At 36.8% G+C, this 52,929-nt stretch overlaps 4 protein-coding genes and 1 pseudogene across 6 annotated transcripts in view; 1 reads left to right on the top strand and 4 right to left on the bottom strand.

Moving 5' to 3' along the window:
* Positions 1 to 2,211: 2,211 nt before the first annotated feature.
* Positions 2,212 to 12,525, bottom strand: UBP22 (ubiquitin-specific protease 22). Of its 3 annotated transcripts, none has more exons than XM_086635303.1 (4): positions 12,271 to 12,525; positions 6,527 to 7,777; positions 6,037 to 6,161; positions 2,212 to 3,350 (listed from the first exon to the last, which is right to left on the bottom strand). In XM_086635303.1, the coding sequence occupies exons 2-4, from the start codon at positions 7,465 to 7,467 to the stop codon at positions 2,542 to 2,544; spliced, it is 1,875 nt and encodes a 624-aa protein (XP_086491429.1). In that variant the 5' UTR covers positions 7,468 to 7,777; positions 12,271 to 12,525; the 3' UTR covers positions 2,212 to 2,541. The 3 variants fall into 3 exon arrangements, with proteins under 3 accessions (XP_086491429.1, XP_086491431.1, XP_086491430.1); XM_086635305.1 differs by having other exon boundaries at positions 6,527 to 7,748; positions 12,234 to 12,392; XM_086635304.1 differs by lacking the exon at positions 12,271 to 12,525 and having other exon boundaries at positions 6,527 to 7,895.
* A 21,356-nt stretch (positions 12,526 to 33,881) lies between these two features.
* Positions 33,882 to 35,302, top strand: LOC147543972 (oil body-associated protein 2B-like). Its single transcript, XM_086636690.1, has 3 exons — positions 33,882 to 34,311; positions 34,662 to 34,776; positions 34,863 to 35,302. Exons 1-3 carry the CDS (start codon positions 33,928 to 33,930, stop codon positions 35,117 to 35,119), a joined length of 756 nt encoding a protein of 251 aa, XP_086492816.1. The 5' UTR covers positions 33,882 to 33,927; the 3' UTR covers positions 35,120 to 35,302.
* A 693-nt stretch (positions 35,303 to 35,995) lies between these two features.
* LOC147543971 (structural maintenance of chromosomes protein 1 pseudogene) lies at positions 35,996 to 36,334 on the bottom strand (annotated as a pseudogene).
* Positions 36,335 to 41,210: 4,876 nt separating this feature from the next.
* LOC147543970 (BNR/Asp-box repeat family protein) lies at positions 41,211 to 44,572 on the bottom strand. The gene is made up of 7 exons (XM_086636116.1): positions 44,333 to 44,572; positions 44,113 to 44,248; positions 43,891 to 43,977; positions 42,669 to 42,796; positions 42,469 to 42,565; positions 41,928 to 42,005; positions 41,211 to 41,853 (listed from the first exon to the last, which is right to left on the bottom strand). The coding sequence occupies exons 1-7, from the start codon at positions 44,524 to 44,526 to the stop codon at positions 41,380 to 41,382; spliced, it is 1,194 nt and encodes a 397-aa protein (XP_086492242.1). The 5' UTR covers positions 44,527 to 44,572; the 3' UTR covers positions 41,211 to 41,379.
* Positions 44,573 to 48,243: 3,671 nt separating this feature from the next.
* BRIZ1 (zinc finger (ubiquitin-hydrolase) domain-containing protein) overlaps positions 48,244 to 52,929 on the bottom strand; it is a 5,936-nt gene continuing 1,250 nt past the window's right edge. Inside the window, exons 4-11 of the mRNA XM_086634741.1 lie at positions 52,895 to 52,929; positions 50,826 to 50,932; positions 50,452 to 50,701; positions 49,699 to 49,752; positions 49,112 to 49,255; positions 48,927 to 48,991; positions 48,768 to 48,822; positions 48,244 to 48,673 (exon numbers count right to left, since the gene is read on the bottom strand). The exon at positions 52,895 to 52,929 is cut by the window's right edge and continues 63 nt beyond it. Coding sequence (XP_086490867.1) covers positions 48,524 to 48,673; positions 48,768 to 48,822; positions 48,927 to 48,991; positions 49,112 to 49,255; positions 49,699 to 49,752; positions 50,452 to 50,701; positions 50,826 to 50,932; positions 52,895 to 52,929 — 860 coding nt within the window. The 3' untranslated portion in view covers positions 48,244 to 48,523. The remainder of the gene's footprint in view (positions 48,674 to 48,767; positions 48,823 to 48,926; positions 48,992 to 49,111; positions 49,256 to 49,698; positions 49,753 to 50,451; positions 50,702 to 50,825; positions 50,933 to 52,894) is intronic.

Raw genomic sequence — 52,929 nt, 5'->3', positions numbered from 1 at the left:
TATTGATGATGCATAAAATGTTCAGACGTTGACTAACGTCTGAAGAGTCAAGATCAGACCTGAAGTCCATTGGGTCAACCTGGCTTAAGGTATAAGACGGTTGAATCCTCGACGATCTGACACATATTCCCCTAACTGGGAGGTCGGCTAGACGAAACCAGCCCTGTGACGCCCTCGGCATGTACGGATCAACCCTGGGGTCTCTACAAGAATGGGGGGGTCCACGTAGGTTCGGTCGATGCCTTACGCCCAGAACTGGGAAGGCAGAAGCGCACTAGCAACCTACCGACTTAATCCCGAAACATCTACAGAGATTTTAGTCAGTTACGGATCTCGAAGTGTTTAAGCAAGTTTGGACTTCACGCGTCTAAGGGAGGAAACTTCTCCCAGAAGATCTATCACATCGGCAGGATATCTACGAAAGATCCTTGAACTTAGGAACTTTCCTCTTTCCTAAATTCGAGATAAACATAAAGGGAAAACTTCCTTCCATGGCCATCACCGCCGCCTCTCAAGCCTATAAAAGGGCCCCCACATCGTCCTTCACATGACACGATCTCTAAACCCTAAGAGATCACAGTTAACTCTGACTTCTCATAACTCGCTCCCAAAAGGATCGATCAACATTCATTCTTTTACTGCAAAGAACACCCTGACTGTCTTGAGCATCGGAAAGGTTTTCGAACCTTTTCCAGGTTTTCCCCCCTTTGGGAATCGATGAACAGGAGTTTGGAGATCAGGAGCAAATCAAGAGCTTGGGAGACGAGAATCAGGAGCTCGAGTGAGAATCAGGAACAAGAAGCAAAGAGAGGGAGCAAGGAGACGAAGCACCAGAGCTGGAAGCAGGAACAGACGCAGGAATCTTACCTCACATAACACAATATACCATCATAACGGAGGTTGTCATGCATCAACTCCCTTTTTCATGCTGATATAACGGAAGACCATTTTTTGACATCAGCCGTTATGAAGTTCGATCTATGTATCATCATCTTGCTATGGTCAATCACGCAACTACTTGTAACACTGTTGACTAGAACTTCATCTGGAAAATTAAAACGATTCGTCGTATTCATCTGGAAATGTTGTACTAATAGTCTGCATGTGCGTCATACCATCGGTAAATACATTGGTAATATTATGACATGTTCCTACTCTGATGAAATAGAAACCTTGACCATGCCTTACGTCACTGTAGTTTTGCTAGAAATATCTGGGTTTTTTTTCATGTTCACTCTTCGTATATTTTCTCTTTGACGAAATGGATAATTTCGTGGAATGACCCACAAACCCATGTTAGTAGTAATCTGACATCTTTGGAAAGCTAGATGTGATCATTGTTTTCAGCAGATAATGATGACCCCAACACAGGTAATCAAATTAATTTTGGCTTTCCCACTTTTATTACTTCTGGAAAACCCAACACAAAACAGATAAGATAGCTTCCACCTACTTCACCGTTTGTTAAACTAAATACTTATGTTTCAGTTATTGATATTAAGGAATTTGCAGGGATTAGCAATATATTTCATAATGATAGAGCAGAATTCTTATATGCTCGCGCTTCTATTATTACCACTAGGGCAGCGGAAGAGAGAGAAATAACAACCATTTTAGAAGGCATCAAATGGGCGGCCAATCATAATTTCAAGTATCTTCATATTGAGAGTGATAATCAGGCTATTATCAAGCATCTCAATAACCCATGACATCAATTACACTGGCAAACTAAGCCTCACGTCTTGTCGATCTGAAAATTGCTTCCTCAATTCCACGCTGCAATCTTCACGCATATTTCTCGCGAAGGCAATGATCTAGCTGATTCTTTGGCTAAACGGGCTAGGGCTTTAATAATTGTACTCGTAATTTGGGAGTCTGTTCTCACCTTCTTTCGACATAAATACTGTAATGACTCGATAGTTTTTTAACCTACTTCACTTCCAGCAAAAAAAAATGAGATAGAAATTTATGATATTCACCTATATATATATATAATAGAGAGAGACTGAGACTTCCTATCACGCTAGGATTGGTCCGGGAGAAAAGGTGATTGAATGAAAGAGAAGGAATGGGCAATGACAAAGCCTTTGACATGAACACTACCCCTCCTTTCTCCACATGGATTTTTTTTTTTTTGTTGTTGAAATCTTGACATGGAATCTCCCAATTTGACCATCACTTTTTGGATGGTTGAGCAATCAATCGCCTTCATTTTGTAGACTGTTACCAGAATTCCATTGCTTTTTCTTTATATACAATGGTCATGTCAATCATTTCGTCTCAAACTATGGAGTATGACAGTCTTTTTTGTGATTTTAATCAGACGAGCTAGTTCACATTACATTTAATGCCACAGAAGCTAATGAAAAACAAAATGTGAACCCCCCATGTAATATTAAGTCTTCAATTCATAATAAAGTATGAATTGAAAAAATAAAACCATATTAATGGAACTGGCCTCAAAAATTTAGGCTCCTCAGTTCTCTGATACTCTTTTAACAAATATCTGTAGTCATTGTCTTTGAGAAAGCCATAGAAAAGTTAGGAAGTAACCAGTTGTGTTTCAGCTGTTGGTCTGTAGTAAAGAAACTTTTGTACATAAAACAACATGTAACCTTGTGCCGCCTTTACTGTGTTTTCACTTACTTGAGTTATCCACGCATCGTCGCACTTGTACCACTGATTGTTTAAACGTAGATACGTTACATAATGACCAGCATCTAGTTTGCCTGTATGTGTAACCACTGCAAATAACTCAAACTCTGATGATGATGATGAAGAAGATAGCTCACTGGACGAATCCAATGCCTCCCCGTCATTAACGTCGAAAGTGAATATCCGATTCCCAAATCTACTTCTTAAAATAGATGATGAAATATAACGTGACATATCCAACGAAAATGGGAATTCTAAATACCGGTCAACCTTTCTTGACATATTTCGAGTCGACGAGTGTTCAAATCTTTTGATGTGGAAACAACAAACCAACGGTAGCTTCCTTATCGACATCTGCTTCAGAGATTCTTGCCTCACCTGACACTGCTGGCAGAAGAATTTCTGGTCTGATCCAAGTCTTTCGGGCCGCGTAAAGCGGTTTAAGCACCCCGTCAAGGTTGATCTACCACAGTTTTGGCCCAAGCTAACAGGATCATCTGCATCATCATTACGAGAATGTTGTGATCTTGTTGAGGCTGCCTTTGTGGTAGAGCCCCCTAGGTTTGGTTCCAAGTCCAAAGAGATATCCACACATGGGTCATATGTTGTAGATGTGAAACCACATGCCGTACAAGTTACATCTGATCTCAAGATTCCAGAAAATGCTCTATGAGCAATGCAGCAATCTCCATTCCCTGCGTTGCCAATCAAATAGGCTTATCAAGATATCTCGTTAGAGAAAATAAACTAAACTTATACCATTGATTTTTTCAGAAACAACTTTATAATCCCAATCAAAGTAAAAATTTTAGCATTCTTTTCGTTGTTCTTGTAATTGAACGTATTTATTTCACTGGAATTTTACTGTCAGGAAAACAGAATAAAGATAAGATTCATGTCTATACACGTAAAATAAAATTAGGTGCTGAAACTTCACTAAGAAGCTATAGGTCAGCAAGTCCTTGTCAACGACAGATAGCAAAACAAATACTGCCACTCAGAGGGAGGAAGAGCGACTCGTGAAAGAAGACAAGCCACAAACGATGTGAAAGTCTCACGTATAAGTACAAGGCTAGACTGACCGTATGTGAGATTATTTTCTTCAGTCGTGATAAATTTTTTATAATCTCATACAATCTCTGTTCTAGTATAAATACAAAAGCACTAAACTACGAGCAATTACAGGACACATTGCCAGCACTTTCCTAGTGTTCAGACACTAATGATAACAGCTAACATGCTCTCATGCTTTATAGACTCTGAGTTATACGCAATGGTCAGACCAATTTATAAGATCTTCATCTTGGCTTGCTGTACAAAGTATATTTTACGCAGCTGCTCCCCGCCCCTCGACTGCTTAGGCTATAGGCATGTTGAGGCGGCAGACATCTCGACCTGCCTAAGCGTGCTTTAACTTGCCCAAGCATCCTTAAATAGCTGGGAGCAGAAAATTTGGATGCAAGACAGACCAGCTTCCCACCACTTATCTAGGACTAGCTCTCGGAGCAGAACATAGAAATAAAGCTCTCTCGTACCGATGTTGTCGAACGCATCAACAAAAAAGTTTTCACCTTGGAAAGTTAAGACGTTATCTAGAGGAAGTAAGCTGACTATAATCAAGGCAGTGTTTGTCGCACTGCCGTTATAATCTCTCTCCCTTTTCGTCATTGTGGCAGGCGTTCTTAATGTCATTGATGAAAAGATGATAGACTTTATTTGGAATGAGAAGGAAGACTTTAACAGTCTACATTGGGTGGTTTGGTCAATGGGAAGTTAGGTAATGGGAAGTTAATTCAGTTTGGAGACGACATCTGGTGCTCCACGATTTGTCTCAAGATAGATTTCCAGCTATCTACCATATCTCTAGGATAAAGAGAGGCACGGTCAGTCAATTTTTTAGTGGATGGGACTTGCAGCTTCGAAAGAATCTGAATCACTGGGAAATACCAATCCTAGCAGAGATCTTGCAGCTCATTCAGGGACAGGAAATAATGGAAGTGGAGGACACCAAAGTTTGGAAAGTTAAGGAGAAAGATGAGTTCTCAGTAAGGAATCTTATAACAGAACGTACGATGGTTTGCCTGTTTACACAGTTGGAGACGCCCTCTGGCAGAAGCCCGTCCCTCCTAGAGCTAGCTTCATGACATGGGCTGCTTGTATTCATAAGCTTCCTACCATTGATAACTTCAAATGGAGGGGTTGCATTCTGATTAATAGGTGCATCATGGGTAAAGTGGAGGAAGAAATTCCGACAATCTATTCATCCACTGCACCACGATATAGAGAATCTGGGATTATTTCATCAACTTCTTTTACACAACACACCCTGGAACCTCCGAAGTACAATCAAAGATGCCATTCTTCAGTAGAAACATCTAAAGAAACCAAAGAAAGAAAAGAGGTTTGGGACGTAATTCCCAACACATTCATTTGAAGCATCTGGAACGAACAAAACAATCGCATCTTCAAGGAAAATTTTAGGCCTAATAATAGACTCCATAAATTTTTACTTGAGTAGATCATTATTCTGGGCTAAACCAGAAACGTTTACAGAATTCATGCTCACTTGGGAGGCCTCAATGCTATCACATGCAACTCATTGCACACAAAACCAAATCTGTTAAGCAGTCTGTAATTAGTTACAATAAAATAAAACTAGTTAAAATAAAATGGTGGAGTTTCAAAACAAGCCAGATAATGGTGACACACTAGCGTAAATGGTGACACACTCGTAAAATGGAACTCATTGCACACTCGCGTAAAATAGTGCAACTCATTGCACATTTACCATTTTTGTTTTACTCTCCTAGACAAACTTGTCCATGTCCAGCGTAAAATGGTGACACACTCGTATAGTCGTATGTACCTAATATACAGAGAAATTGATCGACATTTGGTGGAGAAGCTAGCAACTTTAGAAAACAAAGTATTTAAAACCTTTTAGCTCATGATTAAAAGGACTAGTAGTGTCACATGATTTAAATAAAAGCTGTACCAACGAACTATATCAGTCACATGGAATGTCAGCATATATTTTGGATTCTGCCAATAGGATTCAGAAGGATGAAACGATCGATCACGTCCTACAGTGCTACATCGATGGAATCGTATTCCCCTTCTATGACATGGGCTTTCATAACAAAACACTTAGGAAACCTATATGCAGAATGTTCCTACATAACCATAGGGACCAACCATTCAGCTTAAGCTAAAGTATGTTTCTGTTGCTTTGTAAATCGAAATGGGTTTCACAATGTGTTGATAGTGTCAGGTTTCCCAATGGTAGAGAACATGCAGATGCATGCACCATCCATCCCCAAATGACGAATTCAGAAGCAGCTACTAGAGAGACAGAAACCTTAACAAGGGAAAGAAGGCTACCTTGTTTCTGGGGATTTTGTGAGACCTTCTCTCCCTTTTCATGGATCCCGTCAAGCATAGAAATGAAGAACTCATGTGCATCCTGTTGTTCATAACTTGCCAGATTTCCAGCATATTGCCACCAACTGAATCAAGGGCAAAGGTTTTCAACAAATCAAACATTTCGCCTCCCGATCACATACATTCCAAATATTTCCTGTTTACGAAGCCAAACCCATCTCCTAAATCATTACCTAAATTACAATTAGCAGTCCTCCTCATCTAGAGGGCAACCATTAACCCATTTCTAATACGCACGACATACTTCCAGAGGATAATTAATTCATTCCGAATTCTGCAAATGAACTAGTTTCAATTGAACAATAGTGTCACCCATCTTAAACAATTATAAATTAGGGAATGAGACGCCTCAAGGTACATTAATTAGACACATTAAAGTCATTTCATGTCTTAAATTATAGATAGAAAAATCGTCAAACTATAGACAAACCTGTATAGGAATTTTGCAGGGCTATATGGCTTCCGATCACCAGAAAAAACAGCAGAGAACATTGAATCCACATCACAAGCTAGACATAACCGTGAGTCCGACGACCTGCTTGAATTCCCATTGTAGAGCCCATTGGAATTCATTACTATATTATTTTGTTGACAGGAAAAGCTGTTATGGTGATCACTCAAGAAATAGTTCCTGAGGGGAGGCGTATGAAACAAAGCTTGTAAGACAGAATTCATGAAACATGTGTTTCCAAGATTATTCAATCCGCGCAATCCCCATGGCAATGAGGAAAAATTTACATCTCCATGTACTTTTTGCTGTGATTGCAATGGAGTTGAACTTCTCATCATCAACATCCTATCTTTGGGATCAGGATTCCAAGGTCGATAATCAACCCTTTGTCGCTTCCTAAGATTCTCAGGTGGCGGTGGAGGAACAACACGCATAATCATGGCAGATGATCCACCTAGGGTTGAAGCCTCAATCTGAGCAAGAACAACTAAAGCATCAAAATCTCGATCGTAGATCTGATCATGACAAACACAGCAGAAGAGTTCGGCACGTTCGACATCTACAGCAATCTCGTGACCAGGTGGCATCGATTTAGAATGAGCAGCAGCGTGAGAGGATGACTTAGGGTCTCCGACCGAACGAGAATGGCAGAACACGGCGGCGCAGGTGATGCAGGCGTAGAGACGATGACGAGGAAGGATTGATTCCCGGCAGGAACCACAGCAAGGGACTTCGTGAAGGTCACGGCGGATCTCGGCGCGACCGAGTGGCTTGACTCGGAGACACTTTTGTAAGATCCGGAAAGGCGTTGGACCGTTTTTGGATCGGTATTCGACTAGATGAGGACAAGGTTGAGGAATCTGATTCGTCTGACCATTTTCTTGTTGAGGGCGATGATGATGATGGTTCCTGGTAGACATCACTGACGAAGGAGTTTTGCTTGAACTGAAGAAAACGATGAAGATGACCTAGATTTGCAGGAGGTACTATGCTTCATCGATCAATCGGAGCAATTGGAAAAAGGTGATTGATCAGTGGAAAAGAGAAACGAAGAACTAGAAAAAGAGTTCAAACCCAACTTTCAGCTGTAATTACCCAGGTACAAAGATTAAGCACGCGATTGTTTTCTTTTTTTTTTTTTTTTTTTTTGGTTGAAATATTCTCGTATATTATACTAAAACGTTATTACAGTATTTTGAAACTAACATATAAGGTACATTTTTCCATATTCTATTAGCATTCTTCTTTCTCGATCATTTAGCCAGTTTATCCGCACTTGAGTTTCCCGATCTCTGGATGTAGTTGAATTTCACCTCTTCAAATTCTATTATTTTTTCTTGGATTTTCTGCACATGAAAAAGAGACTGCCAATGTATAGAGTGTTTTATATTATGAAGATGTTTAATGAGATTGACATTATCATTTTCCACTATTATATTTTTATGATTATTCTCTATGGCCCATTCGAGTCCAAATAAAATTGCTAAGGCTTCACCCTCTTCACTGTTCCTTGCTCTCGTTGTTTTAGCCTGTGCTTCGATGTATTTGGAATCTGCATTGTGAACGATAAAGCTAACACCTACATTAGAAGTAAGATTTGTATATGATGCATCAACATTCAGCTTGATAAAGTTTTGAGGAAGAGGTTGCCAATTAACAGCTAATTTTTGTTTACTACTTCTTTGGTTAGTTTTGCATTTGGGGAAGTTCTCGATCATTCTAATAATATAATTGAGATCTGTAATCTCATGTTGGAAGCAGTGGTCACATCTCACTTTCCAAATAATCCATAAAATGGTAGAAAAGTGAATGTTATTATTAGTGTAACTAAGGTTAACATTATCTTCCCACGAGAAGATCCAGTCTGAAATAGAATTGATGTTTTCAGTGATGATATTGTAATAGAACCAGATATTTTTCGCTAGCGTACAATGAAGCAGTGCATGCTCAAGAGATTCAGAGAGATTGCAGTTCGGACAATTTGTGATATTATTGATGTATTTTCCTATCCTTTCACAAACTGGAAGGGCTTTGGAGCAGATTTTCCAGATAAAAAGCTTGATACGCGGAATAGCCGAAATGGACCAGATAAAATTCCAGTTAAGGTTGCTGGTGTTTTGATTGCTATTATTGACACTAAGGCATTGATACATGGAGGCTACCGTAAATTTACCAGATTTGGTAAGTTTCCATTTGGGATGGTCTTTGCCTCTACTATTAATCGGAATAGTTCTAATAAGATTCTAAGTATTCTCGTCAAAGTTGTCCCTCAGCATGTCATTATTCCAACTATTATTGGTGATCAATTGAGCTACTTTAACAAGATTGGACTGATTGATGTTCTGAATAGTACCATTGGTTTCTGGAATCCAGTTGTCAGTCCATATATTAATATATGTACCCGACTGCACTTCCCACGTTGTATGTTCTTCAATTATCCCTAGATTTTTACTGATAGTTTTCCATATCCAAGAGTGATGAGCCTTAGCAGGACCAGGGATATTGGAGTGCGGGTAGTACTTGGATTTCAGCATTTTTACCCAAATAGCTTCTGGGTTAGATTTGAGCCTCCACGCCATCTTAGAAAGAAGAGTTGTGTTATCTAAATCCGGCAAATGGAGACCTAGTCCTCCAAATTTCCTAGGGGTGCAAATAGTATCCCAGGCTTTTAGTGCATATACCATTAGACTTACCCCACCAGAAATTCCGTTGAACGGCCTTGATGCTTTTGCAAATTCCTTTAGGTATTGCAAAGCATTGCATCTGGTATCGGGGTACGGCCGCGGCTATGGCTGAAATCACCACAGTACGACCTGCTTGCGAAAGAAACGAGTGATTCCATTTATTAAGCTTCTTTTGAATTTGATCGAGTAACTCTTTGAACACTTTAGCTTTATGTGCCCCAATGAACAGTTAGGCTCCGAGATATTTCTCTGATGTAGAAGCATATTTCACTTTAAGAGTCCGCATAATAAGCCTTTTGAACTTAGGGTGTGAATTCTTAGAGTAGAATATATTGGATTTAGCATAATTGATCATCTGACCCGAAATATCACTGAAATCTTGTAGGATCTTTTTGAGGATATGGATATTATCAATGGTGTTTTTCCCAAATATAATACAATCATCTGCAAAAAGAAGATGGGAAATCTCAAAGTTATTTTGTGTAGCCTTGAAACCTTCAAATCTTTCCGGACTACTATTTCTCATAAGCTTACGACTAAGACCCTCCATGGCAAGAGTGAAAAGAAACGGGGATAACGGATCTCCTTGTCTGATACCTCTGGAGGGGTAAAAGACCGGTCCTGGACGACCATTAATAAGGACTGACATCGAAGAATTAGTAATACAGGCCCTAATCATCTGGATCCAGTGATCATCGTATCCCAGATTACGCATAATGTCCAGGAGGAATTTCCATTCTATTCTGTCAAAAGCTTTGGACATATCCAATTTTAGCCCAAAATAGCCTGTAGGACCTTTCATTTTCTTGAAGGAATGAATAATTTCTTGTCCCATAATAATGTTGTCTGTAATCTGTCTACCAGGAACATATGCTGCTTGAAAAGGTGAAATGATATCAGTTAAAGTATGTTTAAATCTTTCTGCAAGGATTTTGGTGATAACTTTATAAGTGGTATTCAACAGACTAATGGGCCGGAAATCAGCAGGGGTTTGGGGAGTATGTAGTATGTGTTTTGGGGATTAAGCAAATATGAGTATGATTAATGCCTGGGGGCAAATAGGTAGTATTGAAGAATTGTTGAACTAAATCATAGATATCCTCGTTAATAGTCTCCCAATTAGATTGAAAGAAGTAGGGAGGGTATCCGTCAGGTCCTGGCGCCGCTTCTTTCTTCAGACTCTGCATAGCCCAGTTAATCTCTTCTTTGTTAGGAATTTTGGTAAGATCTCTGTTCTGAATCTGAGTAATAGTGGGGTTGAATAAGTTAAGGGTATCCTCATCTTCTCTAGGGTTGATCGTAGTATTAATGTCAAGGAGATGTGCAGTGAACGTATCTTGTATATCCTTCAACTTTTCTTTCCAATCTCCATTCTTGTCTTTAATTGCTCTAATAGAATTTGTTCTGCTTCGGTGAATAGCCTGGGAGTGAAAATATTTGGTATTCTTGTCTCCTAAGGTAATGAAGTTATTTCTAGATTTTTCTTTCCAAATACTCTCTTGATGCTGATAAAGCTCCTCTAACGCTAAATTGAGCTTGTGATTATCCTCTTTGGAATTCGCATTTTGCAGCTGATTAATGATATGGTTGATCTTATTATCTATATTGTCGTAGACCTGTTTATTCCAATTCGTGAGTTTGTTGCTGAGCTTCTTTAAATTACACTGTATATTCTCTGTAATTTGATTATTCTTAATTTGTTTCCAGTTATCAGCTATAAAATCGAAACATCCGGGGTGCGTCATCCACGTCCTAATGAATTTGAAAGGCTTGGGCTTGATGTGATTATCTTCTATATCAGCTAACAGAATCGGCATGTGGTCTGACCCAACCGCTTCAAGGTGGATGACTCCCTGGGATTTAAAGTGTTGGAGCCAAGTAATATTGGCTAGGGCTCGATCTAATCTTTCTTGAATTAGATTCTCTCCGTATTGCTTATTACTCCAGGTATAAGGGTTACCTTGGAAACCCACATCCATAAGCCCAAGATCACCAATAATCTCATTAATTCTAGTATTAGTAGAATTTGATCCTTTGGTGCCACCTAATTTCTCAGTGGGGTCCAGAATACAGTTAAGATCACCTATTATAATCCAAGGGGTATCTTTATCTTGATTAATTTGTCTAAGAATCTTCCAAGGATGAATTTTCTTCTTGTTATACGGAGACCCATAAAAACCTGTAATCTTAATAGGATTCTGGTTGAGGTTAGTGTGCATCTCAATCTGAATCATATTGTTATCCGAGTAGCTAATACGAACATCCAGATGGTGGTTCCAGTAGAGGGCTAGTCCCCCCGCTTGCTTGATGGGTTCTACAAAATGGCTAGCATAGCTCTTGTTAATAGGAAAAATTTTATTCATCTTGGTAGATCTGTTTTTGGTCTCCGATAAGAAAATCACGTCAGGCTTATATTTACAAGTCAACTTACTTAAGTATTTCTTGGTGAGAAGAGAAGAAGCCCCCCTAACATTCCAACTTAAAATAGTTGGACTATCCATCCTAAGGCCCACCCAAGAACTCACCAAAAGGCCTCCCCTCTTGAAAAAGCCGAGAAAGAACAGAGACCAGGAGAAAGAGAGGAAGAACAGGGAAAACAACAAAACTAAACCTAATAAAACCTACTAACAGAACTAACTACAAAGACAAGTAAATAACCTACTAAAACTATAGACTACTGAAAATGACCTAATATGGTCTAACCACCTAGAACAAGAAAATTAAGAATAACAAATAAGTTAAACTATTATAACCATGCATTAAATTGATAACATAAAGACTTACATGGTATAACCGAAAACAGATTAACAAGTAACATCAAACTTACATAGAAGAACTTCTAAAACAAACTATCAACTACGTACTAACATGCTTCTTTAGACACTCCAGACTCTTGAAAACTATACACACCCAAGAGCTTAACAGGAGACAATAGATAATTTAGCTAACATGTTAATAAAAGAGGCTATAATAATAGCTTAAAACATGAGAGGTAGAAGAACTAAAGGCTAAGAGGAGGTTCAATTTGTAATTTGTTACCTCGAAACATTTCCATTTGTTACTTCCAAAAATGTTTGGACGTGAAAATCAATTACTTTTTGTTTCGAAGAAAATCATCATTTTCGATTAGAAAAATAAGTTTAGTTACTCGCTAGAAACATATGAAAATTAAGGGAGTGTCTTTAAAACTTATGTGTTGTTAAACTTTTAAGAGGTGCCTTGATAATTTTGTGTTGCCTTCTTTTCCCCAATCGTTTTAGAGAGAGAATAGGTTGCTCCAATTAGTGTTGAATTAGGGAGTGAAAGAGACCAAACACGATTGTTGTTGCCATTCAACACCATCACTTAGATGGTAAGCTAGAAGCTTTCTTGACTTTGATTTGTAAAACGATCAGAAAAAAGATATAAAATGTGCATAACACTAAAACTCATCCTTCTTTTCTCTAAAACTTCCCAGAAGTTCTGAGATCTGATATGTGTTTTCTTTAATGAGTGTAATAACAAATCAACATGGTGTCTGGTCTTTTTGACAGTCCTAAAGGGGTAAGCAAGATCGGTGTACAACGCCCTTGGAGCAGGAACTATCCATTCATTCGACGAGCTCGCTTCAGCTTTTTTTACAGTTTTTCAGGGCAGTCGAATAATGGACAAAATCGGGAAAGACCTAACATTGTAAAAGGAAAAGGAGAATCCTTAGCAAGCTACTAGTAGAGGTTTCGAAATGAGATGGTCCAAATACCTCAGCAAAACTCTGAAGTCATCCGTATACCCCTGTTGTTGGTGCACCTTCCATATAAAGAACACAATCATAAAACAAAAGATTGCAGACACAAAATACGTATTAAAACCTTAATTAGAAACGACAAGCTTGATTAATTCATTAGAAAATGAGCAACACTTGAGCATAACTAAAAATATAATGAGGTTAAGATAGGGCGAGGTGGGTTGGATTTGATCTTAATATAAATATTCACCTGAAATATTCACGCGCTCCACGTGGCTTGGACAAAAACAACTCAGGTGCTAATAAATAACAACTCTGATAACACTTCGCCTGCCAGTGGGGGAACTATCCTCACCATCATAAGGGGACCAACAACTATAAGAACTTCTAATCATGCTAGGAAGAAGTGTGCCCAAAGGCCAGAGGCTTCCCTCATACGGTTAAGAAACGCAGAGTTGAAAATTCCACCAACTATTTTCTGTGATGGTGATTATTTTATTTGATCGCGCCCCACGACAAGCCTCTGGTAACATCCACATCCATGGAAATGTGGACAATTATCTTGTTGATAACTCATCCGTCAAAACGCATCCTTCAACTCCCATCTTTCATTCGTACAAGTAAAAAGGGTACAACCCATAGAGTCGTACTTCGACGGATAAATCTCTTATTGAGTAATTTCTTAATCTTCTCCCTTATAATATCATCTTCCTTAAGGATCATGCAATAATGGCGCATATTAGGTAGGCTCGTTGCGGGATGAATTAGATATAATGTTGCACGTTCAGTAAAGGAGATAATTTTTGGGCGCAGTAGAGGTTGCTTCCTCAGGTTGATTTTAAAACAATTCTTACCCTCTCTATCTTTTTCTCATGTATCTCTTCTTTGATGTTTCCTCTTGTTTCTATGAGAGTTTCTATTCCAGCTCTGCCTCAGAGCCCTGCTTCAGATACCAGCTTTGTCTCGGTAATCCTCCCTGCTAGCGGGTCCAAAATTCCGGGTTGAAACCAAAGCGGGTTAGCGGGATGTAAATTGGGTTAGATATCAACCCATATTCAAGACACTTTCAAAAAAATCGATATAAGGTATATTTCTATATCTTCTACTTCATTATTAGTTTTGGCACGACTTCCTGGGAATCTAGTGTTAGACGTATGGACGTTTGAGATTCCGCTTAAAACATTAGGAGAAACCATAATCCAACATAGGATTCAAGGTGCGTAGAAGACTCGTTCCTAGGAGGTCGACATAAGTCTCCTCGGTACCTTGAGCCTTGTTACAGTATAGAGGCAAGTGCAATGGTGGATCCAAGCTAGCTTTACCCTAAAGCTCTGCTCTGACTAGAGATAACAAGGAGGTCTAAAGAAGTCAACTCAATACCTTGAGCTCCGCTCTTCCTGGTAAAAAGATGGTTATGCGGAATGCTAAATAACAACAGAGATCATTTACCGAGTCGTTGTTGAAAAAAAATACGATCACGATGAGCGGTTATTTCCTTGTGCGAGTATTTCACGAGGATATCCGTTGACGGTGGTTGGTCACCAGCAGCTAAACATTACGATTTCCTAAAACGTCTAAACTTTATGAAGTTCATCGTTTGCAATATCTGACAAATTGATCGCATTGTCATCTTGATTGAAAGATATTTACTTCATCTTGTATTGGCCTAGAGGCAAGCAAAGAGGTAAGCTGGAGTTAGCTCCAACTATGAGCCTGAAGGAGATGTCCTTCGACCAAAGATGCAATATGAATAATATTTCGGATAGGACAATTGATGAATAAGATCATCAAGGTCGGACAATTAAGGATCGTAATGTTTAGCTAGAAATCAACTACGATCGTCGAATCGCAAAGCGATTCACGACTAACTTTGTCCGGATCCCACATTGGGTTACACCAAAGAGTGTTCATTTGATCGAAAGATATGACTAGAGGGATGAGATATATAAACATGGGTTAGACCCATAAATATGTCCAAAAGGCCTAACGAAAGATAAGGCAAAGATAGTACGAGGGCCGAAACAAAAGTGTTTTGGGTTGGGGCTTAAAAGGGCACTTTGAGCCCATGCGTGGGCCGGCCTAGGCTTGGCCGGCCACACCATAAAGGGGCCGGCCATATATGCCCTTTAGGGCATGCCTTGGCCGGCCATAACAAGGTTATTCGGAAATAGAAACCCAATTCCTAAATCTTATTCAAGAAGGACTTTAGGAAACCTAATTCGGGTTGGACTCTAACTTGGGATTCTATATAATGTCTCTTAAGAATTGAATAAGGTGTGGATTTTCTTAACAAGCTTTCTAGCTCTACAACATCAAGTAGAGAGAGAGAAAGAGAAAGAGAGAAAAGTTCTCAACTATCTATCTAGTCTAAAGAAGAAGGTGTTCTTCGTCTAACCACCATTGAAGTTCTAGCTAACTAAGAGGTGGGAGATCAAGTTGATTACTCGGTGTCTCAGGTAAAGGAGCTACAATTGGATCTCTTGATCTTCTTAAGCGATTAGAAAGGTTCGATGGAAAATTAGCGATTAAGGTAATCTCTAAACTAACCTAGTTACATTATTAGTTTATGTATGAGATCCTAGGAATTCTAGTGTCAGTGTCTGAGATTCCGCTTAAAACACCAGGTGACTCCATAACCCAACAAAGCCCTACTTTGACCTAAAGGAAGAGTAGGGAGGCTTGTAGAAGTGATCTACCTTGAGTCTTGCAGATGTGATCTTAGCAGATGGAGCTCCACTTTGCCTTGAGGCAATCGGAGAGGTGGATCTGAGTCATCTCTATTCCTTATCCTTTCTTTGGCCTAGTCAGAGTAAGAGGTTTGCAGAAGTCAACTCGACACCTTGAGTAAAACGCTGCCGAAAAAATGAAGGGTCAGATAGCATCGAAGGTCCACTTTTACACGAACTATTATTGACAAAAGGTATGATCGTGTCAAAAGATATAGTCATGATCTAAGAATGTCTCTAATGGACATGTTATGCGGCTACATCAATGTTCTACCGCCGCATAATCTCAAGAAATGTTTTACTAATGCCATGCAACCTATATAAGCATATCAAGTTCGCCCAAAATGGGGACTCTCAATTTGATCTTTAATTTTTCTTATGAAAATTCTTCAAAAGCTATATAATGAAATTGACTTGGGCGTTAGAGTGTCTTTGCAGGTACCCCCTTCCCCCTATCTCAAAGTCATCATGGCAGAGAAAAAAAGGGGTTGTCACTTCAGCAACTCAAATCATTCGTTAAACACGAATTCAATGATTTTGACATTCGTTATCACGAACTCGACAATCGCGTTACATTCAACCACTCAAATCCAACATAACCACGTCTAGAGTTGGAGATTTGGCGGCTAAAATGAATCATTTGGAGGAAGAAAGAAACGAAATGCAGACACTTTATCCATGATGCAGTCAACTCTTTTGAGGTTGCATGATGAGTTGATCAGGTGAAGAAACAAAGGCAGACAAATGAAAGAAAGAACATCTTCAATGTCTTGTAGGGAATCTGTTCGCCACAACTAACGTTCCTTCAAATCCATTTATGCCAACGATAGAGATTTAGAGTCATTTTTATAGGTTGTTTTGGCTAACTGTTGATAAACGGTGATGATGAGGTGGTTCAGATCCACCGTTTAAGATTGAGACTACTATTTCGTAGTTAGGAGATTTAGGGTTCCCTTTTGAAGTAATCGCGTATCTTGAAAATCTAGGAGTTCCTTTGTGCTTAGGATTCTTGATAGATATCTTTCCGAGTTAATAGATCCTCTGGGAGATGTTTCCTCCTTCGAGACTCTTGAAGCCCAACTTAGGTAAATACTTGAGATCTTCACCAATTGCGATCTTTGATATGATTCAAGATTATGTTGGTAAGCGTGAGGCACGTATCTACCTTCCCATGTTTCGGGCTTAAGGTATGGGCCTTGCTTATGTGGACTCCCCTAGCCTTCTCGTAAATCCCAGGGAAGACTAGTTATATTTGAGTCGGGGCAGGGCTTAAGGAGCCTAAGACAATCATGTCGATCTCCCAGTTCTAGATTTAAGTAGCAGACCTCCTTCCGATTCGACCTCTCTATTGACTTGACGCCTACTGACCCGCGAGGTTTTTAGTCTTCTCTTGACTCATTGACCTCAGTCAACTGATGGACATTTTTTGGATCATCGTGGTGATGATGGAGCAGTTGAGATCACCATGTTAGATTCAAACTACTATTTCGTAGTCTGAAGATATTAGGACTCCTTGGGATTATCCTGTGTATTCAATATTTAAGAGTTCCCTCATTAAAGGATTCTTGATAGATTATGTCCGAGTTTGTTGATTTTTTAAGACAAGTTTCCTCCTTTCAGGACTCTTGACTCCCCAGATTGATAAATAGTTAAGATCCTCACTGACTGAGACCTTTGATTCGATTCGGGATTAAGTCGGCAACCATTAGGTACACTTGTACCCCCATGTTTCGAGATTGAGGTATCGACCCCACATACGCGGACCCCCTAGTCTTCCCTTATATACCAGGGCAGACCTACTTGTATTTGAGCAAAAGCAGAGCTTAAGGCGCCTAAGACAATTGTACCGAACCCCCAATTTTTGGACTTGAGTAGCAGACCTCTTTCAGATTCAACCTCTATGTTGACTTGGTACGGGTTAACTGGTTGGCCTTTTGGTCTTTTCTTAACTGATTTACTATAGTCAACTCATGACCATTTTTTGGATCATCAAGGAACACATTTTTTGAAGAAGAAAGACAAGAATTAAACCTAGTTCTCGAGGAATCACCGACACATATTTGCATTTGGGACCGCCGAGGTACCTAAGATAAATTCTACGAATATCTCACACACGATGAATTTGGAAGAAGATTATAAGGTTGTTAAACAGAAAAATATAGATGTAGCACTGGAGAAAAGCAAGTGAAAATAGCAAAGCAAGTTAAAATGGCGAAGCAAGTAGAGGAACTTTTGGCGCCAGGAGTAATAGGAGGAGCTCATTACCCCGATTGGTTGGCCAGTGTTGTTTTAGTCCCTAAAAAAGAATAACGCGTGGAGGATGTGCGATGACTACACCGACCTCAACAAGGTCTGCTCCAAAGATAGTTTCCCTACCTCCCATCGATTAACTAGTGGATTCAACGTAAGGGCATGTCTTGTTCAGCTTCATGAACGTTTTTCCGGGCACCATCAAAATAACGATGCATTCAATAGATCAGAAAATCATGGCTTTAGAACCGATCGGGGTGTCTAATGCTACCAATAGATGTCGCCTGGTTTAAAGGATGTTAGGGCCACATACCGACTAGTCAACAAAATATTTCAATAAACAGGGAAGACGGTAAATATGCCTAGCCGAGCAAACCAATGGAAGTACAAAGGCTGATAGGAAGGTTAAAATCTATGTCACAATTTTTGAGTAAACTGGGAGACAAAGCACTAACATTCTCCAAAACCATAAGGAAAGTATCAAGATTTGAGTGGACAGTAAAGACGGAGCAGGCCCTTTAAAATTTGAAAAACGTACCTAATGGCTTTACCGTTGCATGCATCCCAAAGTCGACGTGGGAGTAACTTAGAGAATTAATGGAGATTATGATGAGTCACTCTCGTTGAATAGCGCAATGTAGTAATCTGTTTGCTTCTTATTTGCATTAGTTCTGGTGTCGCCTTCTCTGTTGTGTCAGCTCAAGCCTCCACCACATTTTTCATGTAAAAGAGTACAATGAATCCACAAATCGGGAATTTTGTAATTCCATCAGTATCAGCCTTCTCCACGCTTGGTATACTTATCGGGGTGACCCTATATGACTATCTAGTAATTCTGATCGCCAGAAAGCTCACGGGCCAACAAACTAGATTGACCCATCTCCAAAGATTAGGTATCAGATTTCTTTGTTTAACTTTTTCCTTGGTATTGGTGGGGCTCTTTGAGTCTGTTTTACTCTTATTATAACATTCAAATTCTGTAAAGACTTTCTATAATTAGTATTAATATATTTTTTCATAGCATCAAACATTTTTTTAGTTAAATAGACATCACAAAATGACGAGGCAAAAATATCATATATTATATATCATGTATCACATATCATATAGTATATCATATTCATATATCATATATCATATATCATGCCCATTAGCTTGCAGTTAATGATCGTTTTGCCAAAAATGAAAAAACAACAGGTGTGTTGGAGAAGATTACATAAATTCATGATAAACATTTAAAATGTTATGATCAGACCTCAGAAGATATTCATTGTGAATATCATGTAATGTCTTGTATCAATGTCTGATAAGGAAGGAATTCTGCTTTTTCTCTAAAGAGTGCTTTCCTGGCCTTTCCCGAAGTGTTTTGCCAACCACAATTCAAATTATAAACACTTATAAAATAGTTAAAAGCTAGCGTTTTGTGCATTTTGAAGTTTTTTATAGATTTTATTACCGTGGAGTGTCATCATATATTCATATGTAAGGGTAGATCTCTAAGACTTAATTTTTCTTGTACTCTAGGGGTTAGTTTTGTTGACCATGATGGAGTTCTTTCATAGTCTTATGCCCACATGTGACGTAAACGGTGTCTGCATTCGCACCCATGCCCAAAAGGTAATATGTTTTCTAGCTCTTTAATTATTGTTCGCCCTTGGAAACGGTAGTATCAAACCGTGTGTTATATCATTTGGCCGCGTACCAATATAATGAAAACAATGTAGATAAGAAGAGACAAAAGATCTCATTCTTCAATTGGGTTTATTTTCATGAACTTTGGGGTTGTATTTGCCTCTACTATATTGATTTGGGTACAAATGAAAGTCGACTGGGGTTAAGGATTTGCTATCCCAACCATCTCTATGGATATTTCGCTGGTTGGTTTCTTTTGTGGCACAGGATTATATCACAACCAGATGCTAAAGGGCAAACCGTTATAAGAATGTTGTAAGTCTTGCTTGTATAGTTGACTAAATATGATTTACAAATCTTTGCCTATATGTCTTTTCGTTATGAGACTATCGAAGAAGCAGAAAGCTCAACCATACAAATGGGTTGAGCTTCTTCGACAAAGCTGTTGCGGTTAGCAAATACCAACACCTCAACTGAAAGTAAATCAGAGAGTAAGTTATGCACAATCACTCAAGTTTTTGGTGACTTCTTAGTAAGAGAAGATGTGCAGGTTTTGGTGACTTCTTAGTAAGAGTATATTAAGTTTTTGGTGGTATTCTCATGCTAGGCAACTGTCTAATTCATTTATAACCTATGGTTAAAGAATCATTGTAATTATTAACTTTCAAATGAATCTATATGAACTCCATACTCTAGTTGGGGTGAGCACGATCAATGATACTCAAAACTGTACACAGAGGGTATCCAAGGTCACAAGCACACGTGTGGTTAAGAATCCATCGTGTTCATCTATTATGTGATCGCTCGAAATAGTTGCGCATTTACATAATATATTTAAGGAAGATTATATGTAAACACAAAATTTATTTGACATCAATCAACCTTCATTAGTGTAATTGGGGGTGAGCAACCGTCAGTGTTTTTCAGTTTTGGCTCGAACTGAAGTCGAACCAATAAGTGGCGTTTGACTAAATCGTCGGCTGAAGTCAAACCGATCATTCAGCCGACCGACAAGGTTTGACTCGGTTTGGTTCAGCTTGGTTGGGTCCGGTTGATCAGTTTAACCGAGCACAATTTAGAAAAACTGAAAATCATTTCATTAAATTTACCCAAAATAAAAATTAAGAAACCATCGTGCTTTTCCACCATTACATATACCAAAATAAAAATTAAAATCTATCGTACTTTTCCACCATCACAAACAAAAAACTAAAAAAGTAGAAGTGTGAATGCAAATCTATAATTTTAAGTTCCTAACTAAGAAACCAACAATTTATAAGTCATACAATTAATGCAAATTTGTATGAATCTTAACGAGTTGGAGTTGATGTAGACAATTAGCCATCCTCTTACGCAAAATAGCATCCCCAAAAGATTTCATGATTGAGATTCTAGTCATACATGAGAAAGAGAGTTTAATAACCAATGCATATGTATAAAAACAAATATAAAAAAGTGTATAAAAGTAAAGTACCTAAGTCAATATCTTCCACTATATCCATATACTCACCAAGATCAAGCTTTTGTTTTTCGCATAACCAATTTTGAGCACAAACAAGTTTCTCAACTATGTAGGAGACAAACTATTACGAAATTAATCAAGTGCACGACCACCGGTACTAAATCTAGATTCAGATGCTACAGTAGAATCTGGAATAGCCAAAATATCTCGTGCAATGTAAGATAAGATTTTGTATTTTGAAAAATTTACATTCGACCAGCATAAGATGTCAAAGCTAGTGTCTTTGGGATGATCATTACTCTCACATTCCTCCATTAAGTAGCGATCCAGTTCAGACTTACCATAACTTCTTTCTCTTACCCTCTTTCTCTTATTCCGAATTGCTCTTAACTTGTCCCATTCCTCAGAATTAGTATTGTCATACTTATTTGAGTTAACGGTTGAATCCTGACTTTGAGTTTGTTCTTGTCACCAAAATAGACTGATTTGTATTCCCCATACATTTGAATTAAAGTTCTCTTAACACGATTAGTAAGTTCAACTGCCTCATCTTCACCAAATAATACTTCAAACATAGAATCAATCCTTCTTCTTTCTGCCTAGGATCAAGAATTGCACCAATGAAGAGATAAACATTCGTCTTCTAATAATTTCTCCAGTATTTGTCATACTTCTTTTTCATATTATCTGCCATTGCCACCATAATAGAGTCCTCGTTGCAACACCAATCGTTTATTTCAGTACATATCGTGCACGTGCCATAAGGAGTAATTTGAAGTAACATAAATTCTGCAAGAAAAGTTCTAAGTCACTTCATAAAATACTTTCAAAAATTTAACAAAGACTTGTGCACGTGCCCAATCAACATCAGTATGAGACTTATGCTTCCCACAATACTCAAACAAAGACACCATCTTCAACCTCCATTCTTTGAAATCCCTTTTCAAAAATTAATGCCGACTCTAACATCAAATAAGTAGAGTTCCATCTAGTATGAATATGAAGACTCAATCCTTATTTCGATCCAATCCTTGCAAGCTCACAATATTTTTTAAATTTTAATTCCCTTGAAGGAGAGGATTTAACATACTTAACCACATCACGAGTCCTAGAAATTGATTCATCATATTTTTTTAGCCCATCAGAAACAATCAAGTTCAAGATATGTGCCCCACATCTCATGTGGATTTATTGACTCTCCATAATAGAACATTTCCACTCATTCACAACTTTTCCTAAATATGCAACAGTTGTGTCATTAGGGCTTGCATTATCAAAAGTACTAGTTAAAATTTTTCCAACATTCCATTCTAGCAAGCATGCCTCAATTGTGTTGCTAATGGTTTCACCGTTATGATCTATAACTTGACAAAAATGTAAGATTTTCTTTTCCAATTTCCAGTCCTCAGTGATATAATGAGCTCTAACACACATGTAATTAAGATTTTGTAAAGATGTTCATGTGTTTGTAGTGAGACAAAGTCGTTGGTGATCACGACCCAAAACACTCTTCAAACTTTTTCAATCTCATAAAGTTTGACACAATCTCTATATACAGTCCACCTATATGGGATAACAAACCTAGGCTCTAGAATCTTTAAAAGATCTTTAAGCCCACCCTTCTCCACTAAACTAAATGGCAGCTCATCTATGATAATACATCTAGCAAGAGCTTCTTTATAAGCCTCTTGGCTAAAAGAAGTTATAGTGAGTTTACCTTTTTCGTGCCCATTTTTCTTAGGCTCAAAAGACAAAAGTGCTTGTTTTGACACTCTACCGTGAAATGACACTATATACAGTCAGTCCACTTATATGGGATAACAAACCTAGGCTCTAGTAAGTTTTTGCCCTAACTGGATATTAAAATTTGAACACTAAAAATGGAAGCTCAGAAGTGCTTCTCTATTTCCTTGCATTGATGCATCAATAGTTGCCGAAATGAAAAAAAAAAGGTTGACACAGAAGTGTCGTCTATCTTCCCCATCTTCAAATGACCATCCAAGTTACCTAGCCATGATTTATAATAGAAAGAGAGCTTCCACTTCAAGTCTGAAAACCCTAATTAGGTTTTTAGATTTTATCATCACAGTTTCGTTTATAAAACAAAATAATTATTATTATTTATCATCATCATCAAGTGGTTTTAGAGAGAGAGAGAGAGAGATTTATCACTTCCAAGTTTGAAATTAACCATTTGAAAAGGCGACTTCCAAGTTTGAAATTAACCATTTGCAAATATGGCAAGGATTATAACTTCTAACCGCAAACAATATATGTAGGAAATGGGGTTTTGAGTAAGACTTTGGTTTGATCTAAATTGAGATTTGAAATTTTTGTAAATTAATAGACAAAAAACAAACTTTTTATTTATTGTTTTTAGAGTACAGTTGTACTATTTAGCCCTGGTTTGGTCAGGGCTCTTTTTTTTGTTAAGTTGAATATATTTCTAAGTATCAGCAATATCCAATGACCCTGATTGCATCCCCAGACGCGTTCAATCGACGATCCTTGAAGCCCAACAGCTAGTAGCCCAGTTGGAGACAGTTGTTTTCAGACGTGTACCTCGATCAGCGAATGTGGAAGCTCACAACGTGGCCCACGCGGCTCTAGTCCAGTAGTCTTGTATTCTTCTTTTTTAATCCTCACTTTTATCCTTGTTGGATAGTTACTGATGTTTTAACTTCAATTGTACTTTTTCAGCCTTTGGCTTTTATATGAAGTTAATCCTTAAAAAAAAGAATATATTTATAAGTTAAACAAGCATTGCTAGATGCATCAAAATAAATCTTCATTAAACGATTGGGGCACGGGTACTATGACCAATATCTGATAATACTTCATTACATACTAATAACTTCAATTAAAAAAACCTAACCTACAATACAGCCAAAACAACACAAACAAACATAAAATGAAACAAAATTGAACCTATCTACCATACTGCCAAAAGAGTTGTCGATCTTCAATTTTAAGTTACGCATCTTCCAGTGGAGGTGAAGGTGGGTCAGCTGAGAGATGACCAGAGCTAGATGACATACTAGATTGATGCAAAACTTAGGACCCTTCCCGACCTCACTACTTGAGGTTCTACCATCATCTCAGTTGTTTCATTGTCGTTGTTCTGTTTTTCCATATTAAGAAACAGTCTAACTTTTCTGTAACTAGAATTCATGTCCCTTACCATGCTGAAAAAAGTCTTTCTAATTCGACTGTTAGTATCGAGAGAAGTGATTTGGTACAATAAAGACAGTAAAAAAACAATTTAGACTATGATGAGTTCTCCCCACACAAATTTGGGGAATAGAGTTAGCCCTAATGTCATAGCCGAACTGGACTGACCAATAGTTATAATTCCAGAACTATCTTTGTCAAAAAAAAAATACAACAAAACATACCAATGCCCCATTAAAGGTTGTTGCTGCAATTGTTAGGATTGCATATCTAGTCATTAAACAACCAATGAAGATATTAATAAGCCAGATAAGAAAGCATCCTAGGAACCTATACGAGTCAATACCTGTCTGACCCCATTAGGACGACTGTGAGACTCGATCACAAAGGCACCGTTAATGATCGATATAACAACAAAAGCAAGAATAAATTCAACAGAAGGATATTTATCACTTCCAGAAGGGTATATACCTTCCTTCACCTCTAAAACAATCTTATACGAAGGGATAAGATGCAAGAAAAAGTAACAGCAAGCCGGGAGAAAGAAGGTGAAAAATACTTCGAATGATAGAATCACAATCCTACTCCGCGCCTGGAATATATAAAGAAAAAAAATTAGAATCATTACTTTAAAAACTACAATAGATATTTTAAAATAAATCTAATACAAACTTCATTTCCAAAGACCAAAATAAACCAACCTTAAGTTTGTAACTTTCATTTTAATTTTTTTCTTTTTATAAAATATGGCATCTAAGAGTCCCTATTAAAAATATTAAATAAATTCTTTTGTTAAATAAATAATATTAAAAATAAACTTTTATTTATAAAATATATTTCAAGAAATCGAAAAGGGAGTAAAAATTGTAAATAAATTCTTTTGTTTCATAAATACTATTAGAAATAAACTTTTAGTTCTAAAATAACTTTTATTTACAAAATTTTATTTAGAAATAAATTTTTATTTATGAAATATGTTTATTAAACAAAGGAATTTATTTAGTGTTTTAAAGCTTTCATTTAATAAATACTATTAGAAATAAAGGATCTCAACTCTAAAAAATGTAAGGAAAACATACTGATAAAATAATTTCTTCATTAACTATTAGCTTGTAGAGAACTCATTTCATATAGTGACGAGATATATGGTTACATGCCGCCATAATAAAGTCATATCTTAATTTAGTGTTTTATTAAACGAAAGTTATTTAATAAATATTATTAAGGGGTATTTAGGGATACCCCTCATCCTTAATGTCCAATTAGGGATACCCTTTTTTAATTGGATATTAGGGATACCCCTTTTTTTGTACTTAAAAGTACAAAACTACCCTAATTCAATTGGATAGTTAAGAGAAAAAAAAACTATGAGAAACGAAAATAAGTTGATAAACATAACATCGAAGAGGTATAAGAGATCAAAGAAAAAAAGAAACAATAAGAATAAGGGTAGTTGTGTACTTTTAAGTCCAAAAAAGGGGTATCCTTAATATCCAATTAAAAAAGGGTATCCCTAATTGGACATTAGGGATAAGGGGGTATCGCTAAATACCCTTATTATTAACACCCTTATTATTAACAATAAGTGTTTATGATGCAAGATCTCAACATATCCACTTCCTCTCTTTCTCCCTCCTTTGAGCTCTCGAAACATATTTTATAAATAAAAGTTTAAGAGCTGTTTTTATCCAAGGACAACGTCCCATAGCTTATTTCAGTGAGAAGCTTACAGGAGCACAGAAAAACTACTCAAACTATGATAAGGAGTTTTATGCTATTGTGAGAGCTTTGGCTCATTGGGAGCATTATTTAAGGCCAAGTCAGTTCGTTTTGCATTCTGATCATGAGGCACTGAAGTTTATAAACAACCAGCACAGGCTAAACAACCGACATGCTAAATGGGTGGAACATCATTCTCTGAATTTTCTTCAAGACTTATAGATTGTAATGGTTGAACAGCTTCAATGTTACGCAACTTATTGAGCTTGAGAGAATTGAAGGGGAGGTTCTTTGATACGAATTTGACTGTGGAAGGTTTTAATCGAGATGGCGGGTTTCTTCTGTGGAACTGGTGAGGGAAAGCCATAGGTTTCTCTGGTGGTATTTCTAATAGTATTTATTAAACAAAGAAAATTATTTTATAAACTATGGTAGCTAAGAAATCCTATTAAAATATAAAATATATTCTTTCTTTAATAAATACTATTATACATTAACTTTTATTTATAAAATATCTTTGAAGAATTCAAAGAGGGAGCGAGAGAGAGAGAAAAAGGAAGCGATGCTTGAAGCGCCTGAACTCTTGAAACATATTTTTTTAAAATGAAAGCTTATTTACAATAGTATTTATTAAATAAAAGAATATATTTAATTTTTATTAAATGAAAGCTTTCATTCATAAAATATGTTCTTCAAAATATCCACATCTTACTTTCCTTGTCTCTCCCTACCTCCATCTTTGAGCTCTTCAAACATATTTTATAAATAAAAGTTTATTTCTAATATTATTAAACAAAAGAATTTATTTAATGTTCGATTAAAGGAAATCTTTCATCTAATAAATATTATTAGTAATAAGCTTTCATCTGTAACTAATTATAACCGCTAAGGGGTCCCTATTAACAACACTAAAAAATTTCTTTGTTTACAAATACTAAGTTGTCGTTTGGCAACACTAAAATAAGTAATTTTTTTGCTTATTTAAGTAGAAAAGTAAAAAAGTTAGTTTGGTAACGTGAAAACTTACTTCGCTTAAGTTAAAATTTGACTTTCTTTTGAAGTTAAAATTTTTAGCTTTTGACTTTAAAGTAAAGTAACTTATGTACAACACATACATAAATTTTACTTCACCAAATTTCTTTCTTCGTCTAGCTCCACTCCACCACCACCTCAACAACAATTGCACCTCCCCCGCCACCATACCTCAACCACCACCACCACACCTTAACCACCACCTTCGCACCTCCACCACCACCACCATCACCATCATACCTCCATCACTAACACCACTACCACACACCTCCACCACACTACACCTCAACTACAACCACCTTCGTACCTCCACCACCACCGTACCTTCACCACCACCACCATACCTCCATCACTACCACACACATATTTTATCCACCATCACCACCACTATACGACCACCACTATACGACCACCACAACCACCAAATCTCCATCATTACCACCTACATATCTTATCCACCACCATACCTCTGTCACTACCAATCACATACCTCATCCACCACCACCACCATACGTCCACCATAACTACCATACGTCCACCAGCACCACCACTATCGTATCCCAACCACCACTACCACCACCACCACCATACCTCTGTCGCTACCATTCACATACCTTATCCACCACCACCACCATACGTCCACCACCTCCACCATATCTCAACCACCACACCACCACCATCACCATCATCATACCTCTACCACTACCATCAGCATAGCTCTACCACCACCACCGCCACTGCCACCATCATTCCTCTACGACCACCATCATACCTCAACCACCACCAAACCCCATAACCATACCTTCAAGGCACCGCCACCATCACTACCACTAATATCACCACCACGTCGTATACAAGATTAATCGTGGAAATCATAAATAAATTCATTAAAATCAAGTATCTCTATGAGTAAAAGAAAAATAAAATTATCAAAAGTAAATTGGATTACCAAACTAACTTTTTGACTTTTTTACTTATAAGTAACATTTTTGCCAAGTATACTTTTGAAATTTTTTTACTTTTTTAAAGCAAAAGAATTTCTACTAAAAGCAAAAGTACTCATACTTTTGGTTGCCAAACGACACCTAACACTTTTAATTTTCAATAAATTATTACTTTTTTTTTTACCAAAAGTCAATTCGTTTTTGGAGTGTTGACCATATTCGCATTAAGTTTTGAGTTTTTTGGTTGCGAACCCTAAAGGTTTATTGAGGTTTTTTATTTGCCTAAAACTCAAATCTTCACATGAAGATTCTCGACATGCCAATGACAATTTTCTGAATTCTTTTTTTCTAAACATGGAGAATTTGTGTACCATAAATTACCAATTCAACATAACAGAATGGTACTTGATATCTTGCTCAATCTCTACATGGTGGTAATTGTCCGGAGATACTTGATTGCTTATTAGAAAACTATGATACATTTTTATGCAGTTAACCAGAGTAACTTTATTCTAAGTTAAAGTGATATAGTAATTTCTTTAGTTGTATTGATTAAGTTGAAAAGCATAAAAAAAATCTTATGTTGAGAACTAATTCCTGCAAACCAAAATGACCAAATGGTGGACCAAAATGACCTGCAAATTAATGTATCGTAGTCTTGTGTACCATAATAACAAAAAAAATATCGTTTCTACGTGTTCAGTGAATTCAAGACTAATTCGTTGATAAATTCCTGACCCATACAATTCATATATACTTGCCTTATGCCTTATTAGGGTTGTGAGCTGTCTAGTTTGGGGTGACATAAGGGTACATCACTTGACACGTTTTGAATTTTGTTCGAGTCCCGGATAGTCTGAAACTCGAAATTCTTGTAAAGGTAAGCATGCCTAGACGAGTTTTGAAAACTAATCTTCGATAAATTATTTGTCCGAACTCGCCTGATAATCTCAGTAACATAAAATTTCAGAAACACAGAGACCAGCCCAAAAAAGAATAAGGTCGTGGATGACAAAGTACGGGATGGGCGTCCCCACTGAGCCTCTAAACTGATGGGGCCTACAAAGTACAGAATTGTGCTGGTTTTGGTCTTTAGATAGTGGCGGTTTTGATCCTTGAAAGCGGCGGTTTTGATCCTTGAAAGTGGCGGGTTTGATCGTTGAAAGTGGTTTTACTGTGGGTGACTTAAATGTTACTTTTCTTATTAGATATTGTTTGGCCTGCTTTCTTCCTATTAAACTTAATTTCTTATTTTTTTTCTTCTATTGGAAGAAGTTAATTTCTTTCTTCCTATTAAATAGCAGAAAGAGAATTCCCTCTTTTTTCAATATTTAAGGTCTCTATAATTTAATTTTCATTTTATTTTCTTTATCGCATAATCAGTACAATTTTCTCTTCTTTTTTTATGTCTTTGTTGTTTCTAATTTTTTTGTCTGTAAGATATAATTTTTTTTTATCTATATCTTTATTCTTTTTAGATTAGAATAAAAGAAAAATTTAAATGATACAAAATAGTTCTCTTAAATCTATTATATTTTTAAGATTAATTTATATTCAATTTTTTAGATCACATTTATAGAAGGGGCCTCAAACAAACATTTGGCACCGAACCCCGTAATTCTCAGTCACGGCCCCTCACATTTATAGAAGGGGCCTGCAGTCACGTAACACTCCCCCAATCCCCACATCCTTACAATGAACTTCAACAGTTAGCTTGTCTTTAGTTTATTTAATCCAACACGGTCGACACTAAAAACAATTCTGCAGCGTATTCGTCCGAATCCTCCTTTCCCTGGAATCCCTTTTATCCTCCAAGTAGAAGTTCATCGTATTCGTTTTCTTTGCGTAGTTTTACATCTACCATAAGTTTTTTAGGATTACAGAAAAAGTAGAGACAAAAGGGGGAGAAAGTTGGTGTGGGAGGAAGATCAATCTTCCGTTCTTGACAAATCATCATCATGTTCACCATTATCAATTGTTATTGTGTATTTGATGATCTATTTGATTTCTCGACGTAACTTCCACCACTTTCAGCATTTAACCAACACTTATAACTCGCAGTTTTTCCCAAATAAATCATTGTTGTTTATGAATTCAAATCAATTAAACGAAGGTCTGCATATTGCTTTTCCTCATCCAATACGACATAAAAATGGGTTGTGGCTCTCCTGAAGTGGTAGAGATGAAGATCAAACAACCAAGCATACAATGAAATTTTCAAGAAAAATGACGATCATCTTGAGATTCAGGAATGGATTTGGGAAGTACCACCAATGAAGTCTACCAACAAATCAGATGACAGTACCGACCCTGACTTCTGGGGGGCCTTAGGCGAACGTATTGATGGAGGCCCCTATACTTTAAGTCGAAAAAAATATAAAATTTGACTTTTTTTTTTTTGCAAAATTTATAGTTGTTAAAATCATACATGAAACAAATACTACTTAAAAACTGCTCGTCTTGCATTTTTCGACACAAAATCACTAATCACATTTGTGTAGTCAATATTCAAAGATAATTCATGTTCAATAGATAACAAAACGAATTCATTTACTCTCTCTTGAAACATGGTTGATCGCAAGTAAGACTTGATTAACTTCAACTTTGAAAATTTTCTCTCTGCAGAAGTCACAGTTACCGGAATGGTCAAAAGAATTCTATAAGCGATCCCCACATTCAGACAACCTTCCATCAATTTCAAATACTCTAACACTTCAATTGGTCTTCTAGCATTCTCTGGCAAAACCCTCTTTAAAACTTTGTATTTCAGAATACAAATCATCTCCATCAATGTCGACTTGTTGTTCATCCTTAAGAAATCTTTTTAAATTGGTGCAACAGATCTTTAAACTCTAATTGTCCAACTTCTTTAATCAACTAAAACCCCAAACTATTTTCATATACTTACATGTTAGTTAAACAAATCACGTTAACATTATCTTACATGACAATAAACAATAAATTTCATCAATAAAAATATGTATTATCTTACACGACAATAAAAAATATACAACAATAAAAAAACAATTGTTTATCTTACATGATATCCGAACTAAAAACTTGGAGTGATAAAGGATTGAAAAAACTTCGCTTAGCAGGAATGAATTTTGCTCTTGTTAACGGAAAAGCAGAAAAAGAAAGATGAGTTAAATGATTTCAGACAGAATATATTGTTACAGTTCAAACTTCGAAGGTATTTTTCTATCTGATGTTATTTATGCCTTATGCATGACCAGAGCCGTGGCTGACAATTTTTGGGGCCCAGTGCCAAATTTTAATCGGGGTCTGTTCATACAAATACGAAGTAAAAAAAAAAAATTTATACGCGAAGTAATAAGCACAAATTCGAAGTAGTTTACCTGTAAAACGTTATAATAAATCAGTGATGAACCCAAATGAATGGTGTTGCTCTATGATTGTCCTAACCAAATTAAAGTCTCCTTATTTGTATAGGATTTTACTAATGGGAATTTTGGCCAAAACTCCCTAAGAAATTATGACTTTAGTTAAAAAGGATTCATCAAAGTTTTTTAGGCTTCACCTCCCTGATGGCAATTATGTAATTTTCAATTTCAGTAAAAAGACCAACCTAACCCTAGTCTAAGAAAATACCTTGCAAACACCTTGCACTGCCTTGCAAACACTTTGCACTGCCTTGCAAAGCCTTGCAAACACCTTGCAGAGCCTTGCAAACACCTTGCATGATTTTTGCAAACACCTTAGATAGCCTTGCAAACAAATTGCAGAGCCTTGCGAACACCTTGCAGAGCCTTGCAAAAACTTTGCAGAGCCTTGCGAACTCCTTGCATAACTTTTGCAAATACCTTGCACAACTTTGCGAACACCTTGCAGAGCCTTGCAAAGCTTTGCACATACCTTGCAGAGCCTTGCAAACACCTTGCAGAGCCTTGCAAACACCTTGGAATGCCATGCAAATGGTTTGCAAATTAGTTTTTGAATTGATTTAACATGAAATTTGTTACAAATTATTATATATTGTCTAATAGAATGTTGTATCGAAAAACTAGCTAAAACCCCTACAAATTCATAATAGTCATTTTATAAGCTCTAGCACCATCATTTTACATTTCTTTGAAAAACTTCCAAAGCTTTCATGAAATTCTCAATTTGAACATAAATACCAATCATGATTATCCAAGAAAAAATATTTCTCACAAGCATTTCATCTAACAACTTTATTGCTATTTCAATCAACCTAAGTCTTGTATAACCAACTAACGTTGCATTCCAAGCAACAACATCTCTTTCAAGCATTTTATCAAACACATTGCTTGCATCAACTATACTTTCACAACTTCCATATAAACCCAACAAATAAGTTTGAACATAAACATCAAAACTAACAAATTGTCATCCATCATTCATAACTCAATGAAAATAAAGCAATGGAGAAGTTGGATTACACCTTGAAACACTATCAAATTCTCCTTCCATTGAAAATATATAAAACTTTCTCTCTCTAGAATTTAGAACCAAAAACTAAATCAAACCCCTTAAAAGCCTCTTCAAACAACAAACAAATAGATTAAATCACCAAAACCTAAAAACATCAACCTATCTTATAGTCAAAATCGATTCAAACCCCAGAAATTCTAATCGGCATCGATAATCCAACTCGGTTCGTTCATGAGAAAAACTCAAGTTCCTAATTTATTAGTTAGATTATTACTAGGTATTTCTAATTGAATGAAGGGTATTTTTGACTCTTAAAAAGTTGGTGCTTTTAAAAATGTCCTTCAAGCTTATTTTTATAACTTACTTGGGGCCTAGCTAGTTAAAAAGATGGGTTGTCTTTTTAACAAAAAAATACAAGAAATTGGGCCTCCGGCCCAATTTCCTGTTTACTAAAATTATAGTTCCGATTTTTTAAGCAATTTGAAAATAAGGTTAGAAAAATAGGTTGATAGAGAAAAATTGTAAAATTAAAGTTTGAAAGATAGGTTGATAGAGAAAATTATAAAAGAAAATAATTACATAAAGATTTGAAAATGGAAGAGGCCTAGAGACAGAGTTGGTTGTTGTTTACACTCTACAACAGAAAAAAATGAAAAAAACGGTTTCAATGGTAGTTGAACACGTGATCTACTGAGCACAAACCATTAGATTTACCAACTAAGCTAGTAACAGTTTAATGTTATGTTGTTTTTTTTTTTGTTAAAAGGTTTAATGTTGTGTTGTTAGTCTTGCTTCAATATATACGTTGCACAAACGAAATATGAAGAACTTAATGGGCCCCTTGCCGTGGGGAGCCCAATACGAGCGTCCTGTCCCATCCGCGACCCTGTGCATGACTTGAATCTTTCATAAGTTCAGACTATGTGTTGTTTATCATATGCATGGCTATGTTGTTTGTCCTACTCACAACCTTTATACATGGTTATAATTCACATGTTTTGTTCAAACTTCAAAGGTAGTCAGGTTACACCTAATCTATAATATTTATTTATATTACAAATCAGAAACAAAATAAAGTCCGGAGATACTGAGTCGGATGGCGACTTGGATTGCTAGATATGCATATGATAAACAACACCAATTTCACACATAATCTGAATCGTCCAAACAAATCTGATGTATAATTGGAACTCTTAAATGGTTTCGACATCAAGGCCAACTTCTACCAGATCAGGAAGATCATTTTTTTTGTTGCACTAATACACTAGAATCCCAAACGGAATAAGGATGAATTTTGTATTGTCTATTTTTTTTATGAAAGTGTTGTCTAAATTAAACGTGGCATCTTTCTTAATCCAGATGTTTGTAAGCGGGTTAATATCATTGCATGTCCAACTGATAGTACAATTGTCATTCATGTCTCTAGCCACGCAGGGGAAACTAGTATCAACACTCACAAGACATGCACCTCCAGGTGTCTCAAGCCCTCATTTGTACTGCCAATTCATCAATAAATCAATCTATAAATAAATATAAAGGGTAGTTGGTGGATTGATCCAATCTCTAATCTCTTTAGTACCCAAAATTAACTATTGATATCATTTAAGTGTGGTGATTAATATGGCTTCAAGTGATAAGGATGTACCAGAGAGCATGAAATCATTTGATGAAACATCATCAGGAGGAGGAGTTGTTCCAGGGAAACCAATGACAGTAGGTCAACATATGCTGGACAAAGGAGCTGCGATGTTACAATCACTTAAACCCATCAAGCAGATGCAGCAACACGTTTGCACTTTCGCGCTCTACAGCCATGATATGAGCCGTCAAATCGAAACCCATCACTACGTTACTCGTCTCAATCAAGATGTTCTTCAATGCGCCCTTTACGACTCCGATTTACCTACTGCTCGCCTTATTGGTGTCGAATACATTGTCTCTGATAGGATCTTTGAAGGACTTACACCTCATGAACAGAACCTCTGGCACTCCCATGCTTATGAGGTACGTGTGCACTACACTTTTCTGCGCGACTCGTTGCTCTTAAGAATGCTAGTTTTGAGAATGAGTTATCCTAATTATCTAGGACCCTTACACTACAATTTGAGCGTTCTCCTTATTAAACAGGGTTCTATGGGCGGTCCGTGACCCCTGAACAGTTAATGCCTTCCCCTTATTGAATAAGGTTCTATGGTTGGTTTGTGACCCACCGTGGATGCCGAAGGCATCCTGGTTGTGAATATTTCTAGGTTTTTTCCCAGTCATTGTTAATTGGGTGTGGACTCCTGCCTTTTAGTTTTTTTTTTTTTTTTGTGTTCGAATTATAAATTTTTTATCATATTTAAATGATTCAGATCAAAGCGGGATTGTGGGTGAATCCAAGAGTTCCCGAGATGGTGCAGACGTCAGAGCTTCAAAATCTAGCCAAAACTTATGGAAAATGTTGGTGCACTTGGCAAGTAGATAGAGGTAATTTAGTGAAGCGACTTAATTCAATAAATATTAAATTTGTCTTTCAAACCTAACTAGTTAATGACTTGATGAAATATTGTAAGGGGACGTGCTTCCGTTGGGTGCGCCTTCTTTGATGATGTCTCCACAAGGAGTAGGCATGGGAATGGTGAAGCCTGAACTGCTTCAAAGAAGAGACCAAAAGTACAACATATCAAGTGATGATTTGAAGAAATTGAGGGTGGAGATTGCTGAACCAGAATGGATTAATCCTCAGGCTGATCATTGGAAAAATACTGGCAAAGGTTTTGCAGTGGACATCGAACCAACTGAAATGAAGCTTATTGCTCCCTTCCCTTGATAATAAATGAACAATTTTAGTAGTCAGTAAGTAGGAATGAGGAAGTTTGTTACAGCTTTTGTTGGCAAAAACTTTGTATATATAGACGTGGTTATATCTATTATAAGTCGTTTCTATGCCCGGGAAATTGTTCACTTCTCCATATTTTGTGTTTTTGTTTTTTTAGAAAGAAAAGGCATTTTGGTTTGTTTTCAAAAGGCCGCGGCTTTGGGGAATAAAGAAAATTCTCCGGGGAATAAAGACTTTTCTTAAAACTAGTCAAATAAGATTGACTTTTTATGTTTCTTTTTATTGCTAAGGGGCTTCTAATTTTAGAAGATGCTATAAAAAAGGTCCTTCTATCTCATCACCTCTCTCTGACACTTCATCTTCTCGACACCTCATCATCTTCTCCGGCGAAAGTCGCCACCGACCAACTTTCCGGCCGGCGACCTTCAAACATGATTATTTTTTTTTTAAAATAAACACGTTTCGCCAAACACGTAGTTCATTAGCCAGAATAAATCTTAGTTAAATAAATTTGTGCGCATACGATTTATTAAATGTCACAAAAGCCTAACATCATGCTGCTTATCTGTTCATAGAAGTTCCAAAACTGATTATTCACTCTTCGATGACAAAATACCCAAATTTGTAATTAGGGTTTCAGTCATTGGCAGGTGTAAAACAAGAAAATTTATTCAGTTAAAGAGAAGTATCATTTCTACAGCATCAACCAACTAGGCAACTATTTAAGCTTAACCCATTGAATCTATGATTTCAAGTTCTAAAGATTACCTGAAACACAAGGAAATTCCTAGCCTTCACAAGAATACCAAGAGATTTCAATTTACTGTTATATTCATCCCATGTCACAATCTTTCCGTCAAGCTTATACTAACTTCCACCGGAACTTGTGATACTCCGAGTAAATTGAAGTTCAGATCCATTACCCATTTGATAAACAAGTCTAACAAAAGCTTTTCTTCCTCTTTGTTCTTTTTCCTTATCATCAAACGCATAAATCAGATCTTTAAGTTGAGCACCTCTCAATTGAACATATCTAACACCAAGAACGAAACTTATCGCATCCATTAGATTTGATTTTCCCGCTCCATTTGGACCAATAATTGCAGTGAAATCATAAAATGGACCGATAACTTGTAATCCTTTATATGATTTGAAATTCTCAAGCTCTAAACGAACAATTTTACCTGGACTAGCTAGTGAAGGCATCTTGAGAATTGTTGATTACGATTTTCCTGAAGTTTCCGGTACTAACTAGGGTTTCGATTTTAGAGTTTATTAGGGTTACGAGAGATCGAACGATTGCCTCCCATGAAGATTTGAAGTAATAAATTAGGGTTTTCAGGAAGCAGGACGGAGGAGATAGGGTTTAGAAGATGATGAAATTAGGGTTAAGTTCTAGAGAGAGAGGTAAGAAAAAAAATGAGAGAGAGAGAGAGGAGAGAGAAAATATAAAAAAAAAATTTATGTTTGAAGGTCGCCGGCAGGAAAATTGGTCGGCCGGCGACTTTCGCCGGAGAAGATGATGAGGTGTCGAGAATATGAAGTGGCAGAGAGAGGTGATGAGACGGAGGAGGACTTTCAAAAAAATGTATTCTGTATTTCCCGTAAAAATTTATTCCCCGGAGAATTTTCAAAAAAAATCTGGATTCCCTCGAGAATTTATTCTCCGGAGAATTTTCTTTATTCCCCAAAGCCGCGGCCTTTCAAAAAGAATAGCAGTTTGTTTTTGGTCCATTTTTTTCCGGAAAGAACGAAAGTTTTTTGTGTTTCCTTTTTTCTTGTTTTCTTTTTTTTTTTTTTTTTTTTTTTGGAGAACTACGTTTTTACCTTGATAGGGATAAGAACTCCAAATCTTACGTGATTCGGTTTGTTTAAATTTACTGTACTGGAGATTGTCATTGCTAGTAACGGGTGCTAAATTTTAGGAGCTAATTATTACGATAATGACATTGCTAGTAACGGGTGCTAATTTTTAGGATAATATGTTACACAAGGAATTCGTAAAAACGATAAGGATATTTTTATTGTGGCCGCGGCTTTGGGGAATAAAGAAAATTCTCCGGGGAATAAAGATTTTTCTTAAAACTAGTCAAATAAGATTGACTTTTTATGTTTCTTTTTATTCCTAAGGGGCTTCTAATTTTAGAAGATGCTATAAAAAAGGCTCCTCCATCTCATCCCCTCTCTCAGCCACCTAACCTTCTCGCCACCTCATCATCATCTTCTCCGGGAAGGTCGCCGGCCGGCCAATTTTCCGGCCGGCGACCTTCAAACATAAAAAAAAAAATTATTTTTTTTCCCTCTCCTCTTTCTCTCTCTAAATTTTTTTTTTTTTTTTGAAACACTCTTCTCTCTCTCTCTCTCTCTCTAGATCTGGTGAACCAGATCTGGTTCACCAGATCTAGAGAGAGAGAGAGAGAAGAGTGTTTCAAAAAAAAAAAAAAAAATAAATTTTTAGAGAGAGAAAGAGGAGAGGGAAAAAGAATAATTTTTTTTTTTTTTTTATGTTTGAAGGTCGCCGGCCGGAAAATTGGCCGGCCGGCGACCTTTCCGGGAAGATGATGATGAGGTGGCGAGAAGGTTAGGTGGCAGAGAGAGGTGATGAGATGGAGGAAAACTTTCAAAAAAATGTATTTTGTATTCCCCATAAAAATTTATTCCCCGGAGAATTTTAAAAAGAATCTGGATTCCCTTGAGAATTTATTCCCCGGAGAATTTTCTTTATTCCCCAAAGCCGCGGCCTTTATTGTCAATTTGATTCTTAGAATAATAAGTTACACAAGGATTGGTGAAAATGTTAGTAAGATATTTCTAATGTCAATTTGATTTCGTGTATCTATTGCCAATTTGATCCGCTGCTTCATCTTTTCTGTTACTGATATTCAATTCGTTCTCTTACTGATATTCAATTCGTTCGAGATGATAATAATGGTCAGTGGTCCGACTAGTACTAGTACTAGTGTGATCGAATAATGGTCAGTGTTCCGACTAGTACTAGTGTGATCGAATAGCCCGATCGAATAAGATCCCAAAACTAAACTTTATAGAAATACCCCCTCAATAATTTTAATTCTCTTTCCTTCCTAGGTCTAAGTAAGTAACCTTGAATTCTAAACATGCATCTTTTGATGTTCTTTTTTGATAGTTTACTAGTGTATTTTGATATTTGGATTTTTCTTTTTTCTTTTCACAAACTGAGGTCAATATATTGACCCGGTGCTATTTCTGATTATTTGGTGTGGTTTTGTCATGGAGCTTGATAGTTTACTAGTGTATTTCGATATTTGGATTTTTCTTTTTTCTTTTCACAAACTGAGGTCAATATATTGACCCGGTGCTATTTCTGATTATTTGGTGTGGTTTTGTCATGGAGCTAACTTTGAACCAGCGATATATAGTTCGTGGATGTGCCTTGTCATGGCCCTTAGGTCAGACAATGGTATGTTCTCGGAAAGATGAAGGTAGATTCAATGATTAGCACATATCTTAATTATATCTTGCTAAATAATGATCAAATTTATTTATTTTTATAATTATTTGTGCTTTTTTGGTTAATCTTTTTCATTTGTACCTTGTAAATTGTAATTTTGTTTCTGTAATATGAAATGAAGTTATAAGTTTACATTAATTTTTATTGGAAAGCCCGAACCGAGACTGTCCTGTTCCGACTGGCCCGTAAATAAACGGTCTTGGACAGTCTCTTGAAAGTGACCGGCGGAAACCGCCAGAATAAATAGGTGGTCACCAACATTTTTTGTCCGAGTTGACCAATCTGATGAAGTTAGAATTCGGTATCGACCAGTCCGGGCCGATTCCCACCACTATACATACCCTAAATATTGATAATTGTTTCAACCGAAGTGTTTCCTCTCGACAACAAGAGGTCAGCCTTGCTAAAGGAGTCCAAAATTTGTGTCGGACTTGTGACGTAGGAAGACAGTTCCACATGGTTTTGAAAACGATTTAGCGGGTCAGTTATCAGATTAGATATTGTCCCATATCGAGGTACTTCCAAAATTTTGGAAAAAATTATATTTGTGTTTATAAATTAGAATTTTAGGTCTGGGTCAGCAACTCCAACCCGAGTCGGAAAATAGTTTGGGACGGCTGAAGGCCCCAACATGACCGTTGGGTCTCCCCAGCGGTCATGTTGGGGGGGAAAATGTGGTCGTTGGATTTGATCCAAAGGCCATTGGTTGTTCGACACATTTTGTTTAAAATATATTAATTTTTTTTTTAACTTTAATAAGTTTTAATTTTGCTTTTTAACTCTGACGAAAACTCGCACATTAATAATTAAATTACATCCGACCAACGTGTCAGTCCCCAAATAGTTCCCAACCTTGGAAAAAAATATTGTTTCGAAAATAATTCAAACACGTTTTTCGCAGACTCACAAAAAATCCATGCACACGTATCCCACATGCACAAATTTTAGTCCTCCAAATAGGCTGGAGTTGGAGCTGATTTTTGAAGCTGAGGTGAGGCTGAAAATTTTAGGTTGAAAAAATATGTTTTTGGACCTAAATCAGGCTGGAGTTGCTTTTAGACTGAGTAGCTCTTCCATAGGTTGCAAAACTCTCTCATATCTCCTTCGAGAATTGACCTTCCCATAATCTGGTCATAAACTGGTCCCAAAGAGCAATGCTACAAATGTTGTCTTCCATGCTGACACGAACATTGAGGTTGAACTATCATTTCTTCAGGGATCTTGTCAGCTACGATCAATTGGTGTTGAATCATATTCATATCGCTAATCATGTTGATTTGCTCACCAAGGGGCTACCCAATGATCTCTTTCTCTATATATCTACGACACAAGCTTCTTTGTCTCTTTAATTCTGACTCCTCGCCTTGAAGGGCGCGTGATAGAAGATATGACCATTGGAAAGAGAGTGTTAACAAAGTGTAAACCTTAAGGCCATGTTTAGGACGCGGGAATCGCGTAGGAACGGAATGTGATTCCTGAGAATCGCAATCCTGAATACTCTTTGGCATGTGGGAATGCAGGGGAATCCTATTCCTGCAGGAACGGGATTCCCCCCAAATGGGGCAATAGCAAACCTAAAGAGGGGGTGGGTTTGTGATTCCCATTCCGGGAATGATTCAATTTAATATTTATGGACAAAATGTTAGAATGACATATTTTAAAATCGTCCTTCTCACAATATTTTAACTAAAAATAAAATAAAAAACCTAAGATTTCAACCACCACCATAGCAACTCTTTCTCTCGTTCGAACATAATTCTCTCTCTCCCCATCTCTAGTTTTTTCCTTCTCTCTCGTTCTTTATTCATTCAAAATCGATTTCATATTGTTTTAAAAAAAAAAATTAGTCCAGATCTTTATTTATTTTAAATAAATCTTTAAATACAACTTAAATTGGGGTATCACGTTACTATTTCATATCTACAAATTTGAATAGATAATACTGGTTAAAATATATGTAACAAAGTACCTATAATTTATGTAGTTTAAGTAAGAGGATATAATAGGACTTGTATAAAAGTTTACATTCTTATACCTATACGAACCAAACACCAAGTTAGGAATCTATCAGGAATGGAATTCCTATTCTTGGTCAAAAATAATCTGATTCTTAGGAATCGCATTATATGAATGCGATTCCTAGGAATCAAGTTCCATTGTCGCGCGCCTAACATGGCCTAAGTGTAATAGTAAAAGGTGTCTATAGCTAAAACTGTTACAACCATATCCAGCCTGGCTCATGATGTCTAAGTTTGTTAAAGTTTATTGAGAAATTCTGTTAGCTCCTGAACTTCTCTCTGTATAGAGTTAAAGCTATAAATGAAGCAACCAGAGTCGCTAAGTTTTTAGATCTTGAAGTTCTTATAAAGAGAGAATTCTTTTGTGATCACCATTTCTAATAGTCTACTTACAGGACCGGATTGGGGTACAGAGGTACCGGTCTAGATCGATGCTGTTGAAGTCCCTATTATATTAGGGAGTACATTTTTTTATCTATATCTCAGAACTGCAGTATAGAGATACAATATGACTCTTCGCGGTCCAAGAATGTAACCTAAAACTGAAGGAAGAAACCACTAATGCTTTGAGCCATACAGGAACTGCTCCAATGAAATAGATTTTAGTATTTTTACAGTAGGGTGTCAAAGTTGCAAACATTTTTCAAATAAAATAAAAAGAACAATTCCATTCTGATGTCTCTCCACTTCTTCTCCAAATTCCACTCAAGAGGTAGTGTATAATATATGTACCTCTATCGGGACTAACATGACTGAAGAACAACATGCTTAATTTGGGTTCTGTTGTAAGTGTAAGTTATGTGAACAAACCCATCTTCCGCTTGGATCACAGCAGGATATGAAAACTCCATTCCCAAATTCTCCTCTAACGTTACCAAATCGTTCCACGAGTCACCATCATCTGCAGAGATTGCAACTTTGAGCACACCTCTTGAGATCGTATTATACGCAAGTAAGAGCCGGCCATCGTTTAATTTGACACCATCAATTCCTGAATTTGGATTCGGGAGTTCAGTGGGCTTTGCGTGACTCCAGCTAACGCCATCATCAAATGATTCCGACATGAAAATCCTCCCTAGCCCTTCAAAAGACCGCAATAGAACACGTAATGTACCGTTTGCTGTTTGGAAAGGAACAGGTTGGATCACACCTAATGGGTCATCCTCTATGCATATTGGCCCATACTTTTTCCACGATTGTCCTGCATCTGTTGTTACCTACACACATAAACATGAGTCTTGAGAAATGAAAAACTGAGTGGGTTCCCGAGTAACATGTTTTGTTTGTTTACCTCCATCCATGCTCCCCAAGAATTCCAGCTTTCCACGGATGACCCACAGTACAAGTGCCCATTTTGCAGCATTATAGGCTGAAAAGAAAGAACCAGGAAGTATAATCAACCGGATGGACATATAACATATTTTTATCTAAAGCATTGTCTCCACGAGGAAACAGCATGTTTCGTCAAGAAGTCAGATATTTGGCAAAGTATACGCCTTAGATCTATGTGAATGAGTGTTTTAGTTTTCCAGTTTGGTAATAATACTTCTGGTCGAATTGCAGTATATACGTATATATGTGTTGATGAGAGAGAGACTTCCATTAATGGAGGTCACTCCAGAGCAACAAAAATTGAAGTAATTTAAGAAACAAAAATATTAACCTCCAAAATGGAAGTCCCTCGATAAAAAGAGAGAAGAGAGGCGAAAGGGTAAAGTTTGAAGGCAATAAGTACTTGCAACACATACATAATCTGAACAAATACTCCAATATCTATCGCCGTACCTTTAGCATCAATCCTTTCATAACACAATGATCCCATAAAAGACTACCTTATTCTTGATTGGTCCTAATATTCCAGGTGGCAGTTGTTTTCGCTCCGTCCAAGTGATACCTCCGTCGTATGATCGTTTCATGCATCCGCTCCACCTTATATGCCGAGAGTAAATTAGTTAGAAGAAGTCAAAAACAAATACATGTTACACATGAATTTGAAGATGTACAAGAACAGATGAAGGTTTAAGAAACTCACTTTTGGACTTCCTGACCAATTTTATAAAAGAGAAGTAACTCATTTGGTGACACCTTGAATAACACTGGATTCCACATTGGAACTTCAGGTTGCTCATCAGCTACAATAGGCAGCTGCCAAACTCCATCCTGTAAGATATGTTCAACTTAATTGAGTAAAACAACCATCCTATAAGGTTAGTGAAAAAGGTACTACAACAATCAAGCTGTGACAACTGAAGTTCTAGCCAGAATGTCAGAGTATCTATGAATTAGTAGCATTAATTTGATTACCCTGTATAAAAGCCCAAAATGATCTCTAATCACCAGAAGACAGGAAAAGTGTACAATGTTTTACTAATATATAATCAACACCCATAAGTACAAAATCAAAGGGAATGCAATGTAAAAAAATATAAGAAGATTTTGAGCAATGTTAGGAATCATTGCTTTAAGTAATTATAGAACCAAACAGTTATGCTAAGAACGCGGACGGTGGACGGAGGACGCCTACAAGAAGACCACAATTAACTTGTCTATATCATTTCATGTACACCCATATAAATAGCATTGACCTACCAAGCAAAGGACCTCACTTGCCAGAATGTTATGTAGCATGTATTCACAGTGCCCACACTTGAGCTATACTGCATTTCTTTTTCTTTTCGTTTTGAAAGTTCGATTGAGAAAGAATGAGTATATACTACATAGTAGGACCACCCATGAAAGAAATCCAAGGTTACATTGAATAGAAAACACACCAAAAAGAAAGGAAAAGAAATCACTGCTCACTTAAAGGGCAGAAAACCGCTAAAACAAAGCAACCTAACACCAAACGGAAAAAATTAAAGTGCTCTCATTAAAATGGTGTCTAAACTCACCCTTCCATCCTCCACAGTATAACCCTAGTTATCAACAGTATCCTTGTTGCCTTTTCTATTCAATGAGATAAGTCTACAGACTATAGTAATGCTTTGTAAAGTTCGAATAAGGGACTATCTAGGGCTTAGCTAAAACCTCTAGTATAAATCGTGGTGTTTGCAATATGTTTTGGGAAGCAAGCAGGGAAAAAAATTAGTAAGTTGTAACCAAGAAAAATCAGAAATATTAAGCAATTTAATCAATAAAACTCTTGCCATTTACTAAACATAAGAACATTTCTAGCACTTGAAATTATTCATAATCATCTTGAACCCAACATTCTTTTGAAGTTAATGAAAGGGGTTTTTTTTAGTTGCTCTAACCTTGAATCTCTGCAACCAAATTTTGACGTCAGGAGCTCCCTCGGCACTTCCGCCAAAATAAGCAACCAACAAATGGTCTCTTTCTACCTATAAAACAAATCTAATTACTTGATTTATGCACAAGAGAGAAAGAGAGAGAGAGAGAGAGAGAGAGAGAGAGAGAGAGAGAGAGAGAGAGAGAGAGAGAGAGAGAGAGAGAGAGAATCTGGGCACTAAAATTACCTCAACAATAGTGGAAGCATGACAACTATTGAAAGGAACAGAGTTTGCAGGATAGGTGAATTCTTCTAACACTACTACAGGTAACGCCTGAGAAATGGATCTTTGTCCTCCTGGTTTCTCCTTTGACATGGGGAGGCTGTATGGTGCAAGTCTACAAGATATTAGCTTTAGAGAGAGACAGAGCAATTAGTGGTTTAGTAGTGCGTTTTGAGTTAGTTGCCTGTAACGAGGAGGTGGTAGTGTTGAAGATTCGGCATAAACGTGGTGGTTGGTAGTGGTGGTAGTAGGAATATCATACGTATTCAGGTGATCGCCGCGGCATGTTGTTGATGCAACTGTAAGAAAGTCAAAGAGTCCAGGGAGGGCAACCAACATCAAAACCAAGATGTCGCCTCTCCATGTTATTTCCGTCATTATTGTGGAGGTTTCTAACAACTCACGCTTTATAAATTATAATGGTGGTTGCTTTTGGGCATAAAGACTCGGGTTATTCCAATTGGCTCCCAAATTGTGATAAATTATAAAATTTGGCCCCCCTAATTGTCCAACGTTCTAAAATCTCTGCCAAGACCATTTTTTAGTAATGGTCGTCTTCAAGAGACCAAGTTTCACTAGAATTTGTTTTCTACATCTCTTTTTCTTAACTCCACCACCACAAAAGAATCCATCTTCATTACTCCTTATCTACTCTTCTTTCTCTACAATCACAAGGGTTTGGATGGTTCAAATGATGATTATGTATTGGTTACAGATAGAGAATTTAATTGTTCAGAGGAATTTTGTGCTTCTTCTCTGACAACAATGCGTCAAAGTGGATCTTAGTTCGAGCTCAGGTGGCAACTGTTCTAATGATGAAGATGAAGTGGAAACGAAAATGTTGTTAGATCAACAGGTTTGAAATGGAAAGACAAAGCAGGTGGACTAATCAAGACTACAATTGCAATTGTGCTGAGAATTTGAAGATTAAAAAACTACATCAGCAGTGCATGCAATCTTCTTTTCGTTAATGTTATGCTATCTTTTTTTCCGTTAATGTAATATTAAGTGTATGAAATTATAAAATACTAAAGTGATTGTGATGGTCGATGGTCGTGTAAAAGGGAATTCATGTATCAACCACAACTTTATGGTATGCCAAATATCTCTAGTGTGATGTATGTCTTTGGATCAGATACACCTTTCCACTATTATGGTTTATCGTAGTTTTGGGATTGATTCGAATAGGCCATAATGTGACTATATCAATGGGATCTTACTAAATGACGGTCTTATAGTTTTTGTAAAAAAATTTATTCTTCACTTTTTGTGAATTTCGTTATGTAAAGATGTTGTTTCGTCCATAATAAGAATTCACGTATGAACCATAACTTTATGATGGGCCAAATAGCTGTATTGTGATGTCTGTCTTCATATCAGAAATAGATTTCCTATGATGGCTTATCAAAGGTTTGGCATTTATCTGAATATCTAAGAATGCAACTATGTCTATGGGATCTTGTCAAATGATAAACTTATTTTATTCTTCTTCTGTAATTTTTTTGGTTCTCAACTTTTTGTTAATTTTTTTATCCGAAAGATATTGTCATGTTCATAATACGTTTAGAAGTAACAAAAAATTGTGTATCAACCTTAACTTTGTGGTGAGCCAAGTAGCTCCAGTGTGATGTCTGTCTTCAGTCAGAAACATATTTCGACTATAATGGCTCATGAAAGTTTTGGCAATTGATTGGAATATCATAGAATGCGACAATATCCATGGGATCTTGTCAAATGATGATCTTATAGTTTTTGCAATTTTTTACTTTTTGTGAGTGATTGTTTTGTAAAGATGTTGTTTTATTCATAATGCGGTTACATGTAATAGGATTTTATGTATCAACCACCACTATACGGTGGGCCACATAGGTCCAGTGGGGATATTTTTCTTTCGATCAGAAACTCACTTCGACTATGATGTCTTATCTGTTAGTAAAATACGGTAAAAATAAAATTATTCTACTATGCAGTGGAAAAAGGATGTTTAGCATGTTCTATAAACATAAAGCAATCAAAAAGATAATATTAGATCACAACTGAGAATTCTGGATTGAATAAATAAGAAATAGAATCAATCCGCAGCCTATCCGCAACCTCTCTGATTTATGCTTAATCTGAACTGTTGTAGTATTTCGGCTATAACTCTCTGGATATAACTCCAAATGCTCTGAAACTTTCAGGATCAACTGTAAATCGTATTCTTAACAACTTTGTCAGAAATAACCCTAGGCTAATTCGGCTTAGAAGGTGCTCAAATCTGCACGTTTCTGTTACGAAGTAAAACTGCAGTTTTTCAAGTCCGAATTCTAGTAGGGTTTCTACTAGAAGATAATGCTTCCCCTTAGTTTCTTAATCTTAATAAACTCCTCCAATTATGATGCTAGACCTCAGTGAAAGAGTCAACCTGAAAGAGTATAAGCAGAAGAAGAAGAAACTGAAAGGAAATTCTAATCTGTTTTAGAGAATGAGAATGTGTGTATTTTTTTAGAGAATGGACACGGGGGATTATATAGGTCAGGCGAGTCGATTTAGGCGCCTAGGGTTTTACCCCTAGGTGTGCTGCCTTCCCCATGTGGGTCCCACCTCCATTGCTTTCTCAAAATAACCCAAAGATAAAAGAAGAAGCAAAAAACAAAGAGAAAAAGAATGAAATTTTTTTTGAGTTAACTTACCAAATGACTTTTTGCCAGAAAAGAAGGGAGATGGACACTGGCTCTAACCATACTTGGTCAACTTGTTTCGACCCAAACTTGGGAGAAAAACGCATTGCGTTGTTTTGCAACTTCCCTCATCTATTTGACATTTTACCCACATAATCTTACCACGGGAAATTGACTTTCACATACCCACTTAGGTGTCGTTTGGCAACCAAAAGTAGAAGTACTTTTGCTTGTAGTAGAAGTTCTTTTGCTTTAAAAAAGTAAAAGAATTTCAAAAGTATATTTGACAAAAATGTTACTTGTAAGTAAAAAAGTCAAAAAGTTAGTTTGGTAACTCAATTTACTTTCGATAATTTTATTTTTCTTTCTCATAGAGATACTTGATTTTAATTGAATTTATTTATGATTTGCACGACTACTCTTGTATAAGAAGTAATGGTGATATTGGTGGTAGTGGTGGTGCCATGGAGGTATGGTTATGGGGTGTAGTGGTGGTTGAGGTTTGATGGTGGTGGGGGTGGTATAGAGGTATGATGGTGGCAGCGATGGTGGTGGAGGTATGATGGTGGCGATGGTGGTGGAAGTATGGTGGTGGTTGGGATACGATGGTGGTGGTGGACAAAGTGAGTGATAGTGACGGAGTTATGATGGTGGTGGTATGGTGATTGTAGTAACGGTGGTGAATAAGATATGTAGGTGGTAATGATGGAAGTACGGTGGTGGCGGTGAAGGTACCGTGTTGGTGGTGAAGGTACCGTGGTGGTGGTGGTGAAGGTACCGTGGTGGTAGTGGTGAAGGTATGGTGGTGGTGGTGGTAGTGGCGGTGAAGGTACGATGGTGGTGGTGGAGGTACGGGGATGATGATGGAGGTGGAGATACGAGGTGATTGTTGTCGAGGTGTGATGGTGTATGGTGGTGGTACGAAGATGGTGGTTAAGGTGTGGCGGTGGTAGTTGAGGTATGATGGTGGGGGGAGGGCAATGCTTGTTGTGGTGGTGAGGTAGAATGTGCGGTAGAAGTTTAGTTGTGGTAGTGGTGCGGAGATAGACAAAAAAATCACCAAGTAAAATTCATGCATGTCTCAGAAAAAAATTACTTTACTTTGAAGTCAAAAGCTAAAAATTTTAACTTCAAAAGAAAGTCAAATTTTAACTTAAATGAAGTCGGTAATTTTTGCCTACCAAACTAACTTTTTGACTTTTCTACTTAAATAAGCAAAAAAATAACTTATTTTAGTGTTGCCAAACGACACCTTAATCTAAGGGGAAATTGACTTTCACACTAGATTGATCCTGCCAAACAATGGAAAATCAATTTTTTCGCAAAAATTCATTTTCTCAGCAGATTTTCTAACGTAACAAACAGGCCCTAATCTCTTAAAATTGGCATCTTGACAAAACCAGATGCCCTTAAAGCAGCACAAAATAAGGATATCTTTTTAAAATGTCATTTCCTTCAAAAATACCCATTTTCTCAAAGCTGATTTAAATGCTTAACAGGGTAAAGACTACCGTGATTGTTTGTATAAATGCACCTGACCAATCATCCTTTGGGCTATGTCTACCTTAACTATAGCTAGAATACCTAGAAGATACGTTTTGAATCAAATGTTTCCAGAATATGCATTTAGTTTACCAAGCACTAGAAAATTTAGAATCTAAAAAGAAAACTATAGACAAATATGAACATATCCCAAGAGAAAATATCTGGTTTGTCTACCGCCTTCGATTGGTCTTTGGGCGTCTCTTTGTATTGGTAGAAGGTGATTGTTGCTGCAAAGGGACTGGCAAAAGAGTTCCGCCTTTGATGTCATCGGAATCTGCAAATCTTTTCTGAGCTTCAATGTACACTCTAAGGTCTCTAATCTGCAATACCAATAGTTTTAACTAGTTATGTATATTATAAAGGGATAATGAATTGATGGATCACAAGAACCACAACCGTAAACTGAAATTCTACCTGTTCTTCCAAATCCAATATCTTCTCATCTCTTGAAGCAAGTGACGATTTTTCCCTGAAGAAAGCAAAAGCAAAACAAAAAGTGAGAGAGAGGATCAATGAGCTTAATTCCTCCTTATAAGCATCCACAATTTATTTGCGTGGAGTTAGAATATGTACCTTTCTTCCAGTTCTTTAACAGTCTTCTTCCAATTTTCCTGGTTCTTCACAAGACAGTCATTTTTCTGCAGACAAGCACAGTATTTTATTATAATTGTTCTTTTACTTTTATTTGACAGAAATGAAGCGGTAGAAACACAGCAAGCATCTGTAGAATTGATGAAACCATTAAGTACCAAACTTACAATGGCAACGGCTTTTTTTTCATCTATACATTTGTCAATGCCATGCTGAATCTCTTGCATCTTCAGATTCAAAGCCTTGTCCAATTCATCAGAAATGGACTCTGATGTTTTCCCTTTAGCCTCGGCAAGTAGTGTTTCGTAATGCTAAAAGTGGAAAAATAAGTTAGTGAGAAGATTACCCAATTGGAACTCATCTTTTAATTCCTAAAATCCTACTTAAGTAGATATATGAAAAATACCCCGCTTCAATTACAGATGCAGCAATATAAACAAACATGTGTCCACTATTAGAAAAAATTTCATGTTACAGATGAGAAGACTAGGTTTGGTAAGATTAATCAGATCCAATCATTTCCGTTGCTCTGAGGACACAAAGCACAAAACTGATGTCATTCAATTGTTTAAGCATCAGCTCCATCTCTATAGAGTTTCACACTAGTACTACTACTACAATTTATCAGTAATATATTTACAGAAGCACAACTTTAAATATTATCTTTAAAAATGAAGACATCAGGAAATATGCTTGCAACTTCAAGAAATCCACTTTATCATAAAGCAATAAAAAAGAAATTGGACTTTCTTACGTGTCTCTGATTCTCAAGCTGGCCAGCTAGTAGACGATTGTACTCATCAACGATCTGGTCACACACAATAACCCAACAATAAGGAAAATATACATGTAAACTGAACGACGAATCGACGATATGTATTGGTTGCAGACTTGAAGGCATAAAACTCATCAGAGTATGACTGAAATTAGTGAATGCTGCTGTATGACACTAGTACTTGACTCATGAGAATATGAGATAGTTTTATGAGAGTACACTTGAAGTGCTAGACACTATTCCTGTTGGATTCGGAGGATCTATATTGTGAGAGAACTCAATATTTTTTAAAACGTTCAAATATCTACTAAAAATGTTCGGCAAGTGAAGAAGATACCATATGGAAGAGAAACTATGGAAAAAAAATACAGTCATTTGGTGTCTTTGGCAATTTTATTTCTGTTTCAGTCACAAATATAGAACCTAAGTAGTGCCTGTATGGTTTTGGATTAATTTCAAGAGTCTAGAATTGTGTCTTCTCAGCGGATAAAAAGCTATGGATCGACCTTCTCGGTGTAGTTCATCAAGCTCTATGTAGTGAAAAATAAGCTGACTATTATAGTTAAATCTTGTTCTACAATTTCTGATCACACAATCTAAGGAAGATAAGGAGATTTTTTTTTTTTAGATTCAACTATTCTTGTATTGTGTTAATCGAACGCAATTGCTTCTTAGATGACAGTCCGTTAAAATTCGAAGAAAAATGAAATAATAAGAGAAAATGAACTTTACAGCTTCTACTTTACTGCTAAATGCTACGCCACTGATTCCAGAATCCTCACTGCATTCACAAGTCCCGCAATCTCCATCAAATGACTGACAGTGGGGATTTACATGAACCATCTTACCATCTGCTTTTGACTGATTTAATCGGTGGACGTAAGTATCACCTACATAATCCCAAACTCGTTGAGCCTCTAAATCAAGTGAATAACAGTGTTGGGTTTCTTTCCAGTGCCTGATGGCATGACCTTCTTTATACCTAACAACATCAAGATACAGCTTATCAAATGAATTGGAAAGAGAATATTTCAGTAGTTTAAACGTAATTTGCTGATTGTTACACAGAGTAAGAGTGAGGTTAAATTTCTAATTCTGACGCAAACCTTCCGCATCCGACAAACCCGCAAATCAGACAGATCCATAGATCTTCCATTGTTGCACACACCACACACGTTGGTTTCTCAGTCTCCTGCTGACAAAACCTACAAACCTAGGAAACACAACATCTTTACTTTAATAGTAAAAAATAATAATTTGAAAATCACACTACATGGAACAATGCAAAATTAAAGAGTAAAAATAGCACTGGAACAAAAATTTATTCAGTAGGCTTCTTCTACCTACGAACTTATAAGTTCTATTCAATATACGCAGTGAAACTTAAGGATCCTTCCCTCGCCTGAGTATACATATCCGAGTCTGATGCAGGGAAAAAAAGAGACTTTTCCTATTTCAATCTTTTACAGGCAATGAGGTTGAATAAGATCACTTAACCAATAGGCAGGATATATTGACATGTGCTTTGGGAACCAGAGGTCCCATTGAAGATAAATTATTTCATTCAAATAAGCACATTTTGCCTATTTAAACTACTATAGAAGGAAAAATAAGCAAACAGCTATTTCACTTAAAATATTATAGTGGGAGTTGTGCTATTCTGAATGAACAAAAGCGCATTTGCCTCTTGAGAGGACTTATGACCATTGAGGATTTTGAATTCTTATTACAAATGAGATGACTCCAAGTTCGACTTGGTCGCATTCTTTTAGCAATTTTTAGTTCCAAAGATATTCTTCCTTCATAAGAGAACTATATGGAAGTGGAGAATTCGTTCAGGTCTTCAGGAAAAATATAGAAAAGGCACATCGAACTTCGGTATAAATAAAAGTAGAGATAGGAATCAATGGACTCTCATGCCGCGTAGGATTGTCTTCAAGGTCTTTATATAGCCCTTAGGGCCCAAGATGTCTTTGAGATGGTAGTTATTGAGCTTATTCAATTAATGATGTAATATATTCATAATGTATCCATGCCATGTAATATGATTCTTGAGTCCATACCAAGAAAAAAACAGATGATGAAAAAGAAGAATAAGAAGATGATGAAACAAAAGAACAAAGAGATGATGAAACAGAAGAAAAAGAAGATGAAGGGAAAGAAGAATAAGAAGATGATGAAAAATAAAACAACAAGAAGAAGATTGAAGACATATTAATTATCTGGAATACTCTTTAGATTGCAGCTATATCTCTTTTCTTTCTCTCTCCAAAACAACACTTTATTTTTATAAAGATTTAAGCAAGAAATCCGAGCCAACCGAGTCAGCTGGGACAGGAATCGGGGTAAACTCGCCCGGTTCAGCCGATTTACTCCCTGAAACTCGGGCGAGTTGTTCAAGTTTAACTGATTTGATACTAGGTAGGTTCAAACCTAAGGATTTGCGGATTATGTTTCTTATTTGATACATCTAAAGTCGGTTAGTGAAGAAGCATGTGCTCGAAGTATTTCTGCAAATGGAAGTTTTATTTATTGAGCTGTATAAACCTCTGTAGTTGCTTTGAACTATGCTTCTGTAAAGTTTTCATTGCAACACAATAATAAAATACTAAAATAGGCAATGTATTCTCGAGGGCAGGCGGCCACCTGGTGCTTTGAGGCATAAGCAATTGAACCGAAAGTAAAATGTGTACATCTAAAGTATTTTTGAGTTGTTGGACAACATAGTGTACTGGAATTCTCTGTCTTAATTAACCCAATTTCTTTGTAAATCAACATGCTCGACTAGTTTAGTAGTTCACTACAAAATTTTATTCTTAGCTAGTTAAGATTTTAAGTTTTATGGAGATATAATGTCGGAAAGTTGGTGTATCTATTATCTATGCATCATAGAGAGTATATTTGGGTTTTAAAAAATAGTCACAAAGCATACTACACCAAATAACATCATACCGAAGAGGTATACCCCTAGCGTACCCGATACTCACATGGTAGCGTACCACGTACTGGTACGCGTACGACGTACCAAAGCAACCCGCCTACTAGATAATATTGCGCGCCTCCCCTTGTGAAAGCAAATCGCCTTAAGGCGCAAAAAAGTATTTTAAAGCATTGAAACAGGAAAACAGTTAATGTGAATTTGGCAAAAGTTGTCATGTGAATAGCATATACATACCGGGCAAGATGAATTGGTCCATTTAGAAATGCATG

The sequence above is a fragment of the Eschscholzia californica genome, unplaced genomic scaffold, assembly GCF_041429995.1.
Source record: "Eschscholzia californica isolate CP2 unplaced genomic scaffold, dmEscCali1.0.p SCAF_4, whole genome shotgun sequence".
In the NCBI taxonomy this organism is placed as follows: domain Eukaryota; kingdom Viridiplantae; phylum Streptophyta; class Magnoliopsida; order Ranunculales; family Papaveraceae; genus Eschscholzia; species Eschscholzia californica.
Note: the sequence above shows the minus strand (reverse complement) of the source record. Positions and strands in the feature narration are given on the sequence as shown.

Bases quoted from the DNA above. Each gene is read 5' to 3' on its own strand.
- LOC147543972 (XM_086636690.1), top strand. From the start codon at position 33,928: ATGGCTTCAAGTGATAAGGATGTACCAGAGAGCATGAAATCATTTGAT. The intron at 34,312-34,661 runs GTACGTGTGCAC...TAAATGATTCAG, and splicing joins GGCACTCCCATGCTTATGAG to ATCAAAGCGGGATTGTGGGT. The intron at 34,777-34,862 runs GTAATTTAGTGA...AAATATTGTAAG, and splicing joins CACTTGGCAAGTAGATAGAG to GGGACGTGCTTCCGTTGGGT.
- LOC147543970 (XM_086636116.1), bottom strand. From the start codon at position 44,526: ATGACGGAAATAACATGGAGAGGCGACATCTTGGTTTTGATGTTGGTT. The intron at 43,978-44,112 runs GTAATTTTAGTG...TTTGTTTTATAG, and splicing joins ATGCTTCCACTATTGTTGAG to GTAGAAAGAGACCATTTGTT. The intron at 41,854-41,927 runs GTAAACAAACAA...TTATGTGTGTAG, and splicing joins CTTGGGGAGCATGGATGGAG to GTAACAACAGATGCAGGACA.
- UBP22 (XM_086635303.1), bottom strand. From the start codon at position 7,467: ATGTCTACCAGGAACCATCATCATCATCGCCCTCAACAAGAAAATGGT. The intron at 6,162-6,526 runs GTTTGTCTATAG...CCCTTGATTCAG, and splicing joins CCTGCAAAATTCCTATACAG to TTGGTGGCAATATGCTGGAA. The intron at 3,351-6,036 runs GTAGCCTTCTTT...TTGGCAACGCAG, and splicing joins ACAAAATCCCCAGAAACAAG to GGAATGGAGATTGCTGCATT.